The sequence below is a fragment of the Rattus norvegicus genome, chromosome 2 (assembly GCF_036323735.1).
Source record: "Rattus norvegicus strain BN/NHsdMcwi chromosome 2, GRCr8, whole genome shotgun sequence".
Classification (NCBI taxonomy): domain Eukaryota; kingdom Metazoa; phylum Chordata; class Mammalia; order Rodentia; family Muridae; genus Rattus; species Rattus norvegicus.
In genome coordinates this window covers 234124900-234196988 of record NC_086020.1, presented here as the reverse complement: position 1 = coordinate 234196988, position 72089 = coordinate 234124900, and the positions used below count along the sequence as shown (strand labels likewise).

Genomic DNA, 72089 nt, shown 5'->3' with positions numbered 1-72089 from the left:
ACCATTCTGGAAATCAGTCTGGAGGTTCCTCAGAAAATTGGACATTGAACTGCCTGAGGATCCAGCTATACCTCTCTTGGGCATATACCCAAAAGATGCCTCAACATATAAAAGAGACACGTGCTCCACTATGTTCATCGCAGCCTTATTTATAATAGCCAGAAACTGGAAAGAACCCAGATGCCCTTCAACAGAGGAATGGATACAGAAAATGTGGTACATCTACACAATGGAATACTACTCAGCTATCAAAAACAACGAGTTTATGAAATTCGTAGGCAAATGGTTGGAACTGGAAAATATCATCCTGAGTGAACTAACCCAATCACAGAAAGACATACATGGTATGCACTCATTGATAAGTGGCTATTAGCCCAAATGCTTGAATTACCCTAGATCCCTAGAACAAACGAAACTCAAGACGGATGATCAAAATGTGAATGCTTCACTCCTTCTTTAAATGAGGAAAAAGAATACCCTTGGCAGGGAAGGGAGAGGCAAAGATTAAAACAGAGACTGAAGGAACACCCATTCAGAGCCTGTCCCACATTTGGCCCATACATATACAGCCACCCAATTGGACTAGATGGATGAAGCAAAGAAGTGCAGACCGACAGGAGCCGGATGTAGATCGCTCCTGAGAGACACAGCCAGAATACAGCAAATACAGAGGCGAATGCCAGCAGCAAACCACTGAACTGAGAATAGGTCCCCTATTGAAGGAATCAGAGAAAGAACTGGAAGAGCTTGAAGGGGCTCGAGACCCCAAAAGTACAACAATGCCAAGCAACCAGAGCTTCCAGGGACTAAGCCACTACCTAAAGACTATACATGGACTGACCCTGGACTCTGACCCCATAGGTAGCAATGAATATCCTAGTAAGAGCACCAGTGGAAGGGGAAGCCCTGGGTCCTGCTAAGACTGAACCCCCAGTGAACTAGTCTATGGGGGGAGGGCGGCAATGGTGGGAGGGTTGGGAGGGGAACACCCATAAGGAAGGGGAGGGGGGAGGGGGATGTTTGCCCGGAAACCGGGAAAGGGAATAACACTCGAAATGTATATAAGAAATACTCAAGTTAATAAAAAAAAAAATTGATCAAAGCATCAGCCATCAATTACATACACTTAAACTAAATGTGAGTATTATAAACTATTTCAAACTTTGGTCTACAGTTTTAAAATGGCTTCTTTTGATTGTTATGAATCTTAAGAAGCAGTTTCACCATTTTAATGCCGAAGAGGATAGTTCCCTTCAATTATTTCCTTGCCTGATGTGTACTGTGATTTATACAACAGATATCCTCACAAATTTCAGAGGAAATTACCCCTAATTTCATTTGAAATAAATGGTCTTCATCTTTAAAAGAGGTCCTGAGGAAGATTTCTATGGCCTCTCTCTCACAGGTCCTGTGCAGGTCCAGCAACTCCTGGAGGGTCTCTGTGGGCAGCTGTACCCTCTGGCTCATCTGTTGGTCATAGTGGGTGATGGCCTTTTCCACTGCTGCTGAGTTCTCTATCTGGGCCAAAGCCAGGACTGCGTTCTCCATGCAGGGGAGATCCCCACTGCCGATGGCACTGAGATAGGTCAGCACCAGGGTTTCTAGTCCTACAAACGGAGAACACATGATGAAAGCTGCTAGGATAGAACCCTCTCCTCTAATGCAAGGATAAGGCAGGCCTGTGTCTATTGAACATGGAGCTGTCAATGCCACAACATGTTCAGAACAAGATTTCCCTACTGCATTTGGAGTACTCGATATTGATCCCTTGGTACTGATTTAATTAAATATCTATGAAAAAGTAATATTTTCCTCATCAACAGTTTTCCTTCTGGTTTCATTCCAGCTCAGTATTGCTTTATACAACTTTCCAAGGTGGATTAATAAGTTAATGGCTCTATTTCCATTATAGCGACCATGAGAAATATGACTGTATTGTCTAAAAATTTCACTCAGAAAACTGAAATAATTTCACTTGATTTTTGTGTAATTTTAAATGAGTATACATGTGTTGGTTGGATACTAAACTAACTTTGTGTAACATTATAGGAACTTAGTTTGGTTTCAACTAAGTTTTCCATAAGTATTCCATATGTGAATTTGACTAAATAAAATGTAGTAGAAGAGTTTAACCAGTCTAGAATTTAACATAAATAGTAATAGCCCATATGCTTCTGGAAGCTGAATTTCTCCCTTTCTCTTGTCATGAGTGGAAGACAAAGACAGTGACTCACGTGGGCCATTGACAATGACACCTCCTGGAAGGGTTTTGGCTTTGCACTCCTTAAAGACGTATGAACAGAATTCTGCTACTTGCTTCAGAAACTCAGAATCGATCTCATTTTCTTGCAGTGTCTCTAGCCGAAAAAGCTTTTTCCACTCAGTGGGTGGGTAGAATATAAAACATTTCTTCTTTGGGAAAAACTTACGAATACAGAGTCAGGGTAGGTTATATTTTTCAACTTCCTTGCAGGAACCTGGGGAAGTAATTTTTCCAGTGGAGGGTGAATAGTTGGTGTAATGGTTACTGTGTCATTAAGGATGTCTTCAAATAAATGTTCCCTCTCATCAAAGTCTTAGGATATATGCAGCTTCACCAAACCCAAGTAAGGAGGTGAACATGATCTGACAACAGTATTCAGAAAAGAAACATGCAATTTGCATATTTAATATTGGCTATTTTTCAGGCAGATGCTAAATAAGAATTATTTCTTAGGAATAGCCCAAAGCATAGAAATAAAAAATTGAATTAAGCACCCCCAAAATATTATTTTTCTGGCATTTTTCTCCTACAACTATAATTCTTGTACCTTCCTTGAGCTTCAGAGAAATCTCCAGGTACTCATCTGCTGTGATGGGGTGTCCATCTACTTCCATTTTCAAGGTCATATCCCTCAGAGTCCACACAAAGTCGGGGAAGAAGCTGACAAACTCAGCTGAGTCTTCTACCCCATCATCTGGGTCAGGTGAGGATCTTGCTCGGATCCGATCTGTGAGCTCTGTCACATAGCTGAGTAGCTTAGGAGAAGTGGTGAACGAACAGGCTCCCCAGTCATTCCCTTCATCCCTACTCATGATTTTGCCATGTTCTGACTCACGTGTCATTCCATTAGTGAGTACGTGGGATCTAACCTTGCACTGGGACTATTCTGTCTCCTGTCTGCCAACATTGACTCTACAACATCCCTAGAATGAGATGTTCTTCATCACAGAAAGGATACTGCAGCTGGTCCATGGCCTGCTGGTTGATGGCTCCCATGCTGTTGTAGACAAAGGTGCTGCTTAGAAGAATAGCCAGAGCAAAGATCCAACAGTCATTCTGGTTGTCACCCTGGAAGTCAGAACACACATGAATCAGGATTGTGGTTTATTGTGTATCAGTTTTCATGTGAGCACTGACAAGAGGATGCTCATTTAAATAGAACTTTCCCATGGTGCCTATTAAAATGTATGTCATTGTAAAAACCTACACAATATTCCAAATGAAATTAATTGGTGCCCAGCTGAAATTTCAATATGTTTACTAAGATTTTAGTTAGTTTATACTTATTGTTCGAAGGCATTCTTTTGACCATTGGCAGTAATTGTAAAATAGACAGTGGATGCTTGCTGGTGTTCTAAAACTTCAAGTATACCATAGATTTAAGTATTTTTCTTTGCTCATGAGAATATTTACTTTTATGTGATTCATTAATAGCTTTGGCTATTTTTGTTTTGGAAGCTGGGGATCGAACCCAGGGCCTTGTGCTTGCTAGGCAAGCACTCTACCACTGAGCCAAATCCCCAACCCCTGCTTTGGCTATTTTTAAATCTCATCTAATTCTTTCCTCTCATCCTGCAAATAGAAAACAGGGCTGGGTCTCCAAACTCAGATGTGTAACTAACGTTCTATGTAGCATAAGATCGGAGACAATGAGTATATATTTGGTACCTTCACAAGTTTTCGTACCAGTTTTAGTTCATAGTCTATCATTCATAGCTGGGATAATGGAGACTTAGCATCTAGCTCTTGTTTGAATCTGTGTATTTATTGGTGATTGTTAAATTAGTTATATGTTATGTACTTGAAACTACCAAGGCTTATTACAGTGAAGTTTGAGCCTTCATTTAAAAGTTGTAGAATATTTGGATAAGAGGAGCTGAATTGCAAATTGTATTCTCAATCCTTACTTTCTCCACATCACCTAGGCCCTCAGTGTCAAGCAGAAGAAGCATGTGGTTTGCCTTGTTGGGGTGAGGCACACACCACATCCAGATTCCTTTTGTATGAGCCTGCACAGTGGATCCCAGAGAGAATCCTGTGACAAACAGAAGAGAGCACACAGTGGATGGAGAGTTAGAAGCATTTCATGAAATTTATGAAATCAATGAAATCAATTCATGAAATTCATGAGATCAATACAAGTTGGCAGAATTAACTGAAGCCAAGCTAGTATTGACCTCACAACCAGAGAAATAGTAAAACTGATAACACCAAATATTTGAAAACATTCAATATGTTATCATTTATAAATAGCATTTGCCAAACTAGAAGAACATCTTACAGGAAATGCAATATATGAAAATTCATGCCAATATATTATTACACGGTTAAAGCTGAAAATATCTTACTTTAAGGCCATAAAATAGAAAGTGTGCACAGTTTTAGCACTGGTGTTCATTACAGAAATTATAATGTTATCCAAAGTAATTAGGAAACAAACAAAACAATACAAAACAAACAATTGAACAAAAATCAGGAAAAGCTTGCTTCCAAATTGGAAAGGAAGAGTAGTTACAGATGGTAGGATCTTATATGTTAAAAGCTTCAAATATCCCACAGAATAATTTTGAAAACAATTCCTTAATCCAACATAGCTACAGCACACAAAATTATTTTTCATGATTTCTTTAATTATTTCTTTTTCTACACATCAATAATGAATAACAGAAATAATAATGAACCAAAAATTAAGAATTTACTAATTATAATTTTATATAAAGTATAAACTACTTAGAAATTCACTTGATTTAGAAGGTGAGAAATCCATGAAAGGAAACGTACAAATTGCTTTTAGAAGACATTACAGAAGACAGATACAGTTTCATGCTCGGTGATTAAGATTTAGATGAAACAACAGCCTTAAAATATCAATGCCACATGGAATGACAAATGTCCATTCTTTTCATGTTGAAAACCTTGTTTGCAACGCTTGAACTAGGGGGTTCAAATGAACTTCACACCTTAGTATTCTGAGTGATTGTATTCTGCCCTGAATCACAGCACTTTCTCCCCTCATATTTTGTTTTAAGGGGCAAACCCATAGGAACAGATTATAGAACAATGATGGAGAATGGTGAAATATATAATTATTGTGGGAGGAAAATGAGTTTGTCTTGGGAAAAATATAATACACATAAAAGTGATGTTTCTACAACAATATGAATGCTTAATGATATAGAGCTGGACTACATTGTCAGAAGAGTTGACTATGTTATATTGAATCATGACAATAAAAATCTTTGATTTGAAACATTTTTAAAACTTTAAACATCAGGCTAAACTTTCTGTTACCTATGAGCTTATTGATTAAAAAAACCATGATCGTGTGTGTGTGTGTGTGTGTGTGTGTGTGTGTGTGTGTGTGTGTGTGCATGATGTGCGTTTGGGTGTGTGTGTCATAGGATGTCTCTGTGTCTGTGTGTAGTGGGTAGAAGACAAGTTGTTACTGTCTAGTTAGTGGATCCAGGTGCCTGGCTTCTTTAGGAAGGTTCTTTACCTGCTGAGCCATCCTCTTGGCCTCTTTGTATCATTTTATTGAATGACTCAGAGTCTCTCATAATTTAGTATGTAAGTTAATTATTCTTATTGCTATCCTTTCTTATCCTAGAAAAGATAGAAATGATTTTTGCTTTTAAAATGGGACAGAGGACTAAGCATCCTGGAGTTGACTTACTCCCCGAAATAGAATCAAACATAAAAGTTAAATCATGTAGGACATTGGACTTCCAAGTCCACCGCTGTCTCTAACTTTCTTCCTCATAACCTGGCCTTACAATGTGGCTGAAGTCATGGGACCCAGCAAAGCTTTTTGGTGGCACTCACCAGTTTTCTTCCCAGCCAGCTTGTTCATCAGGTAGGATTTTCCTGTGCGATAGAGGCCCACAATAGCCACCACTGCTATAGGCTGTGTAACAGCTGACAGGATCTCCAGGGCCTTCTGATTGGCTCTTAGTTGTCCTTTCACATTCTCAATGAGGCACATGGGCCGGGGCATGTGTATCTTTAGGGACTTGTCCATTGGGGTTCCTTGCCTTTGAGAGGAAAGGTGGAAAATTTGTAATTACCTTCTCTTATCAGAAGGTGGAGCCATGCAATCCTCCAAGCATGAATAGAAGCTTTAGTGTAATGTTCAAGTAGTAAGGAGAAAATTTACATAATTTTAGGCAGTTGCGATGGTATTATCCAAGAAGTGGAATAAAACGCATTTTCAAAATTGACCTATTAGCAACTCATATCTTCCCTTTATGTTATCATGGAGGAGCCTCCTTTTGGATTCTAATTTAAAAATGTGTGCTGGATGTTGTATAGGAAAGATATGAAAAATAAGTTTTGTTAATTTAGTTTTTTATTTTTGAGAGTATAATTGTATTACAGCATCTCATTCTTACTTTTCCTCCCTTGAAATCCTTTCATATACCTCATGCACTGTCCTTCAAACTCATTGCTTTTCTTTCACTAATTATTACATCCTTATTGGATATATACATGTATATACATAATATTCCTAGATATAACCTGTCCAATCTATATAATGATACCTGTGTTTGTGTTTTCAGAGATGATAAATATCTTTTCATTTCTACTTATAAACCTTTCTTTTTGAAAATTAGACTTTCTTGGTGTTGGTTTCATGGCTAAGCCAGTAAAAGTGCTTAGTGTCAAGTATGACAACCTGTGGAGAACACCAACTCTCATAAGTTGTCCTCAGTTTCTACAGAGGTTCATATGTGCATCTCATATACAAACATGCATAAGGAAATAGATAAATGAAAACATTAAAAACTCCTTAAAAAGAATTTCTTTAATTTTAGCATTGGATGAATTTATTTTTATTTATACTATATGTAAGAAGTTGAATATGGATTTATTAACTCATTGATTCTTTCAGTGAGTAAAGACTGTCATGGACAAATCCTCCATTTTCACATTTGCATTTAAATGATTATTATCTGCACGGGTGTAGAGTATTGCCCCTCCCTCTGGCTCTCAAAAACTATTCGGTAGGGTGAGCATGCACAGAGACCCTTATGCTGCCCTGCTCCAGGAATGAAATCAACACAGTTTACTTGGGTGTACTCGATGGAAATAGGCCATTGTGGACTAGAAACATTTTCAAAACACGGAAAGTGTGAAGCAGGGTCCAGGAAGTGCCAGATCCTAAAGATACAGGAAGTTCAAAACAACTGTGACCATAAGACTAAGAACCAGAGACCAGATCAAGAACTTTAGGACAGGAAAGGGGGTTGTGGATGGGGAAGGGAACACTCTTATAGAAGAAAGGGTGGGGGATGAAATAGGGAGCTTAAAAATTTTAATTTTAACTCATTCCTTACTGGTAGGATCAATCTTTTCAGTATTTGCACTCTGGTTCAAAGAGCCAGAAGAGTAACTTTGGACTATTAGAATGTCATCCAACTGTGTATTTACTTTATTGTAAATAGTGGTGAACAGTGGTCAATAAAGAGTTTTATGAATATCAACACAAAAATGCTCAATAAAATTCTGGCAAACCGAATCCAAGAGCACATCAAAATAATCATCCACCATGATCAAGTAGGCTTCATTCCAGGTACGCAGGGATGATTTAATATACAGAAAAACATCAACGTGATCCATTAAAAAACAAACTGAAAGAACAAAACCACATGCCAGAGCAATCAGACAACAAAAGGAGATTAAGGAGATACACATGGGAAAAAAAGAAGTCAAAATATCACTATTTGCAGTAGAAGATCTGTATGATAAGAACTGCAAGCCTCTGAAGAAAGAAATTGAAGAAGACCTCAGAAGATGGAAATTTCTCCCATGCTCATGGATTGGCAGGATTGTACAGATCTTTTACTTGCTTGGTTAAAGTCACACCAAGGTTCTTTATATTGTTTGGGTCTATTATGAAGGGTGTCATTTCCCTAATTTCTTTCTCGGCTTGTTTCTCTTCTGTGTAGAGGAAGGCTACTGATTTATTTGAGTTAATTTTATACCCAGCCACTTTGCTGAAGTTGTTTATCAGGTTTAGTAGTTCTCTGGTGGAACTTTTGGGATCACTTAAATATACTATCCTATCATCTGCAAATAGTGATATTTTGACTTCTTTTTTTCCAATCTGTATCCCCTTAATCTCCTTTTGTTGTCTGATTGCTCTGGCTAGAACTTCAAGAACTATATTGAATAAGTAGGGAGAGAGTGGGCAGCCTTGTCTAGTCCCTGATTTTAGTGGGATTGCTTCAAGTTTCTCTCCATTTAGTTTAATGTTAGCGACTGGTTTGTTGTATAGGGCTTTTACTAGGTTTTGGTATGGGCCTTGAATTCCTATTCTTTCCAGGACTTTTATCATGAAGGGGTGTTGAATTTTGTCAAATGCTTTCTCAGCATCTAATGAAATGATCATGTGGTTTTGTTCTTTCAGTTTGTTTATATAATGGATCACGTGGATGGTTTTCCATATATTAAACCATCCCTGAATGGCTGGGATGAAGCCTACTTGATCATGGTGGATGATTGTTTTGATGTGATCTTGGATTCGGTTTGCAAGAATTTTATTGAGTATTTTTGCGTTGATATTCATAAGGGAAATTGGCCTGAAGTTCTCTTTCTTTGTGTGGTTTAGGTATAAGAGTAATTGTGGCTTCATAGAAGGAATTCGGTAGTGCTCCATCTGTTTCAATTTTGTGGAATAGTTTGGATAGTATTGGTATGAGATCTTCTATGAAGGTCTGATAGAATTCTGCACTAAACCCGTCTGGACCTGGGCTCTTTTTGGTTGGGAGACCTTTAATGACTGCTTCTATTTTTTAGGAGTTATGGGGTTGTTTAACTGGTTTATCTGTTCCTGATTTAACTTCGGTACCTGGTTTCTGTCTAGGAAACTGTCTGTTTCTTGCAGATTTTCAAGTTTTGTTAAATATAGGCTTTTGTAGTAGTATGTGATGATTTTTTGAATTCCCTCTGATTCTGTAGTTATGTCTCCCTTTTCATTTCTGATTTTGTTAATTTGTACACACTCTCTGTGTCTTCTCGTTAGTCTGGCTAAGGGTTTATCTATCTTGTTGATTTTCTCAAAGAACCAGCTTTTGGTTCTGTTGATTCTTTCTATGGTCCTTTTTGTTTCTACTTGGTTGATTTCAGCTCTGAGTTTGATTATTTCCTGCCTTCTACTCCTCCTGGGTGTATTTGCTTCTTTTTGTTCTAGAGCTTTTAGGTGTGCTGTCAAGCTGCTGATGTATGCTCTCTCCTGTTTCTTTCTGCAGGCACTCAGAGCTATGAATTTTCCTCTTAGCATAGCTTTCATTGTGTCCCATAGGTTTGGGTATGTTGTACTTTCATTTTCATTAAATTCTAAAAAGTCTTTGATTTCTTTCTTTATTACTTCCTTGACCAGGTTATCATTGAGTAGAGCATTGTTCAACTTCCATGTATATGTGGGCGTTCTTCCCTTATTGTTATTGAAGACCAGCTTTAGACCGTGGTGGTCTGATAGGGTGCATGGGATTATTTCTATCTTTCTGTCTCTGTTGAGGCCCGTTTTATGACCAATTATATGGTCAATTTAGGAGAAAGTACCATGAGGTGCTGAGAAGAATGTATATCCTTTTGCTTTAGGATAGAATGTTCTATAAATATCTGTTAAAAAATATGGAACACTTCATGAATTTGCGTGTCATCCTTGCACAGGGGCCATGCTAATCTTCTCTGTATCATTCCAATTTTAGTATATGTGCTGCTGAAGCGAGCACTGAAATTCTTATTATACAGTTCTTTCACTTGCTTTGTTAAAGTCACACCGAGGTATTTTAATTATTTGGGAATATTGTGAAGGGTATTGTTTCACTAATTTCTTTCTCTGCTCATTTCTCTTTTGTGTAGAGGAAGGCTACTGATTTATTTGAGTTAATTTTATTCCCAGCCACTTTGCTGAAGTTGTTTATCAGCTTTAGTAGTTCTCTGGTGGAACTTTTGGGATCACTTAAATATACTATCATATCATCTGCAAATAGTGATATTTTGATTTCTTCCTTTCCAATCTGTATCCCTTTGATCTCTTTTGCTATCTGATTGCTTTCATAGGACATTGAGAACTATATTGAATAAGTAGGGAAAAAATGTGCAGCATTGTCTAGTCCCTGATTTTAGTGGGATTGCTTCTCTCCATTTAGTTTAATGTTAGCCACTAGTTTGCTGTATATGGCTTTTACTATATTTAGTTATGGGCCTTGAATTCCTGTTCTTTACAGGACCTTTACCCTGAAGGAGTGTTGAATTTTGTCAAATGCTTTCTCAGCATCTAATGAAATTATCATGTAGTTTTTATCTTTCAGTTTGTTTATATAGTGGATTACATTGATGGTTTTCCGTATATTAAGCCAGCCCTACATACCTGGGATGAAGCCTACTTGATTATGATGGATGATTGTTTTCATGTGTTCTTGGATTCAGTTTGCAAGAATTTTATTGAGTATTTTTGCATCGATATTCATAAGGGAAATTGGTCTGAAGTTCTCTTTCTTTGTTGGTTTTTTGTGTGATTTAGGTATAAGAGTGTGGGAAATGCAAATCAAACAACCCTGAGATTCCACCTCATACCAGTCATAATGGCTAAGATCAAAAACTCTGGCAACAGCAGATGGTGACAAGGATGTGGAGCAAGAGGAACACTCCTCCATTGTTGGTGGGATTGTGACTGTTACAACCACTCTGGAAATCATTGTGGAGGTTCCTCATAGAATTGGACATTGCACTACCTGAGGACCCAGCTATACCACTCTTGGGCCTATGCCCAAAAGATGCTCCAATATACAACAAAGACACATGGTCCACTATGTTCATATCAGCCTTGTTTATAATAGCCAGAAGCTAGAAAGAAACCAGATGCTCTTCAACAGAGGAATGGATACAGAAAATGTGGTACATCTACACAATGGAATATTACTCAGCTAACAAAAACCATGACTTTATGAAATTCATAGGCAAATGGATGGAACTGTAAAATATCATCATGAGTGAGGTAACCTAATCACAGAAAAACACACATGGTATGCACTCATTGATAAGTGACTGTTAGCCCAAATGCTTGAATTACCCTAGATGCACAGAACACATGAAACTCAAGAAGGATGACCAAAATGCGAATGCTTCACTCCTTCTTTAAATGGGGAACAAGAATACCCTTGGGAGGGAATAGGGAGACAAAGTTTAGAACAGAGGCAGAAGGAACACCCATTCAGAGCCTTTCCCACATGTGGCCTATACATATACAGCCACCAAACTAGATAAAATGGATGAAGAAGAAGTGCAGGCTGACAGGAACCAGATATAGATCTCTCCTGAGAGACACTGCCAGAATATAGCAAATACATAAGCGAATGCTAGCAGCAAACCACTGAACTGAGAATGGAACCTCCCTTGAAGGAATCAGAGAAAGGACTGAAAGAGCTGAAGGGGCTTGAGGCCCCATATGAACAACAATGCCAACCAACCAGAGTTTCCAGGGACTAAGCCACTACCCAAAGACTATACATGGACCGACCTTGGGCTACAAATTCATTGGTAGCAATGAATAGCCTAATTGGGGCACCAGTGGAAGGGGAAGCCTTTGGCCCTGCCAATGTTGGATCACCAGTGAACGGTATTGTTTGTGGGAGTGCGGTAATGAGGGGAGGATGGGGAGGAACACAACCACATAGAAGGGGGAGTGTGAGGGGTTAGGGGGATATTGGCCTGGAATCCGAGAAAGGGAATAACATTTGAAATGCAAATAAGAAATACCCAATTTTATAAAGATGGGAAAAAATTTAAAAAAAGAGTTTTTTTGGAGAGAGAAATTGATGAAGGAGGCTGGTACTTGGCCAGCCTCATTCATAGGGAACATAGGGAACTCAAGGGAGGGCTGAAAAGGAACAACTCTCTGAAGAACTGAGTAGGTGGGCGGCAAGTTAAGAACAGACATTGCTCTTAGTCCCACACTGATGGAGATTCTGTAGAGGAACTCTTTAAAAAATCAAGTCCTGCCAGTGAGAGGTAAGTACTGGGCACGAGGAATGAGCCTGTCCAATAAAGAGAGAAGCCACTCAAAAGCCAATTTTGGATGTGGGGTTAAAGCATATTATCTGGTTTTCAGCTTTCTCTCTCAGTTACAGAATTTTATTTCTGCCTCCACAGTGTCAGTGGCTATTTGCCACACATCATTTTTAATTTTGTATTATTTACTTTTTCATCTCTTCTCTTCATGGAAAATGAATAAGCAGCTTTTCTTGTTTCTTAGCTGCATTATGAGAAGGACAGAACTAGTCAAGTCACTATCCATGGTTACTTAATTGTTCCCCATTCAAAGCAGAGACCATGTGAACATAGGGATGGCCAAGCCTAGCTGTTTCAGAGTTCCAGCTGAATGCAAGCCCAGTCTGGCACTTAGGGACTCCCTGTGTTTACAATTCCCCCTCCTGATATCTGATCCTGTGCCTTAGTTCATGTTCACCTACTAGCCATCCTGATCCCAATAGTGTCCAAGTGTCCCATACAAAAACTTCTCATACCCTTCTGGGCATTGTAGACCCCATGCCACTGTCAGAACTACCCTGAATTGGAAGATCTCTGGGTAAAGATGTGAGACTTCTTACCTGTTCTTGCTGTTCAGGGTAGATGGACTCACTTACTTACTGGTCTCTTGTTTCCTTCTCCAAGGTTGAGAGACTTTCTGTGAAAGTAATAAACTAAGTGTACAACAACATTCTTAGTGTTTAAGAATGACATGAAAATGAAACTGGTTGGTTCACAGCAGTGAATCAACAACCATGAAAGTCAGCTCTGGAGCTGAGCTAGTGGGAGGGCTTGACAGGACCTCTTGGACAGAACTGTCAAACATTTGCTTGTAAGAGACCTTTGTAACCACCTGCTGTTGTCCAGTAAATTTAGACTCTTTTTATATGGGGAATGAGTCAAAAGTTAGGGGCCCTGTGTGATCATTTGAGATAAAGAGGAAGAATATTATTCTTTAATCTATTTGCTTAAAATACATTTCCTCATGTGTTTGGTTCTTTTGTCAGCACTAGTTAGTGAGGCAAAGGGCATGTTTGCCATCCTTCTGAACACCCACAACTTTCTATTATAGAGGGTGGGGGAATCTATATATTGTAAATTGTTTTAGACGGTGACTTTATATGGATTCTTTTTCTTTATACTACTTTCCAATTTTATTGATATTCTTCTTTATCCTTCTTTAACATTTTTGCTTCCTGTTTTTGAATCTACTTCAAACTCATCTGTCTGTTTGTCTGTCTATTTTGCCAAGTTTATTACCAAAATTCTTGGCAAAATGACTTGAGTCATGTCAAATCTGTATTGTCTCAGAAAAATAGATACATCTGTTCCAGTAAGATTTGCTATGACTGTGGTAATACTAGCAGAAATTCATCATTTGAGCCCAGCCTACATCTTCGCCATCTCTACTTCTCTGTCACAGAAATTCTGCTGCTGCTGAGTGTGGCCCTAGGATTTGGAGATCACTTGTGTGTCTCCAAAGGTCCATACTTTGAAATCTTGATCCACTGTGTGGTGTTGGAAAGAGTTGGAATGAGACTTTAAAGCATAGATCCAACTGGGAAGCCATTACTGGCCTCTTCAGGATCTTCAGGATGTCCTCCTCTCTCACCTTGTGACTTTCCTTTTCCTTAGGCAATCCCACCATGATATTATTTGCTGAGTCCATGAGGTTGCCTGATCTCGGATGTCAGCCACACAGATTAGGTATTTAAGTGTTTCTACGTTGCAAGTGTTCTACTTATACAGTGCTCTATGTTAGTAATAGAAAAATAGGCAGAGTCAACAAACTGAGGCTCCTCTTTATTCAGCTGTCAAGCAATGACATAATTTTTGATACTACTTCCTTATAAATACTTACTTAATCATTCTTAGATACAAAAGCACTTTCATTTTAAATTTGTTTATTGTTTCTAATCTAGATATGGGGCTATTACTTTTGTTGATGGTTTCTGAAATCCAACTTCTAGTTATGTTGTCCTTTTGTGGCTCTCTAATACCTGATCATATATTTCTGCTCCAATCTGCACCATTCCCATCCCCAAGGAAAGTTTAGTTTGTTCTTCTTTTTTGTGTTTTTTAATTTTAATTTTAAAGATTTTCTTCTTTGTAAAAGGATTTTGAGGAGCATATAACAGAAAGTAGAGTTCAAAAAGCAGCTCCAGAGCAAGACTGGTTATAGGGCTAAGATTGGGCAACTAGAAATTTGGCTGTGTGGGGACTATACAAACTACTACATAGAGGCTGCCTTCCATCTCTAAAGGACTTGAGTTTTGGGTTCTCTGTGAACCATACTCGTAAGAATCCCAAAGCAAATGATGCTGCACAGCAGAATGAACTCTATAAGGAAGTCAAGTCAAGACACAGTATTTCCCTTCATAGCTAACACTTGTCAAACTATGATGGGTGTTACTATAGTTGAGTTCCCTACCCCCTGCCAGGACAGAAATTCAACTAAAGACAACACACTAAGAAGACCCATATGTTTAAAAAACAATCAGAAAAGGGGGAGTTAGAAACCAGAGGTCATATACTTCCTGGCATTTACACAAACAGAGCAAACACACACACACACACACACACACACACACACACACACTAATGTGCACACTTATACTACACACCCACAGAAGAAAAAAGATTACAAAGAAAAGAACTAAAATAATAATGCTATAAAAAATCCTGAAGCAGAAGTATCAGAATAACATTAGATTTATTATTATCAGCAGACTTAAGAGCCAGGAAAATACAGCTTGACAAATTCCAAGTCTTAAAAGTAATCAAGATTAGAATGCAGAAAATTATGTATTAGAGTAAGTAGAGAAATAAGAATATTTCTAGACAAACACAATTTAAGACCATTTATGACATCAAAGCTAGAACTGCAGAAAATTCTTAAAAATATTTTCCAAAGGAGGAGCAGGAGGAGGATGAGGAGAAGGAGCAGGAGGAGGAGGAGGAGGAGGAGGAGGAGGAGGAGGAGGAGGAGGAGGAGGAGGTGGAGGAGGAGGAGGAGGAGGAGGAGGAGGAGGAAGAAGAAGAAGAAGAAGAAGAAGAAGAAGAAGAAGAAGAAGAAGAAGAAGAAGAAGAAGAAGAAGAAGAAGAAAGTTTCATGTAAAAGTCATAATGCAGTTCATGAAAGCCATGGATGGATGGATGGATGGATGGATGGATGGATGGATGGATGGATGGGTCAGAGAGCAGGGAGGAACAGATCTTGTCAAACACAGCAAACTGGAAAATATCAAGTGCTACCAGGAGAGGATAAAGAACTAGCAACTAATCAGCCAACTGGAAGTATAAATGCAAAATAATAAACAAAGCAAAATCTGAGGCATAACTGTGAATGCAAATACCCATAACTCACCAGTTAAAAGGCAGACTACTTGACTGGATTTGAAAACATGAAAAACTATCTGTTGTCTTCAGGAAACACACATCTCTAAAAAAATAAAACAACCCATAACTAAGTAAATGAAATGTGCAAACAAGTTGATATAGCAATTTTCATACCTGTAAAGTAGACTTTAAACTAAGCCACTCAGAGGAGATAAAAAGGTTTGACTGCTACATACCATTAGAAGGAACAATTCATTAAATGGACATAAGAATTATAAATATGCAACATATTTTGTTCCCTTAATTTCAGAACACAAATGTTCGAAGACTGCAAGAGTTCAGACACAATTATAACAGGAAAACTCAGTATATTTAAGTAGGACCTCTGCATAAAAACTCACAAAGCAAACCTCAAAACTAAATTACTGACTGATTGGACTTGAAAAGCAGCGACAGAAAAATTTCATGAGAGAGGAATTAAAATTTTTTCTCAGCAGCACATCAAACACAGTCCACAATTGACCACACTGCAAAAGAATAAACCTTACTGAAAAAAGAAAGAATAAAATTAGAGGTTAGATAGGTGGCTTAGCTGTTACGATCATTTACTCTTCTTGCAAAGAACACAGGTTCTCCCAGAACCCACATGGTCTCTCATAACTGCCTAAGTCCAATTCCATAGGTCTTGACACACCCTTCTGACCTCTGCAGAAACTACATGTATGTGCACATACATATGCAAGTAAACCATTCATGTGCATAAAAATGAATTATTTCTAAAAACTTCCTGCATCCTCTCATACCACAAGAAAATCAAACTAGAAATCAGAGATACTAACCTCAGAAAATGCACACATATTGGAGGATTAAACAATAAAAGTACTTTTGTATATATGCATATATGTGTATATATATTGCAGAAAATTTTGCTTATCTTCTGGCAACAGGCCACAAGCAGAATTCTTGGTGATGAGCTCCTCAAATCTGAAAGTTCTTTCTTGCCTTCCTCTCTGATTTGCTCTCTCTTATAAACTGCTTCTGCTTTTCTGGCAACTATGGGTCTCTGTTCAATTCTTTGTTCAGGGACACGAAAACCTAGAATTCCAGGTGCCTGCCCATCTACCCTGACACCTACAGACATCATCTCTGGTATGTATTCTAGTTTCTCCACCCTCCACCTTCTGCTTCTTGTGATTTCTTTTGAATTCATTAAGATTAGACACAGAACATGATGCAAATGACTAGAGGAGTTTATTACAGAATGAAATAATCTGTTTTCCTCATTTTTTACATTGACAGATATGGACACTAAGCAAAGAGACCACTGCAGAGAATGCTCATGAAATGGCAATAGACTGTTCAGACAAGCAATTATGTAGAGCATATTTTTAAGGGATAGGGATGGACAGTGGCCACAGGTAACTTTGTGATGATTTCCAATGCTCACGTAAGCGTTATACTATGTATTAAAGTTTGCAGAACAGGTAATTTTCCTGATGGTGTGCCTTTTTGTATATGTGATTAACAGGCTCATTTGACTTAATTCAAAGAAGGAAACTACAGTATGTTTCTGTTGTCTACCAGGAAGCCCCTTGCTAGATAGTGATGGAAGCCAACCAAGCAATGCTAAGGGAAATTTTCCTTTATTCCTCTATATCTATTCCTTTTTCTTTTGGATACTGGTCAAAAGCCCAAGAAAACTTTCCCTGATACTCTGTGTTTTCTAACTGATTATTTGTATCCCCCTGCTTCCCAAACAAGAAACAGCTAGAAAGTACCTAACTGGGGATTGGTCCTAGTAAGTCTCTGACCCCAAACTTATGAATTGGCTCAGAACAAATGACTTATGGACCCAATAGATAAGATAGGGCTCAGAGACTTACTGAGACCCTGACTGGAATCACCTGATGCTCCACAGATCAAAGCTTCTTTCCTTATAGGCATGCCATGAACCAAGGTCTATCTGATGACTTTTGATAATCATATTTGCTCATGATGGAACTCCAGTGCTAGGAGAAGATTTGTCACCAGGAGAACATAAGTTATCCTCTTACTTTATTCACTTGTTTTCTTTCTCTATCGGTATTTTATTTTATTTTTTAACTTCCTTTTTAATTGGATATTTTTTGTATTTACATTTCAGATGTTATCCCCTTTTCCTCCTCTCCCATACCCTCTCCCACTTCCACCTGCTTCTATGAAGTTGCTCCCACCCCTACCAACCTACTCCCACCTCAATGCCCTGGCATTCCCCTACACTGGGAGAAAACAGTCTTCACAGGAACAAGGACTTCTCCTCCTATTTATGCCACACAATGCCACCCTCTGCTACACATAGGGCTGGAGCCATGGGTGACTGCATGTGTACGCATTGGTTGGTGGTTTAGTCTCTGGGAGCTCTGGGGACGGGGGTCTGGTTGGTTGATATTGTTGTTCTTCCTATGTGGTGGCAAACCCCTTCGGCTCCCTCAGTCCTTTCTTTAACTCCTCCATTGTTGTCCCTGTGTTCACACTGATGGTTGACTGCCAAGTATCTGCATCTGTATCTGTAAGGCTCTGGCAGACCATCCATATCAGGCTCCTGTCGGCAAGCACTTCTTGAAATTAGCAATATTTACTGGGTTTGGTGGCTCTATAGCTATTTTAAATAACCTAGCCTTAAGACTCCTCAATAATCCCCACTCTTGGACACTGTCCCCCATGGTCATAAGCACCACTTACGTTTATTCACTTTATGTCTAAATAAATAGGGTTGGTTGAAGTATTCAACTCTCTAGTCTTCACCCCTTGTCTGCAAGGTAGGATTCCAGGCCCACAGCAACTGTAGTTCGCCACATTCCAGATGTACAACTATCACAGCCAACTACTATGTGACTTTCTTTCTGTCATATAGATGCTTGTTTACTTCTATCACCAGACATGCTACTTTTGGACACAAAAGCGAAATCTCATGTCTGCCTTCTTCCCTGTTTATCTTCTGCTAGCTGCAAATCTTTGTAGCTTGACTCTCAAACTAATAAAATTATCCTTCAGCTTTCATTTTGAAATGATTCTAATCAGGTCTGTCTTCCTGAACCGATGAGAGTTTGTTGGAGTTACAGGAATACAGAAGATGGGTTACTTACCGGAATATGTGTGACAGAAACAAAGACAGCCATATTACCAAGAAGTTCAAAGAATAGTCTCAACAATTATAACCTAAGTTATTACCAAGTTCCCCAAATAGTACTCATAGATGACCATTGGGCAGTGCAGCACAGTAGAATTCATCCCTTGGGGACACCTCCCTTCCAAATCAAGGAAGTTCTTTCTCATTTCCCTCTAATAAATCTACATTCACATACCTCATTCCTCATCCCTATTTTTTATTCCTGAGCATGAATCAACGAGTACAAAGTTGGAAGCCACTGGATATGCATCACTTGGCTGAATATCTTCCACCATACTGTAACTCTTCTGTAGAAGGAAAGGGGGCAAATTTATTGGCTCCATTAACCCCAGAGAAGCTACAATAGTATAAAAATAAGCAACGACTTTTTGGAAGAAAGTGATGGCATCTTCTTCTGATGAGTGCCGATATCTAATGTGAACATAGACTTGCTACTTCTGTTTTCCTCTCTCTGGCTTGTCTTTCTCTTCGCTCATCATTTCTTCCACATTAAAAAAAAGAGTGTTTAACAGGCCACATAGGAGGCAAGACTTGGAACAGACTTCCAAGAAAAAGATAGATGCCTTTCTCCAGATGCTGAAAAGTATGAATGGAGAGGCAGACAAAGCACACTGCCACACAAGAGAATGAATAGGTATTTTCTACCTGTCATCTATATGAAGCCCTGAAACTCTACATTAACAAAAATGCAAGTTAGATTCTAGCAAAGCTGAACCATAATGCCCTAACATTTAGTCTTTTCAATTGGTTAACTTTGTTCCTAAGCGTTGCTTTAGCACTGCCTTCCTCCATAGCAGGAGATCACATCAGGCAAACCATACAAAATGGGGGTATAATCCAATCCTGCCAATGTATGACAGTTGAAACCAAACTCCAGGATGTTTGATAAGCAAGATCTTCACCCATAGGCGAGGTCCAAAGATCAGAATGGAAATAGAGTCATAAAAGAGATTATGGCTCCTCAAATCAGAGGGCTATGAGTTTAAAGCCAACTTGAACCATATCCACACAGAAAGGCAAAAGGAATTTGGAGGTATGAAATGGGAGGTGAACTCTCAATTCAGAGCCCAGGTGAACCTTCCTACCAGCTGAGCAGATGGGATTCTGGCACAATGAGCAACACTTGTAAAGGTTCCTGACATAGAGTTAATATTCTGTTTCTGCATAGTTTGTTTGTGTTATTGTAACAAGGAACCAGAGTTACAGCTTGAGTATGCATGACCTTGGACAGGTTCTTTCCTCAGATATTGCCTGAGAACCTACAAGAAAACTGTGAAATTTTGTTGATCAGGAAGGGCCCAAAGGTCCCCCCAAAGAGTGCAGGCCATTGCCAATGGTCTTAGTTACCTACCAGAATTGGACATTAAGATAATGATGCTGAAGACACCTTATACTCTGGCTACTAGACATAAAGAAATCAAGCTGGAACAGACCATAAAACCTCCAGCCATCTACCTGCATCTCACAGTGCCAGAAGAATCTTTGCAGGAGGCTGGAGGAGAGAGGCATCGCCAATATTTACATCCACATGTGGACTTTTGCTGCTATAGTAGATGATGAAGACACTCATTCAAGTTAACCCCAGCCAGTGGCTTCCAATGTTGAGTTCACTGTCTCATGCCCAAGAGGAATGAGGAAACATGGACTAGGAAGAAATAGTATGAACCTAGATGTAGGAGGAAAAAAATGAGAAGTCCTGAGACTTGGGAAAGGTTGTCCTCAAGGACAGACCTGTTTCTGTGAGTCCTGCTTTGCAAACCAGATAAGGACTGGGGTTATCTTTATTGAGATTGTTTATTGAACTTTTCAAAAATGTTGTTGCCTATGGGTCACACATATTCGTGTAAGGTGTTCCACTTTTGTACCCCGTAAATAATGCCAATAAACTCACTGGTTCAACTAAGCTGGACTTGAGAGGGATCATTTTCCTTGGTCTTTTGCCAACACCCTATCTGTGATGAGAAATGGTTGTTTTTGTTTTCCAGGAAAACCCACAGCTTACAGTGACTTGTGATGAATTTTACAGGCAATTATAATTTTATTCCTCATTGCCTCAAGGTCCTCTCACCCTGACTAGTCCCTCTGAAGAAAGGCAAATGATATATTTTCTATCTAGTGGATAGTGAGCTGCTATTTTTATATCTGTTCAAAATTGACCCAGGACACAATGCCAGATAGCTTCTCCTAACTGCTAGAAAGAGTTCTATTGCATCTCAAGTCAAAAATTCATATGTTGGTACACATACATTTATGTGTATTTACTAGTCAAGACACTATTAAAAACAATGTAGATTTAAAAATTAATTTTTCACATTCTTTAATCCTAGAATTCAAGAGGCAGAGGAAGGTGAATTCAAGACTACCTGATTTACACATCTCTGTGACTAGCTAGAGTTTCTTGGTGAAATCCAGCCTCTCTCTCTCTCTCTCTCTCTCTCTCTCTCTCTCTCTCTCTCTCTTTCTCTCTCTCTCACACACACACCTAACTCTTGAGTATGTACGTGTGTGTATATGTAATTACATCATTTCTCTTAACTCTTCTTCTTCCAATTCCTTTAATCTTCCCTACTTCTTCCCAAATTGATCATGTTTTATTATAAATATATATGTCAGTTTTAGATTAAAAAAACTCTGTAGAAAGTAATCCAACACAGAGAAAAAGTAAAAATATCTCCTGTACTTATTTGGCACAAGGCAATGGTTTTAAAGTTTCCTGTCCTGGTGAGAAATCCTTATTCTCTTCTCCCACAGGTAGGAAATGATGGATAATTTGGAGCTTGAGACCGCCCCCTTTCCTTCTTTTTTGTTCAGATGAAATCATTTAATAGGAGAAAATAGTTTCAGTTTTACACACACAGATTCGTCTTCTTTAAGCAGAAGGATTGCCAGATGACTTTAAGAAGTGAGCCCGGATGTGCTGAACAATGGAGAGTCAAGAAAAGCCATGCATAGGGTCGTGTTTCACTCAAAGAAGTCAACTAAGTTTGCTCATTTCATAACTACAGAGTATCCTGTTCTGATGTTACCTGAGAGATGCTGCCAATGACAGAGTGAAGGAGGAGACAAAGTTAGCAAGGAGCTATGTTCTGGAGGATGAAAAAGGTTCAGCCCTGCAGCCCCCTTGCCTGGTCTGGAGTCAAGAGGTCTTTGCAATGTCTTTCACAGGCAGGCTAGCTCAGACCCAAGTAGATAGATGCCAGGATAGACCAGTCAGTTCTAGAGTAGGAGTTGTGGTACTCTTATCTGGTGCCTCTCATTTCTTTTATAGCACTGTGAGGAGACCCGAGAGAAAGAGCTTGCTGCTGATGTATAGCGAGTAGGCTCTTACTCCAGCTCAAAGGACATTTTAAGATATAATGTAGTGCTTTGCCCCTAAAGGTGCTTCTGGGAGGTCATTGATATTTCTGAATCTGTGAATCCTACACAACTCCCATCAGAGGCTCACATGAAGGTCTATGTGGTCTTCCCTTCTGACAGCGAAGTTCTGTTTTATATTTTCCCGAAGACGTACTTTAAGTTTGGGCCACTCCCATAGCCTAGAACTGGGAAATGTACAGGGCAAAGGCCAATGTATTTCTGCCATGTTACAGTAAGTTATTAAAATGAGCAAGGTGTGGGGAGAAAAGGGGTAAAACGATGCAGTCACAGTAATCATTGGAAAAGAAGAGAAAGAACCTTTTAACTTAGGGTAGAGCATCAATTACATCCCAGGAATTTGCCTGTTTTTCAGAACTTGTTGATATATAGCTGTCTAGAACAGTGGTTCTCAACTTTCTTAATGCTGTGACCCTTTACTACACTTTATACATGTTGTGGCGATTCCTCAACCATAAAATGATTGTGTTGCTACTTCATAACGGCAATTTTGCTAGTGTTATGACTCGTAATATAAATATCTGATATCCAGCATATCTGATATGTTACCACTGTGAAAAGGTTGTTTGACCCCAAAGGGGTCACAATGCACAGATTGTGAACTCCTGGTCTAGAGTATTCTAGGCTGCTAAGTGATGCAGGCACCTTTAGGAGCAAAGCACTATATTATTTACATACCTGTAACCTACTCACCATACATCTGCAGCAGGCTCCTTCTCTCTGTACTCACAGTGCTACAAAAAAAAAAAAACAAAAAAAAAAAAACAAGCACCATATTGTGACTCTTTGAGACTCTGCTATTCTCACTTCCCCAGAACTGTTCAGCAGGTTCCTTAGGTTGGGACGCTAGGAAATCGATGAGCCCCTGCCCAGATGTGATTCTGTGTGTCATTTCCCTAACAGGACATTAGCAAGTCTCCTATGCAGGAAATCACTGGATGCAGTGAGCATAGGCACCAGGAGTGTTAGGGAGCCTGGAAGACACTGTTTTTCTCCACAAACACATCTCTAACAGTATTCCCTGTACACTGAGTGAGCCTCTCGGACTGCAGATTAGACTTAAAATAATATGCTGTCTCATGATGTGTGCTGCTTCAAATGTCAGGGCACAAAAAAATCATATATATATATGTATATGTATATATATGTGTGTGTATGTATATTCTATATCTTAAGGAAGAGTTTTTTTAAAAAAGAATACAGTTCAAAGATCTCTTCAAACTAAATATTTAAACGTTCTGCATTGAAAGCTCTTTGCATGAATGTTGATTCACTGTCTGGGCTGGGTGGTTTCGGTTTCATAACTCTTTCATCCACTGCAAAGCTTACTGGGATTTCCAATATTCTTTCAGCTGGGAAAATTGAGAAAGCCGCCCAGCACTCCAGGAAGAACTAACAGAGAAACGAAGAGACTCTCACCTACTCAGAGCACTCTGGTAAGAGACTGACTTACTTTTCTTCAGTGATCTCTTCATCTCTGAGAACTCTGGGGTCATATGTTGGGCAGAGACTAGAGGGTATATATGGTGCTTAACATCAGTTTCTTAAAAACTCCTGGGATGAGGAAAGGCTGCTCCTAAGAATGGGTTGGAGCAAGCCATCAAATGAATCCTGTGTGGTATTATCAGGACAGCCAGTCTAAATGCCACTGTTGGGCTTGCTTTGAGTTAGGAACCAGCAGACAATGTGTTGAAACAAAGCAGGATGTGCCCTGGGATTGTCTTTCTCTGTGATCACACTGTCTCCACGGATGGGCACAGTTAGATCACTATGGCCATTGATGGAGCAGAGCTGACTCAGTCCACTCCTACTGAAAACAGAATGAGATGCAGGGTGAACAGCCACTGCCTCGGTGGAGGACAAAGAGAGGAAGAACACAACTCCACCTTAAAGAGAATAAGTTTATTCTGGAGCCAAATAAGAGGGGTATGACCCGGAAGCATAGACTCAGGTTATCCTAGACACCCTGGTAAGTCTCCTGAAATTTTTGTAGTTAAAAAGCAAGGAAAAGATGTGGCATGGTATTTAAAAATGCACTGGAACATCGGGTTATAATAAGTGTGTGTGTAGGGGTTCTATTACATGCATAAGATGCTAGTGAATCATATTCTTGACTGTTGGGATGGTGAGTGCCAGGAGTCCGTTTGTACATTCTAGAAATAATTTTGCTTGATAGTCACAATGAGGTTAAGTCAAGCACAGAAGAGATGAACACTAAATGGCCATGGAGCTGTTAAAGAGCACAGGAAAACTTGTCTCTAGACTTTGCAACATACCAGAACTCCACAGTCATAAGAATGCTAATCACTCAGCTTTGTGGGTTCATTAACACAGTTGCGGCTCTTTTCTGAGAACCCCAGATCACAACTGGAACCAGAGTGAATGGCAACCAGGTTAGTAACTTGGCTTCTAAGCAGAACTCACTTAATCCTTACCTCTCCTTTGCTCCCTGGGATTGACTGACTGAAGGGCTTCACCATTAAGAATGGTGTCTCTGTTTGCTTTACCCTTCACCTGCTCATCTCTCAGACAACTGTTCCTGCATTCTGAATACCCTTCCCCTCAATTTCTGCTGTCAGCCTCCCTTTAGCTCAATCATCATCAGAGAGGCATCATCCAGTAACTGATGGGAGCAGTTGCAGCCAATCATTAGGTGGAACTCAGGGAACCCTGTGGAAGAGGAGGAGGAAGGATTGTGGAAGCCAGAGCGGTTGAGGATACCATGAGAACATGACCCAAACAATCAACTAAGTAGGACTGATGGGGGCTCACAGAGACTGAAGCTACAGTCATGGAGCCTGATGGCTCTGACCTTGTTGTTACTGACTCCTAATAGTGGGACTGGGGGAGTCTCAGACACTTTTGCCTATTCTTGGGATCCATTTCCTCTTACTAGGTTTCCATATTTAGCCTTGAGATGAGCATTTGTGCCTAGTCATATTATAACTTGTTACACTGTTCTGTTGATATCCCTGGGAGGCCTCCTTTTTTCTGAAGGGAAACAGAAGAGCAGGATCTGGAGAAAAGGGATGTAGGGGAGAGGGACTGGGAAAAGTGCAGGTAGAGAGAGCTGGAGTTGGGATGTAATTACAAGAGAAGAATTATATATGTATGTGCATTTCTTATCTGTCTGCCTATGTATGTATGTATGTATGTATGTATGTATGTATCTATCTATCTATCTATCTATCCATCTATCTATTTATACACACACACACACACACACACACACACACACACACACACACACACACACCCTGAAACATAAGCTTCTTTAGCTACCCACTAAATGATCTTAAGCCCAGAGAGTATGTAAAGGGCTCCAATCTGTGGGTGTAGGAGAATATCGTTAGGAATTATTTCATTGACTTTTATTTTTAATTAACTCATTAAATTTGTCAATTGTGTTTGACTTTATCTTGGGCCTCTGATTCCTGGCCACCCAGGAAGGTTCCGGCATACGCTCCTTCTTGTGATATGGATGTCAAGTGGTACCAGTCATTGGTTGGCCATTCCCACAAGTTCTGAGCCACCATTATCTCAAGCACATCTTGTAGGCAGGACAAATTGTAGGTCAAAGGTTTTGTGGCTGGATCTTTTGAGTTCTTTATATATTTTGCTGTTAGTTTTCTGTTAAATGTGGAGCTGGCAAAAATCTTTTCCCATTCTGTACACTGCTGTTTTGTCCTATTGACAATGTCCTCTGTCTTACTTGCTTTTCAGTGTCATGAGGTCCCATTAATTAATTCTAATTTTTAGTGCCTGAGCTATTGATGTTCTGTTCAGAACATTGTCTCCTATACAAATGTGTTCAAAGCTAATTCCCCAATTTCTCTTCTATTAGACTTAGGATATCTGGCTTTATGTTGAGGTCTTTGAACCACTTGGACTTGAATTTAGTTCAGGTTGATAGGCATGGATTTATTTGCATTCTCCTACATGCAGATATGCAACTAGGCAAGCATTAGGGGGCAGCTCTATGCAGCATCCTCCTCTATGTTCTCGGAAGAATCATTGCCATACAAATTGGTACTTTAATTTTTCTTTTTTCTTTTTGTTGTTTACATGTTACTTTAATTTTGACAGAGAATAGTGCACAGGAAAGCAATAGCATTTCAACCATGATAAGTTTTTCTTAGGATTTAAATAGACAGCTGTATGAGATGATTGTTTTGAAATTTTCAAATGGACAAAAAGACTTCAAAAGCATTTAATGTAAAATTATTTTATAGACAGTGTTGTGAGATATATATATATATATATATATATATATATATATATATACACAAATCTTGTGGATTGAGGCTTATGACGAGGAAATTAATATAACCACATGTGTGGGAGGAAGAAAGGAAGAAACAAACACATTTTAAAACCCTGGAAATTATCCCAAGGACATATATTAAACAAGAAAGTTTCTAATTACAGGGGTCATTATTCCTTATGTGCGTAAAGGAACAAACAAATTAAATTTATTATATGCAGCTGGGGTAGAAAATAGGTTCTCTAAATGTTATTTTATTTTCCATTTGATGCTTAATGTATTTTTTCCCTAAACTAGTAAAATAGCAGTGAGTCTGAAAACAGCTCTGTGACACTTAGAAAAGAAATGTGTACTAGTTTGTTATTAACTTTAAAGCAGTTCAATTCTCAAGTTATAAACTCACCTCAGTAGTGTATGTGAAATGGTTTTGAATCAATAGAAACTGGTAACAAACCACAGATGGCATGACCACTGGAACTTACTGGTTATTGGTCTGTGTAAAGGAGACTGTCTGATCTGGCCCTGCTGGAGAAGCTGAAGGGCTGTGCTTCCTGATGGGAAGGGCAAGTTGACCTTCAGTGGTGGTGCTGCTGTGGAGTAGCCAGTCCAACAAGCAGGGGTGGTGTGGTGGCTAGGAGCTAAGGCCAGGGCCACTGAGGAGGAGGAAGTGACTGTGATAGTCTCAGGCAGCTTCCAGCAGAGAAAGCCTTGGGAGAGAATTCTCTTCCCCAAAAGTATCATAGCTCTTATATGACAGATGCTCCCAGGCAATCTCTGATGAAATAACTCTCATGCTTTTATTCCTTGAGGACAGGGTTTTATATACATTTTGAGGTCAATTTGGGCACTGCCCCTACATGACTGATTATCACAGTGCTCTCTGGGTGGGGGGTGCTATGGTCACATGGCGGGAACCTGGTAGGGAGTAGGTGAAACACCTACAGTCTGTATGTATGAGAGTACTGGGGTTTCTGATCCCACTTGACCTTACCAAGTTTCCTGGCACAGTATACTGCCCCACAACTGGTTGTTGCTAACACTTGTGTTTCAAGTTGTTTGGTGGCTAACATGCTAAGATGTGCATCTTCTGAAACTGTTTTCCAGGCATGTGTAAACTACAGTAGGAACACAGAGTTTCCTCTGCGAATCTCTGAGATAGTCCTTCACCAGCAGGAGAGCACTTCTTCAGTTTTACACAGGTCAAGGGATGAGGAGCTGATTCAGTTGCATAGGCTACTCGTTCCAGCACATCCATGCATAGGCACAGTTTGCTAAGCACATCATTAAATATACATCTACTCTGTGTCTCTATTCACTAAGATTCTGTTGCTGTGATAAAACACCATTTCCCGAAGCAAGTTAGATAGGAAAGGATTTATTCAGCTTATAATTCTCAGGTCATACTCCGGCGCCACTGAGGAAGTCAAGGCAGGAACCAAGAAGCAGGGGTTGATGCAGAGGCCATGTAGAAATATTCCTTATTGGCTTGCTCCTCATGGCTTGATTACTCTTTCTTATAGGAACCATGACCACTAGCCCAGGGGACACAGCCCATAGTGATCTGGACCCTACTATATCAATCATCAATCAAGATAATTCACCTCATGCTTTCCCACTTACCCATTTGGTTGGGCATTTTTTCTCAATCAAGGATTCCTCTTTCTAAATGACACAAAATTATATCAAATTTATGTGAAACTAGCCAGTATAGTGTCATTTAACAGTAATGGATATGGATATTAGGAATGTTTAAAGGCCTTATCTGGCACTCAATAGTTTTATAAAACAGTTAAATAAGTAATTTTGTGTATAAAAACTCTTCCTATTAAGGTGAGGAGACAGGAAATAATAGAGAATCTCCTAATTAAAACAAAATAAACCTTGAGAGTATTTGTCCAACTGTTAATATGTAAACAAGTATTTTGCCCATGAGTAAAATCTGCTGTGTAAAGATTTGAGGGGATTCTATTACGACATAAAACACAACCATGTATTTGCTTTCTAATTTCATACACACTTCTTTGACGGAGTCTTAAAATAGCCATTTTGAAGCAATTCGTAAAACAGATGACAATCTAAATATCTGAGCATCCTTTACACTCATTCTGTTGAAGAAGAGCTTTGAAACAGGCATAGGGCCCTGCATTTGGGTTTTTAATTTCTAATAAAGCAATCCTTTTTAGTAAAATTGAAATACAATTGTTTTAGTCTTCATTAAACTCCATACCTTGAACATTGGTGACTCTTTAAACCCAACGCTAAGCAGGGATACAGCTGCTTGTTGGAGGACAAGCAGCACTGAAGAACAGTTCCTCCTCTCACTAGCTATTAATTGCCAATAGTTTCTCATGTACTGGCCTGTTCCCTTCTCTGATGAGTGCAGCACTGATGGGCTCAATATTCTGCAAGTCATTAGCCGAAATGAGTTCAGGAGAACAAGGGGTATTGTGTCTAGAAGACGGTGTTTCCAATGCCCATCTTTAGGATTCTAACATTCTTTCTCCTCCTCTTTCCCATGATGCTCCTTGAGTCTTGGGAAGGGGTGATCTAGATTTCTAATTGATTCTATTCAAAGCAGTTTGTCCAGATATGAACCTCTGTACTAACTACTGCAAAGGAAGCTTCTCTGTCTAAGATTGAGAGCAGCACGTATCTATGGAATAAGCACAAGAATTTAGAAGGCAGGTTGACAGCATGTCCATTTAGCAGAACAACAATGATAGGTTCTGTCCTAGGGATTATGACCTCCCCAGCCCAGGACCTTTGATGAAATTTATAGTACCAAGTATTTTATCTCATGGATCACAAAGGAGTTGGCTATTCCCATGCCTAATGTCACTGTTGCACCAATGGGTATATCTTGCCTGCATAGCTGGTATTAGCTTTCATGAAGGGTATAATAAACATTTTTTAATAAGGAAAAATTTCAATGCTAAACTGCATGGAATATTTGAGTGTGAGACCAGTAGAATGTTAAGTCATTGCTTCATCATTTTAAACAAAGCTCTTAATAGTTTTATAACTGGAACAATCATATCCACTGGAAACAATGAAAATTCATGAAGCCAGCACAGCTGCTTGGCACAGTTCCAGCGAGCTGAGCCGAATACTGTGATTGCTGTCACTCTGTCTCTGAGTTTTGGGTTTTGGTCTCAGCATGTGGCATTCTTGGGGATTCTGCATTAATTGTTCATTTTATGTCTTTTCCCATGAAAATTATATTTGAGTCTAGGAAGCACCAAACAAAGACTTCCTACGCTCTGGAGATCATGACAAATACAAATAATGGGACGGCAACTCCAGAAATCTTGGGGTGTTCACCTCTAAGCAAAGTCAAACAGTATAGCTGGTGCAGGATAACCAGAGACTATTGACACACTATGTTTGGCCAGGAGAATTGGCTATGAATTCAAGGCCTCCTTTTACAACATGCTTATAGCTTTGTGAAAAATGTAGTTTAAAGATAATGGGCCACACAGTGTATACTGTCGAAGGAATACAACTAGGAATAAAATAAGTTGATTAAAATAAACTTTTATTTTATAGCATAGACAATGAAACAATATAGTAAAAGGCATTAGGTATTAATATTTGCTATTCATAAAAACACCAGTTCAGATATGTTTGTCTGGAGTGTTTTAAAACTGTAAATACTACCAAGCTAAAAGCAGACTTTCATATATCTAATATGTTTGCTTTGGAGGAGATATTCTTTAGATTCTTTAAATTGGAGTTATAAGGCTAATAATAATAATAATAATAATAATAATAAATTCTATTCGTACTTTCTAATTGTGTCTGAACTTGTAACCCTGGACATGTATTGAAAAGTCAAACACAGAATCTGTACTTCATATATATATATATATATATATATATATATATATATAATCTGTCTGTGTTCTGTGGAACCTATATAAATCATGATCTAATCTGATTGCCAGTCAGCTAATGCTGTAAGAATCTCCTGACCATCACACCTATATCACTCTTCTTTTACTGGCGACTCCTTATCTCCTATCTCAGGCCACCCTATCAATAGGCTGGTGCTGGCCCCAGCCTATAACTTCCTAACATAATGCATATTTTTACTCACCTAGCTTATTGATACAAAACTGTGGAGAATTTTAGTTCTTTCCCTTCTGGGTGCTAAAGACTAATTATAATTACTCCCACTTTTTGTCTTACAGACAGGAGACAACCCTGAAAAATGGCTTTGGAGACCTGTATGCCAGAACCTATGTGCCTCATTGAGAATGTGAAAGGACAACTGAGAGCCAATCAGAAGGCCCTGGAGATCCTGTCGGCCATTACACAGCCTGTGGTAGTGATCGCAACTGTAGGCCTCTACCGCACAGGCAAATCCTACCTGATGAATAAGCTGGCTGGGAGGAAAACAGGTGAGTGTCACTAACACAGCTGTGATGGGTCCCCCTTTGTTAATCACATCTTCAGCTTCTAGCATGAGAGTGTGAAGTATATAATGGGTTGAGTTTGTTGTTTATTTATTGTTTGTCTTTGAGACAGGATCCTGCAGTGTAACTCAAGCTGTCTTTGAACTCATGATCCTCTTGTTTTCAGCCTCCAGAGTGCCTGGGCTAATGGCATGCACCATCATGAGTGGCTTATAGTTTTTCTTTTATAAATATAAATCATTCCATATCTAGATGAAAACAGTAATACAATTGCTAATTTATATACTAATAAACTTTAAAACATTATTCAGATGTTTGTAGAGCCGTTTATATAAACCATGTGTCTAGATTTAAAAGCTGTAATCTGCATTGTCTATGTAAGTTTTTGCATTATTTTAAAATAGCTAACAAAATTTACAAGTATTTTCAAAATATACAGTTTTGTGGTAGTAAGTTTATTTATATTTTTCTGTATCTATCACCCCCATGTGTCTCTAGGACTATCTCATTTCCCTCCAGAGAAATTGAATCCATCAGTTGCCCATCTCCTACCATTATCTGACATTCTGTGCTTGTAAATTTAACTGCAATGGAGAAAATTAAATAAGTGGATTAATTTATATGTGTCTCTTTGTAACTAGCTTCTTTCACTTAGCATGATAGTGTCAAGATTTAACAATACTAGAACATACATCAAGTCTTCTTTTTCAGCGCACAGTACTCATAGGGTATAATAATTTTGTTATCCCTTTATTTGTACACAAAACTTTCAGTCACTATGACTAATGCTAATATGAACTTGGATATAAAAATATTTTGAGTTCATGTAATTATTTTAGGTTGCATTCTGCATATTCCCATGATCAAATACCATAGGGAAGCAACTTTAGGAAGAAAGATTTACTTTGGCTAACAGTTAAAGGGCTATCAGTCCATTATAGTAAGGAAGAGTCAACACACTAGCTCTACCCATGGTGGCGGAAGCTTATGGATTGCTCATATTACATCCAGGCAACAAGAAGTACAAGACCCAAGTTAGGGTTGCTATTGACCATCAAAGTCCTCTTCTTCCAGCCTACCTCTGCCAGCCAATCTTTTCCTTCCAAGGTCCATACCTCCAATCACTGGTGTTACCCACTGGGGTCCAAGTAAGTATTAAAACATATGAATATCTAACCCACAAACTATAACCTTCTACCTCTAGGTCCTACTGGCTCATGGCCATCTCAGAATGAAAAATCCATTGACTTCAATTTCAAAAGTCCTCACAGTCTAAACTTCTTATAGTATATAAAAATTGAATGTCTTTTCTGAGATTCAGGGAAGACTTTTAGTTTTGATCCCCAGGAAAATCAAAATATCTTTTACATACTTCCAATATATGACAGTGCAAAAGAAAAATTCTCATTCTGAAGAGATAAATTGGTCAGAAGGAGAAACCATGCCAAAACAAGGATAAAACCCAGGCAAAGACCAGGCTGAGCTCCATACCCAGCATCAGCATGGGTGGAGGCTTCATAACCTATACCTCATGCAGGCTGACTCCACTCAGTGCTAATAGCTTTCTCAATGCATGCCCCAACAGCCCTGGCACCTCCTGAATCCTGCATCTCCACTGCAACGTATGCTTGACCTTTATAGCTTTATCCACAGGAATTCAACTGTTTCTGCATCCTTGGTGCAAGGCTTGATGGACATGTGCCTCACACGTGCTATGTGGCTGTTGAAACTTTGGTTACAGTTATCTGCCTTGGCCACTAGTGTGCTAATTTTTTATCAGTTTCTTAAAACAGCTGCTACTAACAATATTCCTCTCTTCTCTGCAGGCTTCTCTCTGGGCTCCACTGTGCAGTCCCACACCACGGGCATCTGGATGTGGTGTGTGCCTCATCCCAGGAAGGCAGACCACACCCTAGTTCTGCTTGACACTGAGGGCCTGGGAGATGTGGAGAAAGTAAGAATGGTGGGATTCATTTTCAGTTCATCCCCTCATCTCTTGCACTAGATAGCTTCTAATGCCATTTTATTTTTATTTACCTGACATGGGTCTAAGTTTAACTACCAGAGTTGAGAAAAAATTTTACAAGATGGATCATAGAAAAGTTATGTGATTAATACACAGTGGTTACAGGAGAAACAGGCAAATGGCATCAACAAGAATCATTATAAACAAAAATGCACACAAAATTGCCAATATCTTTGCATATTTTTATTTTAATTTGGATGTCTTGTATAGATCATAAATATTATATAGGACTTTTTCCCTAATTCTTCTAGAACATACCCTTTTTACAGTTGATCTGGAAAGTTACATAAAACAAACATACTCCTTTACCTACGTATGTTCTGACTCCCAGGGCGACAACCAGAATGACTGCTGGATCTTTGCCCTGGCTATTCTTCTAAGCAGCACCTTTGTCTACAACAGCATGGGAGCCATCAACCAGCAGGCCATGGACCAGCTGCAGTATCCTTTTTGTAGCACAGAGCATAAACATACACACACATACACACACACACAGACACACACACAGACACACACACACACACGAGAAAGGAGAAAGTGAGAGAGTGAGAGAGGAGAGAGAGAGAGACTGAAAGACTGAGTCTCCTATTAAAAGGACAGTGGCCCATGTATCCTGTAGACTTAAATTATATATATATATATACATATATACATATATACATATATATATTTGTGTAGACATAAACGCCCATATATTATTACACATATATCAAAATGGAAAGGGGTATGATAATGTTCATGATATACACCTATGAATCGGTTTATAACTGGATCAGAAGAAAACAACCCAGAGTGTGGGAATAGATGAGATAAGTGTGAGGATTTGGACCGTGCTGATCCACAATTCCTTAGCTTCTTAGATATGTGACAGAGCTGACAGATCGGATCAGAACAACATCCTCTCCTCATAGCAATGGAGTTGAGGCTTCAGCTGAGTTTGTGAGCTTCTTCCCTGACTTTGTGTGGACTCTGAGAGACGTGACTGTAAAGCTGGAAAAAGATGGAAAAATGCTCACAGCAGATGAGTACCTGGACAATTCCCTGAAGCCCAAGCAAGGTACCTGGATTGTTTATTGGATAATAGCCAGGCAAAAGCAGAAACATTTTCATGTGTTAAGATTCCCTATTTTACATTTCATTTTCAGATTATTTCTAAATGTAGATCATGGAATTATTTCTAAATGTAGGTCACGGAATCTGTATCAATATGTTAATTTCAATTATAGTATTCCCTTGTGTTATAGGCACATTAATTGTGTTCTGTGATCAGAGTGTTTTGATCCCTTTCGTAGGTCATGTAGAGCTGCATACTGCCAAAGGCTTAGAGCAGAAGGAACTTTCATTAGGAGAAACCCATAGACTATGCACAAACATAATTCTAGCTGTGTGGCTATAGCTACATCTCCAGTTCTGTCTCCATCTGTCTGTCTGTTTGTCTATCTACTATCTACTATCTATCTACTATATCTACTATCTATCTCTATCTATCTAACTATCTATCTATCTATCTATCTATCTATCTATCTATCTATCTATCATCTGTCTATCTTTACTTTCTCTAGGTACCAGTGAAGAAGATAGAAACTACAACCTACCCCGACTCTGTATTCGGAAGTTCTTCCCCAAGAAGAAATGCTTTGTCTTCTACTCACCCACAGAGTGGAAGAAGCTCTCTGAGCTGGAGAGCCTGCGTGATGATGAGTTGGATTCTGAATTTTTGCAACAGGCGGCCAACTTCTGTTCTTTCATCTTCAGCTCTTCTAAGGCTAAAAGACTCCCAGGAGGCATCCAGGTCAATGGAGCTCGTGAGTCTCCTGCCCAGTTTTTATTGGAAGCTTTAGAGCGTACACTGTTTGGTGGTAAATTCAACTGCCTGCTTCATTTTTGACAGTTTTTTTTCTAAATTCCAGATATCCTTAAGTAACACTTAAATTTTGATGTTAAAAATTTCACTATCTTTGAAAAGTTGATTTATTTCAAAGCAAAGCGGTTCTATCCACATCATTTCCTGACTAATCTAGAATTGCACTGCCCAGTTAGACACCAAGGACACATAGGTGACTGTTTAGTTTCAACGTAAGTTGATTTTAGAGAGTATAGATTCAATGTACATGCCCATATTTTGAGAGCTAAATAGCTATAAAAGGATAGTACCTATGGATCCTGAGAGTCACAGATGCAAAACATTTTGTTAATATTTTATAAACATTTTGCTGGACAATACTGAGCTTTGCAAACTTGGAAGTATGCAATTGCTAGTGGGTTTCTGATTGATATTTGTGCTAATGAAGAGCATATTGATTTTGGACATGCCCAGAACTAAAAAACATGGAGACTACATCACTCTGAAAGAAATATTGCCTGTTTTCTAAATATAGGACTAGAGAAACTGGTACTCACATACATCAGTGCCATCAGCAGTGGGCATCTGCCCTGCATGGAGAATGCAGTCCTGGCCTTGGCAAAAGTAGAGAACTCAGCAGCAATACAAAAGGCCATCACCCACTATGACCAGCAGATGTGTCAGAAAGTGCAGCTGCCCACGGACACCCTCCAGGAGCTGCTGGACCTGCACAGGACCTGTGAGAGAGAGGCCAAGGATATCTTTCTTAGGACTTCCTTTAAAGATGAAGACCATTCATTTAAAAAAGATTTACTGGTAAATTTATGTCAAGTTTAAATAGATAAGGACTGTGAAATACAGAAAACTATGAGGAAATGTTGGGCATTTATTTTGAGAGGCACTTGTTAATAGATGGTGACAGTCATCTTTTGATAATTACTAAAAATGAACTTTCTCATTATGGACTCGAATTTGGAAGCTTTTGAAATACACAAATTTACAATCTCATTCTAATTACATGGATGTAAGAGATGATTTGAGATCCCAAGTTCATAAGATGCCTCCTGTCATCATACTGGTTTACCATCAAACTAAACAAAAGCAATGACACGTAGCCAGGTAGACACTGTATCACATGTATTTCCTTAATGTCGATGACTTTTCTGCTTTGAGTTGAAACTATTTCATGTGTTGTAAAAGTAGTTGTGACTGTACTAAATTCCTTTCCTGGAGAAAGGGCTTCACGAGAAAGCTCAGGGTGAGAGAAAAGATGAGGCTTCCCATAGATAGTTGCCTCAGGTTCTGGGGCAGAACTAAGATTCCTGTTATTATATTTTGCCTCCTGTTTTGATTTAAAGGCTCAACTAGAAAAGAAGTGGAATGGCATCAATAATGAGAATATGAACAAATCATCAACTCGTTGCTCAGAGTTACTTCGGGACATCTTTGGACCTCTAGAAGAAGCAGTGATAAATGGCGCTTATTCTCAGCCAGGAGGATATCTTCTCTATGTTGAGAAGAGAGAAGAGCTGAAGAAAAAGTATCTTCAGGAACCCAAGAAGGGGATACAGGTTATGAAACTTTATCTATTAATGCAGACAGGCTACTGGCTTTCCTGCTTGGAACACTGTTGTGGCCAACTGCTGTTACTCATGGATATGGGGCTTTATATGAGCATCACTTGGCTTCTGAACTCATCAACAAACTGCCAAGGGAGTCTGTTAATGACATCAAATGTGTACTAGTGCTTATCAAAGGCAGTGCGTTAAAAAACATGGATTATGAGGTGACTCACTCTGGGTTACAGCTGGAGTTCACCTTGTTTTGCAGAGGACAGAAGTACAATGGTCATGTTGCTTAAGTAGAAATTATACTTTATAAGTTTAGCCTTTAAGCTAGCTTTTAGGGAAACAGGATCTAAGAGTGCCAACGAGGTCATCTCTTCTCCTTGTCATATATTATCCTTGCCTTCAATTCCCTCCTTTCTTGCTCTGTTTAGATTCCTCTAATTTGCTCTCCTCATGATGGCATCATTCTTGAGCATTTTTGGCCACACAGAATCATAATTCTAGTGTCTCCAATAATGGGAAAGGGTCTCCATTTGAAGGGCAGCAACTCTCTTTGTTTCAATGTCCCTATCATTTCTTATATGACCTTCGAGAAGGTTTAACAACTGCCTTGGTGGTAGCTGTGATAAGGAGACTTGAACCTCAGCATTAAAAGGGCAGAGACAGACAAAAGAAACAAATCCATGCACCATTTTCTTCTTTTAACCTGTGTTCTTGGGATCCTAAGGCTGAAGAGATTCTGCAGGAATACCTTCAGTCCAATGCGGCTGTGGCTGAGGCACTTCTACAAAGAGACCAGGCTCTCACAGTAAAGCAAAAAGAGATCGAAGGTGAGAATTGATCCAGGGAATTCTTGTGTACTCTCTCTAAAAATTTCAACATTTTCCATTTAATCAATTGTCATCAAACCAGAGCAAGAGGACCAAGGTTGTCATGGCTTCTGAAGCCATGTTTGGCAGATGCTCCCACCAACGTCATTGTTTCCTCAAAGAATAACCAGCCCTCTTATGATTCCCTCTATAAAGTCCCTCAGATCAATTTCCCAGCCTTTTGGTGAAGATCACGTGCAGAAGTCCCAATTATTCTCAAGGACAGAGATAATAATGAAATGCGCTTACTTTTCTTCCTTTTCCCTCCTCAGTGGAACGAGCAAAGGCTGAATCTGCACAGGCTACTGTAAGAATTTTGGAGGAAGTGGAAAAGAAGCATGCACAGATGATGAAGGAGAAAGAGAGGTGTCACCAGGAGCGAGTGAGGCAGTTGACAGAGAATATGGAGAGGGAGAGAGCTCAGGTAGTGGAGGAGCAAGAGAGGATTCTGAACCTTAAACTGCAGGTACTGAGCTGTGTATCTCAGCTTCATCACCTTCTGTACTCAGCTGAAAGCACAGTGTAAGGCTAAGTTTTGCAGAACACCAAAATCTTCTTTAATTTCATGAACTACTAATCCAAATGCAATCCACTTCATTAAGCATTGCAGAAACCCATCCCACCTGGACCATTAGAACATCTAACACCTTGCAATTCTGGAGGATTGTTCTTCTGAGGGACTCAAGGCTTTCTTGTCTGTGCTTTGATAGTAATGATGGTGGCTTCCCTTGTTGATTGTACTACCAAGGGGAGGTTCAGATTGACCGTTTTTTCCTTTCTCTCTCCCTCCCCCCCTCTGTATTCTTTAATCTTTCTTGTCTTTTCTTTTTCCATTTTTATTAAATTGGGTATTTTTTATTTACACTTCAAATGTTATTCCATCTCCTGGATTCCTGTCCATCACCCCCTCCTCCCCATCCCTTTGTTTATGGGGTTTCCCCTCCTCATCCGTGCCCCATTACCGCCCTGCCCAGCAATCACCTACACTGGGGGTCAAACCTCGGCAGGACCAAGGGTTTCCCCTTCCACGGGTGCCCCAATAAGGCTATTCACTGCTACCTATGCAGTTGGAGCCCAGGATCAGTCCATGTATAGTCTTTGTGTAGTGGTTTAGTCCCTAGAAGCTCTGGTTGTTTGGCATTGTTGTTCTTATGGGGTCACAAACACCTTCAGCTCTTTCAGTCCTTTCTCTAATTCCTCTAACAGGGCCCGTTGTGAGCTCAGTGGTTTGCTACTAGTATTCACCTCTGTATTTGACATGTTCTGGCTGTGTCTCTCAGGAGAGATTTATCTCCGGTTCCCTTCAGCATGCACTTCTTAGCTTCATCCATCTTATCTAGTTTTGGTGGCTGTATATATATGGGCCACATGTGTGGCAGGCTCTGAATGGCTGTTCCTTAAGTCTCTGCTTTAAATTTTGCCTCCCTATCCCCTCCTATGGATATTTTTGTTTCCCGTTTGAGAAAGGAGTGCATTATCTGCATTTTGTTCATCCTTCTTGAGTTTCATGTGGTCTGTGCATTGCATCTTGGGTAATTCGAGCATTTGGGCTAATATCCATTTAGCAATTAGTGCATACCATGTGTGTTTTTCTGTGATTGGGTTACCTCACTCAGAATTATATTTTCTAGTTTCATCCATTTGCCTATAAATTTTATGAAGTCATTATTTTTGATAGTTGAGTAGTATACCATGGTGTAGATATACCACATTTTCTATATCCATTCCTCTGTTGAAGGGCATCTGGGTTCTTTCCAGCTTCTGGCTATTATAAATAAGGCTGCTATGAACATAGTGGAACATGTGTCTTTGTTATATGTTGGATGATCTTTTGGGTACATGACCAGGAGAAGTATAGCTGGGTCCTCAGGTAGTGCAATATCCAATTTTCTGAAGAACCTCCAGACTGATTTCCAGAAAGGTTGTACTAATTTGCAATCCCGCCAACAATGGAGGAGTGTTCCTCTTTCTCCACATCCTCACCAGCTTTTGCTGTTGCCTGAGTTTTTGATCTTAGCCATTCTGACTGGTGTGAGGTGGAATCTCCGGGTTGTTTCAATTTGCATTTCCCTGAGGACTAAGGATGTTGAACATTTCTTTAGGTGCTTCTCAGCCATTCGATATTCCTCAGCTGTGAATTCTTTGTTTAGCTCTGTACCCCTTTTTTAATAGAGTAATTTGGCTCTCTGGAGTATAATTTCTTGAGTTCTTTGTATATATTGGGTATTAGCCCTCTATCAGATGTAGCTTTGGTAAAGACCTTTTCCCAATCTGTTGCTTGCCGTTTCACCCTAATGACAGTGTCCATCGTCTTACTGATATATGCTGCCTGGTTGGTGGCTCAGTGTCTAAGAGATCTTGGGGGTCCAGGTTAGTTGAGAGCTCTGGTCTTCCTATGGAGTCACTCTCCTCCTCAGCTTCTTCCAGCCTTTCCCTAATTCAACCACAGAGGTCACTGACTCCTGTCCACTGGTTGGGTGGAGATATCTGCATTGACATTTCTAAAGTTAATGTTTCCCCGGGTAAAAATAAACTTCTGAATAGACTAATGCTATCTTGTTAATTGCAATACTGATTTTTCAGTATTTATGGCCAGCAAAATCCCCTCTGTACCCCATCCGTGTGTGTGTGTGTGTGTGTGTGTGTGTGTGTGTAAGGATGGAGCCCATATCAGGTAGTTCTAGATAAAAGATGTCAAGTTACAATGATCCCAGCCTATAGCAGAAGGGCAACTAGGAGTAACATTCATCTGTTATTTCTGCAGCTTTATTACTCAATTTTCTTCTTAGGAACAGAAACGACTGATTAAAGAAGGGTTGAAAGAAGAGAGTTTAAGGCTGAAGAATGAGATTCAGCTTATGGAACAAAGAAACAGGGAAAAAGGTACTTTGCCTATGTGAATTCCCAAACAGTTTTCTCCTCTAAAATTATACCAGGGCCCAGATTCAAGAGCACTAAAGGGCATTGGATGTTTGCCACTAAATATTCTCTTGATGCTTGCATATCTGTTTATCCATCAAGTTTATAAAGATGAACACCAGGTAGGAAGAAAATGTGTTACCTACTAGGTACACACAGTACCTGTGAAACTCCATTCCAAACTGAACTACACTTTCAATTTTATATTCAAGATGCTATCAAAATAGGCAGTTACCTGCTAGAGTCTGGATTACTTCCTTATGCATACCATGTTCTAGACATCTTCACCCCAGAGCTTTCCTTGGGGATTAACTGTACCTTGGGATATAATGGGTCTGTTCTACATACAGAATGAATCAGATGGGACTGAACAACGTCTTTGAGTGCTGCTCAGGATTGCACTTGCTCTGCCATCAATGGTTATGAGGCAGAAGTCCTCATCTCGCACCAATTAGGACAGTAGGCTGGTTTTGTTAATGGACTATATAAATTCTCAATTGGGCAAAGGCTGCATGTTATGTAGCCAGTAATCCACTTTCAGAAGCATTCTTACTTCTGGGAAGCAATAAGAGTGTTAGTAGTCAAGGGTTAGCGTCTGCTGACTATAAAAGCCCTTTGGTGAACTACCATCCCTTTTTGTTGTTCAACATAGAGTGAAACACACACAGACATACACACACACGCACACACACACACGCTATATATAAAATTTATATATAATATATAGGACAGGTGTTCTATAGGTCATGTAAGCATTTTTGAGTAAGACATAAATGTAGTCAATAGTCAGCATCAGTGGGATTTTGAGGTGAAAAATTATGGTGATAGAATTTACTCTATGAAATAGCAACAGTGGCAAAAAGGAGCTGGCCCAGTAATGCCTCAATAAATTATATCATTTATTTCCCTTCTCAATGATATATGAAGAAGCTGAATCTGCTGAGGCTGCCATGAAAATGTTAGAGGATATGTACAAGATGGATCAGAAGAAAATGGCACAGAAAGGAGAGAGTCATCAGGAACATGTGAAGCAATTACCTGAGGAAAAGAAAGAGTCTCCTGAATGCCAGGTATTCTATCCCACAATATTCACACAGAATATGCCGAGAACACATAAAAAATTACCACAGCATACTGACTCCATGTCTGGAAAGTGGGGTGGTCTGATGTTGAATAAGCTATGCAGTATCTCTAATGAGGTAGAAGGGTGGTTATTGCTCTACACACTTGTCTTGTGATTTCTACTGCTGTGATAAAACACCAGGACAAGAAGCAGCTTGAAGAAATGAGTTCTATTTCACCTTACAACTCTCATACTCCATTAATGAGGGAAGTTAGGAAAGGAACTTGAGGAGTTAGAAACCTGGAGGCAGGAACTGAAACAGACCATGAAAGAGTGTCATTTGCTGCCTTGCCCCACGGCTTGCTCAGCCTGCTTTTAAACACTCAAGGATCAGCTGTTTACTGGTGGCATTGCTAATTAACCACCAATCAACCACTAATGAATAAAATGCTCCACAGGCTTACTCATAGGTAATCTTTTATTTTTAATTTGGAATTTTTATTTACATTTGAAATGTTATCCCCTTTGCTGGTTTCCCATTCATAAACTCCCTATTCCATCCTTCCTCCCCCTTCTTCTACAACAGTGTTCCTCCCCAGCAACCCACCCCTTCCTGCCTCCCTGACCTAACATTCCCCTAACCTGGGGTTTCAGCTTGGATAGGACCAAGTGCTTCTTCTCCCATTGGTGTCCAACAAGGCCATCCTCTGGTACATGTGCAGCTGGAGCCATGGATCAGTCCATGTGTAGTCTTTGGGTGGTGTTTTAGTCCCTGAGAGCTCTAGTTTATTAGTATTGTTGCTCTTATGGGGTTGCAAGCCCCTTAAGATCCTTCAATCCTTTCTCTAACTCCTCCAGTGGAGACCCCATTCTCAGTTCAATGGCTGGCTGTGAGCATTCGCCTTTGTATTTGTCATGCTCTGGCAGAGCCTTTTAGGAGATAGCTGTATCAAGCTCCTGTCAGCATGCAGTTCTTGGCATCAGCAATATTGTCTGAGTTTGGTGCTTGTATATATATGGGCTAGATCCCCAGGTGGGGCAGTCTCTGGATGGCCTTTCCTTCTATATCTACTCCAAATATTATCTCCATATCTCCTGGTATGAATATTTTTGTTCCCCCTTCTAAGAAGGTCAGAAGTATCCACACTTTGAACTTCCTGTGGTCTATGGATTGTATCTTGGGTAATTTAAGCGTTTGGGCTAATATCCACTTATCAGTGAGTGAATAGTGTGTGTGTGTGTGTGTGTGTGTAGTGTGTTTGTGACAGAGAGAGAGAGAGAGAGAGAGAGAGAGAGAGGGAGAGAGAGAGAGAGAGGGAGAGAGAGAGAGGGAGAGAGAGAGAGAGGGAGAGAGAGAAAGAGAGAGAGAGAGGGAGGGAGGGAGGGAGAGAGAGAGAGAGAGAGAGAGAGAGAGAGAGAGAGAGAGAAAGAGAGAGAGAGAGATTGGGTTACCTCACTCAGGATGATATTTTATTTATTTATTTTTTTTTTTTGGAGCTGGGGACCGAACCCAGGGCCTTACGCTTGCTAGGCAAGCGCTCTACCACTGAGCTAAATCCCCAACCGAGAATGATATTTTCTACTTCCATCCATTTGCCCATGAATTTCATGAAATCACTGTTTTTGAAAGCTGAGTAGTACTGCATTGTGTAGATGTACCACATTTTCCCTATCCATTCCTCTGTTGAAGGGCATCTGAATTCTTTCCAGTTTCTGGCTATTATAAATAAGGCCACCATGGACATAACAGAGCATGTGTCCTTGTTATATGTTGGAGCATCTTTTGGGTATATGTCCAGGAGTGGTATAGCTGATTCCTCAAATAGTACTATGTCCAATTTTCTAAGGAACTTTGAGACTGATTTCCAGAGTGGTTGTACCAGCTTGCAATCCCACCAACAATGGAGGAGTGTTCTTCTTTCTCCACATCCTTTGCCATCATGTGTTGTCACCTGAGTTTTTGATCTTACCAATTCTGTCTGGTGGGAAGTGGAATCTCAGGGTTGCTTTCATTGGCATTTCCCTGATGACTAAGGATGTTAAGCATTTCTTTAGGTACTTCTCAACCCTTAGAGATTCCTCAGCTAAGAATTATTTGGTTAGCTATGTACCCCATTTTTAATTTATTTTAATTTATTTGTTTCTCTGGAGTCTAACTTCTTAACTTCTTTGTATATATTGGCTACTAGCCCTCTATCAGATGTAGGATTGGTAAAGATCTTTCCCCAATCTGTTGGTCGCTGTTCTGTCCTAATGACAGTGTCCTTAGCCTTACAGAAGCTTTGCAATTTTATGAAGTACCATTTGTCCACTGTTGATCTTAGAGTATAGGCCGTTGATGTTTTGTTCAGGAAATTTCCCTGCTGTGCCCATTTGTTCAAGACTCTTTTCCAGTTTTACTTCTATAAGTTTGAGGGCATCTGACTTTTTTGTGGAGGTCCTTTATCCACTTGGACTTGAGCTTTGTACAACGTGATAAGAATGGATCTATTTGCATTCTTTGATCTCCAGTTGAACCAGAACCATTTGTTGAAAATTCTATCTTTTTTTTATCAAGTTTAGTAGTTCTCTGTTGAAATTTTTGGGGTCACTTAAGCGTAGTATCATATCATATAGCGATATTTTGACCTCTTCCTTCCAATTTGTATCCCTTTGATCTTTTTGTTGCCTGATTGCTCTGGCTAGGACTTCTAATACTATATTAAATAAGGAGGGAGAGGTGGGTAGCCTTGTCTATTCCTTGATTTTAGGGGGATTATTTCAAGTTGTTCCCCATTTAGTTTGATGTTGGCTCCTGGTTTGCTGTATATGGCTTTTACTATATTTAGGTATGGGCCTTTAATTCCTGATAATTCCAAGACGTTTAACATGAAGGGATGTTGAATTTTGTCAAATGCTTTCTCAGCATCTAATGAGATGATCATGTGTTATCTTTCTTTGATTTTGTTTATATAGTGGATTATGTTGATGGATTTCTGTATATTGAGCCATCCCTGCATCCCTGAAATGAATCCTACTTGATTGTGATGGATGATCATTTTGATATTTTCTAGGATTCAGTTTGAAAGAATTTTATTGAGTATTCTTGCATTGATATTCATAAGAGACATTGATCTGAAGTTTTCTTTCTTTGTAGGGTTGTTGTGTAGTTTAGGTATAAGGATAATTGTGGTTTCATAGAAGGAATTGGGTAGTGTTCCTTCTGTTTCTCTTTTGTGGGATAGTTTGGAAAGTATTGGTATTAGGTCTTCTGAAGGTCTGAGAGAATTCTTCACTAAACCCATCTGATCCTGGGCTTTAATTGTTTGGGAGACTTTTAATGAATGCTTCTGTTTCTTTAGGAGTTATGGGACTGTTTAGATGGTTTATCTGATCCTGATTTAGCTTTCTTACCTAATATCTATCTAGACAATTGTTCATTTCATCTAGATTTTCCGGTTTTGACTTTTCTCCTAGGTTCTGATGATTTTTTAAAATTTTTTTTCGGAGTCTGTTTTTGTATCTCCCTTTCATTTCTGATTTTGTTAATTTGGATACTCTATCTGTGCCCTCTGGTTATTCTGGCTAAGGGTTTATCTACCTTGTTGATTTTCTCAAAGAATCGACTCCTGCTTTTGTTGAGTCTTTGTATAGTTCTTTTGTTTCTATTTGGTTGATTTCAGTCTTGATTTTGATTATTTCCAGTCATCTACTCCTTTTCGGTATATGCTTTTTGGTCTACAGATTTTAGGTGTTCTCTCAAGCTGTTAGTGTATGCTTTCTCCAGTTTATTTTTGGAGGCGCTTAGAGCTAGTAGTTTTCCTTTTAGCACTGCTTTCATTGGGTACATCATGCCTTCATTTTCATTAAATTCTAAATAGTCTTTAGCTTTTTCTTTATCTCTTCCTTGACCAAGTTATCACTGAGTAGAGCTTCCATCTGTTTGTGAGCTTTCTGTTGTTTGTTGTTGTTGTTGTTGTTATTGTTGTTGTTGTTGAAGACTAGTTTCAGCCCATGGTGCTCAATAGGATGCATGGGATTATTTCTTCTCATATCTGTCGAGGCCTGTTTTGTAATCAATTATATGATCAATTTCATAGACTGTACAATGGGGTGCTGAGAAGAAGGTATAATCTTTTTTTAGGATGAAATATTCTATAGATTTCTGACAAATCCATTTGGTTCATAGCTTTTATTAGTTTCTCTTTGGCTCTGTTTAGTTTCTGTTTCCATGATCTGTCCATTCATGACAGTGGGGTGTTGAAGTATTCTACTATTATTCTATGAGGTGCAATGTGTGCTTTTAGCTTTATGAATGTAGGTGCCCTTGCACTTGGACCATAGATATTTAGGATTGAGAGTTCATCTTGATAGATTTTTCCATTGATGAATAGGAAATGTCCTTCTTTATCTCTTTTGATAACTTTTGGTTGAAAGTCAATGTTATTCAATGTTAGAATGACTACTCTAACTTGTTTCTTGGGACCATTTGCTTGGAAAATTGTTTTCCAGCCTTTTACTCTCAGGTTGTCTGTCTTTGTCACTGAGGTGTGTTTCCTGTATGCAGCAAAATGCTGGGTCCTGTTTATATATCCAGTCTGTTAGTCTATGTCTTTTTATTGGGGAATTGAGTCCATTGATGTTAAGCAATATTAAGGAATAGTGGTTATTTTTTCCTGTTACTTTTGTTGTTATATGTGGAATTATGTTTGTGTGGCTATCTTTATTTGGGTTTGTTGCAAGAAGATTACTTTCTTGCTTTTCTAGGATGTATTTTCCCTCCTTCTGTTGGAGTTTTCCATCTGTTATCCTTTGTAGGACTGGATTTGTAGAAAGTTATTGTGTAAATTTTGTTCTGTCATGGAATATCTTGGTTTCTCCATCTATGTTAATTGAGAGTTTTGCTGGACAAAGTAACCTGTGCTGGCATTTGTGTTCTCTTAGGGTCTGTATAACATCTGCCCAGGATATTCTAGTTTACATATTCTCTGGTGAGAAGCCTGGTATAATTCTGATGGGTCTGCCTTTATATGTTACTTGACCTTTTTCTCTTACTGACTGCTTTATCATTCTTTCTTTGTTTTGTGCATTTGGTGTTTTGACTATTATGTGATTTCTTTTCTCACCCAATCTATTTGGAGTTCTGTAGGCTTTTTGTATCTTTAAGAGCATCTCTTTTTTAGGTTAGGGAAATTTTCTTCAATGATTTTGTTGAAGATATTTTCTGACCCCTTAATTTGGGAATCTTTGCTCTCTTCTCTATATATATCCTTAAGTTTGATCCTTTCATTGTGTCCTTGATGTCCTGGATGTTTTGGGTTAGGAGTTTTTTGCATTTTAAATTTTCTTTGATGGTTGTTTCAATGTTTTCTATGGTATCTTCAGCCCCTGAGATTCTCTCTTCTGTCTCTTGTATTCTGTTGGTGATGCTTGTGTATATGACTTCTGATCTCTTTCCTAGGGTTTTTATCTCCAGTGATGTCTCCCCTTGTGGTTTCTTTGGTGTTTCTATTTCCATTTTTAGATCCTGGATGGCTTTATTCAATTCCTTCACCTGTTTGGTTATGTTTTCCTGTAATCTTAAGGAATTTTCCTGTTTACTCTTTAAGGCTTCTACTTGTTTTCCTGTGTTACTCTGTATTTCTTTAAGGGAGTTATTTATGTCATTTTTAAGTCTTCCATCATGATCATGAGATGTGATTTAAATCTAAATCTTGTTTTTCCATAGTGTTGGGATATCCAGTATTTGCTTTGGTGGGAGAATTGGGCTCTAATGATGCCAAGTAGTCTGGTTTCTGTTGCTTAGGTTCCTGTGCTTGTCTCTCCCCATCTGGTTATTGCTGATGTTACCTGGTCTTACTGTTATTGATAGTGGTTTGACCCTCCTGTAAGCCTATGTGTCAGCACTCCTGGAGACTGGCCTTAACCCAGCAGGATCTGTGTACAGAGAGAGAGCTGTGTCACTGGATCAGCTCTGGACCCATGCAGAAACTGAAAGGATCTTGTCTCAGTCTGCTTCAAGGCTCCTGGATCTAGAGGGGTCTACGTGGGTTACTCTTGGGCCAGGAATATGAGCAGAAGTAAAGGTGTTCCCTGTGCTCTCAGGATTGTCACCACTTTGGAGAGTCCAGATCTCTCCACAATGGAATATGGGTACAGAGAGTATGTTGGAATTTTCAGAAGTTTTCACCCAATAACAAAGGTCTGCATCAGAAATAAGCAGAGAAAAATTTAACACAGAAAAATGAAACTTGAAAAGTGGAACTAGTAATACCAATACTAATAGTAAATAGTAAAGGGAGAGGAGGAGACTCAACAAATCTGAAGCTGAAGAGACCCCAAAGGATGAAGAGGAAAGGTGTACTGTTAAATTAAGTCCCTGAGGGGCATATCATTTCCAGCATATGATTTTAGATATGATTGACAGGAGGAAGTCAATTTTTGTATTTCAAGCCACTTGATTGGACACTGTGATGAGCTAGACTTAGAAATGAATAAGATTTAATCTTATGGCATGGTGCCATAATGAATGCTTAGACCCATAGAAATAACTAGAATTTAATAATGACCAAAAACTAGAAGGATTGTAAGAGGCAACTAGAGAGTTGTTTTAAAGGGACTGTTAGTGAAAACCTGGACACTAAATATTCTGGTAAGGGCTCAGAATAAAGTAAGGAGTATGTCACAGAAAGAACCTGTTATTTTAAGGAATACATACATCATCTGTAATTAAATGGAGACAGGAAAGGAAATGGAAAAGAGAATTTTATGAATGTGTAGGAGAGAGTGAGTAGCATGTGACTAGAATTGGCCAAGGGTCTTTTTATCCAGTGGTAGAAAACTTGGCTAAGTAGATTTGACATTCACATAGGAGAGAGACATTTACCAAGGATGAACTTGGATTTTTAACTGGGGTGACTTGAAGGTAAAGTCTGGCTTCTCCTTGCTGCTTAGAGAAAATGTGATAAGGAAGATATTAAATAGGAACCAGTAGGAGAGGTTTTACCTGCTCATGCAGATTTCAAAGGGTGTCACAGTTAGGAAATCCCTCTTGGGAAATGGACAGTATGAAGAAAGCCATGTTTATGGATAGGGAAACTTGTGTCAAGAGGTTGGGAATTGGATACACAGATCCTCCTGGGGACTTCTGCACAAGACCAAAGTTAAGGTATGATAGTCATAAAAAGTCAACACTGCATCATCTATGGTTTCTACTATAGATCCCTAGCATGTATACTGAAGACTCATGAGGGTTCTGGAAACATTTTATCAGCAGGACTTGAGATAATTATTTTCATAGATTTAGATTTAGAATTTACACATTCATGTTTACATTTAGAAATGGACCTAAACCACACTAGTTAGAATGCAATGCGTTCTCTTTGCATTTGAGATAAATATGAAATTCACATGTCCAAAAGTCACTGTTTAAAAGAAATCCTGCTACTTCAATTCACCAAGTCTAAAACAGGGTCAGTGAATCACTCATTCTAACCTGGACTTCTCTTGAAGAAAAAAAAAGATTAACTGTCTTTCAGTCTTCCAAATATGATTCCCCATATAGACCAGAAACCATTTTCCCATGAAGTCATCTTCAGATTTGTTTTTCAAAAGCATTGCATAGTTAAATTGTACATCTTAAAATGTTGGACTTCTTTATGGTGGATATTTTGTCTAATTGACAAATGTACTTTAAAGAGAGAAACATAAGGAAATTTGAAAAGAGACAGAAATCAGAGAAAGAGAGCAGGAAGTTAGCAGTGCAATGACAAATACCAAGAGAAGCCTGAGTCAGCTGGAACTCAGAGACAAGCATTTGCCCTGAAATCTCCATAGAGTACACTGCCTTGTACTCTTTACCAAACATTTGCATGTGTGATTTTTACATGGAACAAGAAAATATTGTTGTTTTAATGTGAAGTTTGTGTGACTGTGGTTTGATGGAGGCTGAGGAAACTAGTCCAGGTGACAAGCAGGAAGATCTGATGCACATGCCATGAATAACTACCATTTGAAATTCCTTCTGAATGCATTATTGGACTGACAGCCTCTTTGACTTGACAGGCTGTCATGGCACCAGGAACTATGAAGGCCCCCATGTGTCTGGTAGAAAATAAGAACAAGCAGCTGTTTGTGAATCCAAGAGCCATTCATATTCTCAACAATATTTCTCAGCCTGTGGTTGTGGTGGCCATTGTAGGGATGTACCGCACAGGAAAATCCTACCTGATGAACTGCCTGGCTGGTCAGAACAATGGTGAGTGTTGTCCTAGACAGAAGCCAAGGCTCCATCTCCTTATGATTCAGGCTCTTACTTGTACTAAAGACACATATGGGAAAGCCAACCCATTGTCCTCAACTTGAGTCAATCATAGGCCTCAATCCTTTTTCCTGTTTTACTTCTGTTTATGAAATAGCTCAAGGTTCTCCTCAGGATCCTACAAAATTTGTTTTAACCTTTTCATACCTGACTTCTTTAGCTGCATCTCCTCTATTCTGAAAAACACTTTCACTTCTGTGTGTAACATGTCCATCACAGTAAGCTGCCTTTGTTATCAAAAACACAACAATCCTTCTGGATTCAACATTGCACCATGAATACCCCATGGCTCATTTACTAAATTTTAAAGTAAAATTCTATTCTTTCAATTCCTTGTCTATTCCCTCATACCTTTATATGCTTCAAGTCATCCATATTTTATTTTATTTGAAAATCTAATTTACCCATTTATTTACAGATACATTTCTTTTTTGAGTCTGGTTTCAAGTATCCCAGGCTGGCCTAGAACTCATTATGTAACCTAAGATAACGTTGAATTGATCCTCCTGTCTCTATTCTTGTCAGTCTTTAAAGCCTGCTTGTTCAGACTCATTCTTGTCTTCAAAGCCTTCACTTCATTGGACTCAGAAGATGATTTTTCATTTCTACCTTGGTTCCTTACTTGGCATTATCCATAGGGCTGACTTCTTTGTTTTCAAAACAGATGTTGAATGAAACCAAATGCTTATAGTGACATGGGGACAACACTATTTTATTTTGGGGGATGTTCTGCCATGCTGAAATAATGATTAGAAGTTCCCTAGTAGCCTGGTCTACTGGCATGCACACACACAGACACACACACAGACACACAGACACACACACACAAACACACACACACACACACACACAAACACACACACACATACACAACATTTTTTCCTCTTCTTCCCTTCAGGCTTCCCTCTGGGATGCACAGTTTAGTCTGAAACCAAGGGCATCTGGATGTGGTGTGTGCCTCACCCAACAAAGCCAAGTCACACCCTGATCCTTCTAGACACTGAGGGTCTTGGGGATGTAGAAAAGGTGAGTCAGCAAGTAAGTGACACATGAAGTTACTCTTGATTTCTCCTTGTATTTTAATAATCTCTTGCAATTCAATATATAAGATATAATCTCACTGGAAACAAAACTATAGAAGATAACTTGAACTTGATGCTTTTGGTCATACTTCTATGAACAACAACAACAACAGCAACAAGTCAAATATTGTGGTCTGTTAGATAAGGCATTTAATTCCTTTCAATGAATATTACACTGAGCCAATAGTCTTTTAGCAGCTCAAGCTGGTGGAGAAGATAGGAAAGATTCTGCTCTGAATACAGTTCCATAGACATATGTACCCAATGGCCTTAATCTATTGCTATTGATACATCAATATTTAAGCAAGGTGGGCTCCCATGAGAATAGACATGTTGTGAGGCTTCATTAGCATGGACCTCTGGATAAACACCTCTGGAATGTTAGGGGAAGCAAATAAGGTTGAGAAAAATGGGCACATCCCCAAGCCTAATTCAATTCCACAGAAGCTATGCTATGTTTCAAAAATGACTTCCCTGCCTTCAACTGAAATAATGATTTGTAATCTGAAGTTTGCCATGGAGACCTGGCTCATAGCCAGGCTGACACCTGCAAAGGATCATTCACAAGCTTTCTCAGAACCTGAGCATTAGTCCTCCCTAGAATGTGGTCAATTTAGTGCTTCATGAGCTTCATCACAAGCTGATAAGAGCAAAGGTGCCCTAGAGAAGCAGAGAGACAATGAGACTTCGTAGTCACCTTCTGAGGTACATGAGGCCTTTTGAAGTTAGTATTAAATGTAAATGGCACTCCTGTGGATATTTATTAGCTACACACAGAATATTCAGCAAGGCTATGAGACTGAGAACACATCTGAGTTTCGATAAAAGCAAACATTTTTAGGTAATGTTTTCAGATATTGTTATGTTATGAAATAGATTTTTCTTTTCAATTTTATCTTGCTTAAGAAGATATACAATTCTACTGGTCTTTATATTTTTCCAAAGTGGAATTAGGGGTCCTAATTTCCTTTCCAAATCAGACACCATAATTATCTTACCTGTATTTAAGAAATTTATTCTTTAGCACAGCTTACACTATTGATTTTCCTGGTTACTTTTAAATTTCACTACATGGAAAAATAATTCTTTTCATCAAAATATCCATGGAAAACCTCCTACGAATCTGTTTTACTTTTGCATTTATTTAAGGGCTCACAACTAAACTTTATACACCATTCACAAAAAATATAATATCTGTATTATGCTATAATTTAGGTAGTAGTATAATTTATATAAACAAGATAGACTGATTTTTAGGGTCCTTTGTCATCTTGCCTGAGAATTCACCATTCAATTTTTACCCTCTCCAGGAGCAAACAAAGTTACTCTATGCTGGCTGGAAGGATTCCCTTGGTTCCGTTTATAATGGTGTTTTTATCTAGAGGATGCTGGCATGCTGGCTTCTACCTTCATGTATCATGAGCCCATCATGTACTTACTCTACCAAGTCCTTAACAGTTAGCAGTTGGCTCGCACAACATCTTAGCCAGTGCTCTTTTTCCAACCTTTATACCTATAGTTAATTTGATATGGCAATTCTTGTAATTCTCTTATCTATTATAAACAGAAAAGCTCTTTCTGTTGAATGAATCTTATAAATTTGCCATTCTCATTACTTTCTGTGGAGTATAAGGGCAGCATAAAATATCTAGTTGACATAAATGACTGCTTATTGTCTTTAATTGGATACAATTGGAGAACATCAGTTGTGTCAAGCATATGGACAAGAGTCAAACACATGCTGATTTAATAAATGCTAGTCCCCGTCACTGAACATCTGATTTTATTCCAGATACCATGTTAGGTTTTACAATATTCAATGGATTAATCCATGTCATTGTAAAATTTTTTAAAAGAAGAAAGAAAACACGTTAAAGAGAATATCATTAAAGTTCTATTATCAGAAAAATGTAACAACAGTAATAATCCTGATGCAATCGTTAAAGCTGAAATGTGTGCTCATGTCCTAAGATCCTTTTTCTCCACTGAACTAATAGATTACTTGAAATAGGAGGTGACAGCTCAAACGAGCAAAGATCTGGATGAGCTTTAAATAAGAATTAAGGAAAGAGTCAGCTCTAAAGATCTTCCCCTGTGCCTTCTAGGGTGACGCTAGGAATGACGCCTGGATATTTGCTCTGGCTGTGCTTCTGAGCAGCACTTTTGTCTACAACAGCATGAGCACCATCAACAATGATGCCCTGGAGAAGCTGCAGTATCCTTCAAAGATCCAATGTTCTATCTTCTACTGTGGAACTTAGGGAAAAAGAGTTTTGGGTGACTGAGTTGCTACTGGTGAATCAGATAGGACAGGAAAAATTAAATGTTTGTGCTTGCTTTTTCAAGAAAGGAATTGTGATTTGGATACATTTTCCTTAACCAGGTCCTGGTTATGTGACAAAACTCACAGAGCTCATCAGAGCAAAGTCCTCCCCAAGATCTGATGGGATAGAAGATGCTAGAGAGTTTGTGGGCTTCTTTCCAGACTTTATCTGGACTGTACGGGACTTCACTCTGGAGCTGAAGTTGGATGGTCACTGCATCACTGAAGATCAGTACCTGGAGAATGCCTTGCAACTGGTTCCAGGTATCAGAGCTTAAACAGGGTACAGATTATCTTAATATGGGGGTGGGGTGGGTCCACTGAGTATTTCTGTCATGTCTGGAGTTACATGGGCATCTAATGCTAGACTGAAGTCTGTAGAAATGGGAACTGGAAGTTGTGTGGATATGCTTCAGTTGAGAAGTTTAATCTCAAGAAGACCAGAGCCCAATACCAAGCAAGGATATTTAAAATTAACTTGTACTTTACCCACGATATACCTTAGCATCAAATGAGAAAAGAGGAAAAGTTTTGAACACCAAACATTCCTCTCTACTCCCTTGGCCCCTGCTTTTGTTGCTGAAAACCACTAGATTCTTATTTGTTAGACACCAAATCTCAACCAAAATCTACCTGTTGAGATAATCTTTTTCACATACTTGGTCTAATTGTTGCAAAGTAGAAATATAACTTTAATATACTAGTGTTGATGCATTCTCCAGAATTTTTTTTTAAAAACACAAAGAAAACCGTCTCCTCAACTTACAACTTTTTACCTTTTCAATATGTCTAAAAACTACCAGAACAGCATGCTACCATCTCCATCATTGCTTCCTGCTCAACATAGTCTTTTGTTATAATCTCAGGCAATAGTTTCAATGTGTTGTATCTACACAGCTATGTCACTGATGAAAGGTTTGAAGAAACACCAACTCTCCTTCACTCCTCCTTCCTTCATTCCCATAGTTAGCAAACATTCTGAAGCTACTGTTCCAGGATTAGGAGGATCAACTGCTGTCAGTTTCTATGAAGTCCTGATCTCAGAGTTTGAAGAGAAGTGGCTCATGTCCATATTAGTCTTGAAGGCAGTGGTGACATTTTAAGTGTTCTTTGGACATTTGCATTATAAAATAGCTTCCTATTTAAAACTCATTTTGGTACCACAGTGGTATTGTCATGAATCCTCTTCTCAATCTTTCCCACTTACCATTTTTTACATAACACTGAGAATACTATAGACTTAAATTTAACTTTTCAATCAATAAGGCACTTATTTAGTAATCACATAATTTTTTTTAAAGTCACTTATTACCCCAAACTACATCCAGGCGTAGAATGTTTTAAAACTAGCAATAATTTTAGTCTTCAATGTCTATATAGTTATTTCATTAGTTGAAGCCTGATTTGCAAAGAAATATGGGTCATCAATTTTCAGAAGGTGGGAATGTTATCCTATAGCCTTTTAACCTTCAAAACAAACAAACAACCAAAAAAACCCCCCCAAAAAACAACAAAACATGTGCAGTGCATGACCAACACAAATTGAACTCTTGGTGATTTGGGAAGTCTTACAATGCTTTGTCTATGTATCTTCCAACCTTACAAATATTTTGTTTATGTATTTTGGTTCCCAATATTCCCAATACTTTTTGTATGGGTCTTCTGTGTAGATTTCAGTGTTTTTATGGGTCTCATGGTCTTCTCTCTGAGTTTTTTTTTTCCTGTTTGTTTGTTTTGTCCCAGTCTAGCTTGGTTTTTTTATTTTACCAACATCACCATCAGCATTATTATCATCATTATTATTATTATATGTCGGTTTGTTTTCTAATGAGAGAGGAAAAGGAAGAGTGTGGATTTGTGTGAGTGGATAATGCAGAGGATCAGGGAGCAGATGGTAGAGTGGAAACTATAATCAGGTTATATTGTATAAAAGCAAATATATTTCAATAAATAAGTTATTTTAAAATTATATACATAAATTTATATAAAATATAATTCTATATTATAATTATACATAATTATTAATAAAATATAAATGTACTTTGTAATAAAATAAATTTATATAATAATAAGCAATGCAGATGTTTATACTTATACATAATTATATATAAACCCTAATAATAAATTTTATACAATAAAATTAAAAGAATGTAAATCATTACCTGCTCAGTTGATGTAGAGCTTGCCTAAGGAGTGAAAGGTGCTAGGATTGGTGTCCAGTACCTTCTAATCTATGTGTGATAACACACACCTGTAGTTTCATACTCAGCATATAGAAGCAGAAGGAGCAGGAGTTACAGGTCATCTTGATTATATAGGAATCCTGGACCAGCCTAGTCTAGTCTTGAATTTTTGTATGAAAACCCAAACCAAGTAAACATCCAATCAAACCCCCCAAAACAAAACTATGACTTTACTAAACCCCACCATGACTATGGTTCTATCTGCTTTTCCTCTTCCTCAGGGCAGGATCCCCAAACCCAGACTTCCAACTGGCCAAGGGAATGCATCAGACAATTCTTTCCTAGGCGGAAGTGTTTTGTCTTCGACTGGCCAGTGAGTGACCCACAACTCTTAGCCAAGATTGAGAGTATATCAGAAAGCCAGCTGAACCCTAATTTCCAGAAGCAATTGGAGAACTTTTGTTCTTATATCTTCAGTCATGCAACTGGCAAGAGACTCGGAGAGGGGATCCTGGTCACTGGGAGTCGTGAGTCACTTTTGCAAAGCTTATGTCTTTTCTGGGTCAGTACAGGGTGAAGTCTGGATTCTTGGCTAGAATTGTCAGTAGTTTTATTTGCCATACTGGAATGTGGGAATGCAGAAGTCTGTGTCATACATGGAAATGCACATTTATTTATTAACCCCTGTTTTCAGTTGATTTACGTGAGTGAGAAAGGAAACAGCAGGCCTTGCATGCACAGTTAGTAAATGAGTAAAAAACAAATTTGAACTTAATCTTCCATACAGAAAAGACTTTGCGGACCTGGGAACTCTACAGTAGTCCAGACAAAGATAGGTCCATGCTGTACTAATATGTCTTGCTTCCTTGAAACTCTTGATCTTCTTAGAAAAAGGCTCTACATTTTTATTTGGAAATGAACTCAGAGATTAAAAACTTTATTCTACATAATAGGCTGCTTCTTTCATTTTGATGGGAAAGTATGCTAGGGATCCTTTAAACAGCTGCATTAATCATTAATTTAATTTTGTAGGGGAGTGAAGAACCAAAAAATTATGATAAAATGACTTGTGAGTTTTACACAAATGGATTAATATTAACAGGTTAAGGATGAGAACAAGAAAGACAACGGGAAGAAAATAGAAGTGTGTATTCAGTATGGTGGGACTTTTGAGAATGTAGGCTACAACATCTTGTACTATAGGGAGTGAAAATTTCCCAGCGCACCCTAAATATGATGTTTGCTTAGGACTGGGGAATCTAGTGCAGACCTACGTGGATGCAATCAACACTGGGACAGTACCTTGCTTGGAGAATGCAGTAAAAACATTGGCAGAGCGTGAAAACTCCACAGCTGTCCAGAAGGCAGCTGAGCACTACAGTGAGCAGATGGCCCAGCGAGTGAGGCTCCCCACAGACACGCTCCAGGAGCTGCTAAGTGTGCACTCAGCCTGTGAGAAGGAAGCCATTGCTGTCTTCATGGAGCACTCCTTCAAGGATGACCAGTGGAAGTTCCAGAAGAAGCTTGTGGTAATGTACCTTAGCATTTCCTCTTACTGATGCCCACCCTTCTGCCAGATAGGTCTGAGTCTGCTTTTTGATCTATGCTGCATCCTTGTCATAAAGGAGCCCAAGTTCTTATTGGTAATGGGTTCTTCAACACAACAACACCCGTTTATCTAGTAGACACTTTTCACTTTTAATAGTTCTTTTATTTAAGGGTATGGGTGTTTTGCCTGTATAGCATAAGTATGTGGTGACCATGAATGCTAGAAGGATGCATTGGATCTCTTGTATCTGAAATTACACCTGGCTTTAAGCTGCCATGTGGAAGCTGGGAATTGAACCTTTGCTCACTGGAAGAGCAGTTATTGTTCTTGACTGCAGAGCCGTCTCTCTAATCTAAGTTCATGTTTATTGGTATAGAATAAGTTGATATATGCTTAGTGTGTTTAAAAATATGTACTTACAAGTCACAGTTTGTCAAGTCCGGTGCAGCATTGTGTGTATGTGTCTGCTCAGTGCATTCCAATCTTAAGTCCAGTGCCAGATAAACTTGGGTCTTGTCTAGAGGCCTACAATCCCATGTCTTTAGTACATTAGGAGGCATTCTGCCCTTCCTTTACAACTCATCTCTCTGGGTTTTCTTGTCTATGATCAGCTGTAGAAAATCGACTTGTCAGGTTCCTATGGTTAAGTAAATATCATTTTTTACCTTTTGACAAAGTTTAAACATGAACCCCCAAACATATTAAATGTTTTCTAAACAGCATTGTGATGTCTGTCAATTGCAGAACAGACAAAATGTTATTTATCTTTAAAGTGTCACTATAAATTAATGAGTTCACATATCCTTCAGGGAGTTGACACACTGAAGCTTTTAGGTTAGGACTACTTATAGGTCAGCAAATTCCATCTTTTGAAGTCAGTCCATACTGTAAAGTGATGTAGTAATGGGATTAATGTCCTTCTTATTCTGGATGATGAAGGGTGTAGATGTATGTACTTTCTGATGCAGAGGCACAATTCTGATGAACAGAGACACTTTAATGTTGCTATTCTACTCTGTCTTTGACTATTCTAAAAATTACCGACCATCCTCAATGAGCAAAGCATCTGGATTCTAACTTCCAAGTATAAATAGGTGTGAAGTTAAAGGAACTTGAATTTCTCTAATGTCACATCCTTTGCTCTCATTAAAGGAATTCATGAGGCACTCAATTCTGTGTTTATCACCAATCAATTCAGAACTGAGAGGTGGATTTTCTGTGCAGAGATTTTTCACCACCCCAAAGCTCATTCTCTGAGGAAGCTCAGTTCAAACAGATTATATGTTTAATTCACTATTGAATCAAATAAAACTGTGTATCTTAGTAAGCAACCTGCATCAGAGTCTACTACCATTGATCTCTTGTTTGCTACTAAACCTGAGGCCAAGGAAAGAACAGGTCTCCTTAAATCACTCAGCCTGCTTCCTTGTTTTTCAGAACTCAACACACAGTATCTTTCCTTGTTTTTCATTTCTCTGGCTTTCCTTCTCTACAATCAACTATAAAAATCTAATCTTCAAGAATCAGTGTAATTACATAAATGCAATATCTTCAAGATAGCCAGAGCTTATAAGACAATGGATGTCTATCATTTTTTGGCTGTGGTTCTCAACCTGTGCATTATGACTTCTTTGGGGACCAAATGAACCTTCACAGAGGGTGCATATCAGAGATCCAGCATATCAGATATTTTTGTTATTATTCACAAAAGTAGCAAAATTATACTTTCAAGTAGCAACAAAAATGATTTTATGGATGGGGTTCAGCACAACATAAGGAACTGTATTAAAGTGTCATAGCATTAGAAACGTTGAGAATCACTGTTTCACTGTTTTATGGGCTGTTATGGCACAAAAATACCAAGGAATGAAAATCTAGTGACATTCTCTTAATCTTTCTATCTTAAATCTTTCTGTTAACATCTTACAAGGGACAAGAATTATTAGTTCATACTGAAGAAAACAGTCTCTTTGTAGTTTAGAAGTATGCACCTCAGAATCTTCATCTACATCTTTATCTTCAAAGTGTTCACTTTTTTGAAGAAGTCCATGAAGCACACATTACTCTCTTTGTTTGTAACAAAACTACTCAAAACAGATTTTCTGTGAAGATATTTTGACCCACATCAAAACACATTCTCCTAAGGAAGCTGTGTTCTCCTCCTGGTTGAACTTTGCACTCATTATTGATTTGTGGAAATCCCTTCATCCTAAAAGATGAAGAAGAAGATAGATTTCATGCTTACTCACTTCACTCACATAGCAATTGAGTTGAGGCCAAGGAAATTACAAATGTTTAAAGAACAAACTCATGGTGACCACAGAAAACCAGTTCCCCATTCATCTTGTCCCATTCATCTGGGACTGTCACATTCTCTGTCTAGAACAATCACTGTGGAACCTTTCTTCTAACAATGCACTCATTTGTCTTCCCTTACTCACCCTGCAGGTCACCATTGAGGAAAGGAAGAAAGTTTTCATGGAACAGAATGAATCAGCATCTCTCAGTCACTGCCAAGCTGAACTGGACAAGCTCTCAGCATCCCTGAGGGAGAGCATCTCACATGGAACTTTCTCTGTTCCTGGGGGCCATAGTCTCTACCTAGAGGCCAGGAAGAAGGTTGAGCAGGACTATGAACAAGTGCCCAGGAAGGGAGTGAAGGTGAGGGGTGAGGACAGGTGTGGTTGGGCAGCTAGGCCACAGTGAGAGCTGGACTGCTGCTCTTGGTTTCTAAGAGCACTTAGGCTTTTATGGAGAGAAAACAGAGTGAATAAATCATAACCATTCTAGTCTTAGATACACAAAATAATGCATAATATTAAATAACTTTTATTTGTTTCCTCTGGAAGTAAGATTGATAACATAAATCCAAATGAAAGAGAACATTGATTTATTGAATACTCTGTTAATTTTTGATCCGAATATACATATTATTACAGAAAAACTTTCATTGTTTTATGATTTTAGATGGCACAGACAGAGTGTGCTTGTTAAATACGAACTAGTAATCAACTTAAGGACATAGAGGCAGCAGAGGAGATGATGGTGGCAGTGGTAGTGGTGGTGCTGGTGCTAATATATTGAGAGCTCTTTTCCTTAATTGAGTCAGTGTTATTTTCCTCATTGAAAGATCAGTTTAAAACTCAGGGTCAGAATGAATTACTTCTTAAGATCTCCATTGTGCAGGTGAGGGGTGCAATGAACAGAAAAGCTCACACAGACTTGCCAAAGGAGCAGGGCAGGTTCATTCAGAGTGAAGCAATCATACAGATGAGAGAGGAGTATACTGTCCAGATCCACAGAGATCTTATAAGTGAGGCTTTTCAAATGGATCAAGTCCCACCCTGGGTCATATTGAAAAGATCTAAAGAAGGCAGAGGCAGTTACTATGAAAATAGTTTAAGTTGCTCTCTACTCGGAAGTATAGATTAAGTTATGCTTTCAATTTATCAAATGCACATACCTTTTCTCACACATAGCTCATCTGATTTTAATCAAATATATGCTCAATTGTGCATAGGCATTAGATGCTAAGTATGGGTATTCTTCATAAACGTTGAAGGACAAAGTTTTCTAGACAGCACCGTGCATGCAAAAAAAAAAGGTACTAGAGTACAGATTGGCTTCTCAATTCTATTGGATGCGTACATAGGTGATACAGTTGAATAGAACCTTAATTACATGATTGAGTTAGGGTTGCAGACACTTACACTATCATTCAGAGAGGAGTGGATGTGTAGTCAGTGCAGGAACACAGTGGGAGGGTCTGAGGTGCTAGGTGCCTTGTTTGAAAGGAGTATGTGTGCATGTTACATGCAGGTAAAGGAACCACGTGCTCAGGGTCATCATTACAAGAACGAGAGGATGTAAACACTGTGGAACCATGAGGTTAGAGAGCCAGCAGAATGCTTTTACAGAGGTTTAATTTTTCAATCTCAGCAAAGATGGTAGAATTTGGTACAGCCATGGAATTAAAGTGCACACACATAAATTACAGCAGGATTCAAATATTGTAGACAGAGTCATCATTTCATAGAATGATAACTCTTCTGTCAGAAAACTACATCCTTGTTGTTTAAGGTTTTCACTCTTTTTGTACCCAGGCAAGTGAGGTCTTCCAGAACTTCCTGAAGTCACAGATCACTGTGGAAGAATCCATCTTGCAGTCAGACAAAGCTCTCAGTGATGGACAGAGAGCTATGGCAGGTACAGAGAAGGGCTGAGCTCTTTCAGACTTCCTGGAGAGCCCATGATTGATGGATAGGAAGATCTCCCAAACAGGAACTTCCATCCTGCATCCCCTTCTAGATCTGAAAACTGTGATTGAGGCTGGTGTTGCATGCCTAGGCAGTCAGTGCATTTCCATCACATAGGGAGTCATTGCATGGTGATGTGAAGCTTCAGAGAATTTTCATGTGGAAATCAGACTGATTTTTGAGAATCAGGAACATACCTCTCAGTTCTGATTGTCCTTTCTTCCTTCTCTAAATCCTTTGTGGGACAGCTGAACTGGCCAAGAAGGAGGCAGCTGAAAAGGAACTGGAGTTAATGAGGCAGCAACAGGAGAAGAAAGAGCAAGAGATTGAGGCTCAAATGAGAAGCTTCGCAGAAAACATGACCCAGCTGCAGAAGAAGATGGAGATGGAAAGGGAGAACATTCTGAGAGATCAGGAGAGGGTTCTGGACCACAAGCTAAAGGTGAGTCTTGATGGGATGAAAACATGACCAACCGTGGCTCTCCTAGAAAAAAACCAGTATGACCTTGACAAGGAAATCATGAACCCAGAGAGAACTTCCAATGACATGTGAACCTGAAAACCTCAGATCCACCTTGATCCTAATGAAGACCTTAATTATAAAGGCATATGACCTTCTGTAGTTTTAGTAACTGTCTTAGTCAGGGTCTCTATTCCTGCACAAACATCATGACCAAGAAGCATGTTGGGAGGAAAGGGTTTATTCAGCTTACTTCCATGTTGCTCTTCATCATGAAAGGAAGTCAGGACTGGAACTCAAGCAGGTCAGGAAGCAGGGAATGATGCAGAGGCCATGGGATGATATGACTCACTGGCTTGCTTCCCCTGGCTTGCTCAGCTTGCTCTCTTATAGAACCCAAGACTACCAGCCCAGGGATGGTACCACCCACCATCAAAAGGGGAGGCCCTTTTGATCAAAAATTGAGAAAATGCCTTACAGCTGGATCTCATGAAGGCATTTCCACAAGTGAGGCTCCCTTTTCTGTGATAACACCAGCTTGTGTCAAATTGACACACAAACCTAGCCAATACAGTAACCTACATTGGAGTGAAGAAAAACTTTCCCCAGCAGCCACTCTTGTATGCTTTAGAGTGGCCTTATTTTCCTGTACCTGAAAAATACCTCACCTCACCACTCCAAAAATTCTGAGCACAACAGTCAAGGATATCTTTGAAACATTCACATTAGTTGGGATAGTAATCCGATGCTCTCATGTATCTGTTTCCAGAGCTGGTTGCTACCTTGTACAGAGATGGAATACAATACAAATGCAGACTTTCTCCCATCCCAGAGCTTTGCAGCCCCACTCTCAGGGGCAACAGTTAGTTACCATCATTTGTGAAACAGATGGTATTGGCTCAGCTCAATGAAACTGAGACTGGGTTTGAGTTAAAACATCAACTCCTCCCCATCCCCCAGATGTTGTAACTTACTCCATAGTTCTCAGGGTTGTCATAACCCATAGTCTCCATCATGCCATAGAGAGAATTGTGAGCAAATATCAGCCATAGTTACTCTTGGTCTTCAGGTGAAAGTTTGAGGTTTGGGCAAAATTGTCAAATTCTATTTTTTGTAAGATTGTGGAAACATATATGTATTTGCTCAGCTGCTCTTGTTATGAAATACTAGTCATGTGTATTCTGAGAAATGGACTGTCTGCTTTTGTTAGGCTCTAAAAGACCTACTTCTTGAAGGAGTTGAGGAGAAATATGAAGATTTAAGAAGAGAAATAAAGCTGAGAGATGAAGAGATTAAAGCCATGAAACACAGTTCAATTCAGAATATCCTTGAGATCGCTGGCAATATACTAACTGAAGTACTTCCTGTGGTATGCAATATGGGGATGCAGATTCTTAGCTCATATATAGTAGGATAGGACATCCAGTAAAGTATAGTAAGAAGGCTTCATATGTGGTTGTAATACTGTTATAGGCACCTTTGCAGTGTCTCTGTTCTCATGGATTCATTGAACTGCAGTTTTAAATTATAGAATTGTCAAATAATGTCAGACACCAACAACTCTTGCACAAAAAAAATTGAAAAGCAACTAAGGTTTAATTAAATAAGTAGAAATTACTCATGAAAATTATTTAACTGAGGCATAGATGCAAATGGTCCACCCATAAATTTCCACCATCATTATTGCCTATATATGAGCTGAACCAATACAACAAGAAACAAGACAAAGTAGACAGGAAAAAATCCCATGAGACCTCTACCTTACAAAAAGAACTACAGGTGGCTATGGGGCACTGAGATCAAGAGAAATAGTATTCTCCAAGGAATGACACACCAGTTGGTTATCTAGTACCAAACGGTCAGTGTTGTGAGCTATGCCCTTAAAACCCTCCATTATTGATATAATATTATAGTTAGAGTTAAGTATGACTGAGTTCATTAAGAGGTCAAGGATGATGAAAAATCCTCAGGCAGCTGCAGAAGGCTAATACAAATCTGGTGGTCAGATGTCTAATGATATGACAAACTTGTGACCTTTCTGAAAAATACATCTGGTGGTAGGTTGCCTAATGATATGACAAACTTGTGACTTTTCTGACATCCTGTTGACATCAGCTGATTGCCTAACCACAAGAACAATGTGTCCGTGGCCTGTGTAAATGTTTCCCAGTTCACCCCTCCCTCTGTTACCCCTGTTATGGTATAAATTCAGCTTTGGGAAAAAATAAAATTTGTTGCCTTGATCAGACTCTTTTCTTGGCATCCTTTTTTGTCTCTTGTCCTCCATTCTTTCCTAGGTGGTCCCCAACCTCCTCTGACTGCTCTGCAGGCCAGAGCAATCTGGCACCCAGACATGTGGCTTTAGGGGTTGCAAAGGAAAGAACACTGCTCACTAGGGAAGGATAGGTCTATACATTTATCACAGAAGCACCAGAGAGTGACTTTGGCACAATAGGACACCATGGTACCAGCTGTGAGACACTCCGGGAGATTATACAGCAGGCGCAGATCTTAAGGTAAATTTAAGTGATGGAACAAGCATTCTCTAACCAGGCACCTTTTGTGACAGGACACTCACTATTTTCTGACTAAGACACATTGCCTTAGTAACAGATCCAACCTATCACCACTTAATAACCAGCCTATATCTATAAAGACCTGTGTAAGCTACTGCCTTACACACAACTTGAGAAATAGCAGAAAAGAGAAGTGGTTACAGGTCTCAAGGAGGGTACTCCCTGCAACTTGCAGATATCCTGTTTTAAAATATATTGCATATAAAAGTTCTTCAGCCAATAAAAAGGAAAAAAACATTTTGGTTTCCAAATTTTACTTTTCTGAGCCAACATGGATGAAATAGAAGTACCTCAGAGGACCATATTAAATAAACATACATCAAAGCAAGCCAAGGAGAGAAAGGAGTTTGTGTATATATTTTTATATTTGCCACTACAAATAAGAAAAAAAATTCCTTGACTACTGAGGGCTTGAAATGCCTTCAAAGAAGTATGAACTGAGGAATATCAACTGGCTGAGAAGTACCTACAGAAATGCTCAACATCTTTAGTCATCAGGGAAATGCAAATCAAAACAACCCTGAGATTCCACCTCATACCAGTCAGAATGACTAAGATAAAAAACCCAGGTGACAGCAGATGTTGGTGAGAATGTGGAGAAAGAGGAACTTTCTCCATTGTTGATGGGATTGCAAGTTGGTACAACCACTCTGGAAATCAGTCTGGAAGTTCCTCAGAAAATTGGACATTGGACTATCTGAGGACCCAGCTATACCTCTCCTGGGCTTATATCCAAATGATGTTCCAACATACAACAAAGACACATGCTCTACTATGTTCATAGCAGCCTTATTTATAATACCTAGAAGCTGGAAAGAATGCAGATGCCCTTCAGCAGAGGAATGGATACAGAATATGTAGTACAACTACACAATGCAGGACTACTCTGCTATCAAATAAATGACTTCATGAAATTCATAGGTAAATGGATTGAACTAGAAAATATCATCTCAACTGAGGTAACCCAATCACAGAAAAACACACATGGTATACACTCACTGATAAGTGGATATTTGCTCAAAAGTTTGTATTACCCAAAATACAATCCACAGACCACATAAAGCTCAAAAAGAAGAATTACCAAAATGCAGATGCATCACTCCTTCTTAAAGGTGAGAACAAAAACATTCATAGGAGGGGATATGGAGGCAAAGTTTGGAGCAGAGACTGAAGGAACTGACATTCAGGGTATGGCCCACATGATATATATATATATATATGATTGATGAAGCTGAGAAGTGCATGCTGATAGGAACCACATATAGATGTCTCCTGAAAGACACAGCCAGAGCGTGTCAAATACAGAGGCAAATGCTAGCAGCAAACCACTGAATTGAGAACGGGACCCACATTGGGGGAATTAGAGAAAGGATTGAAAGAGGTGAATGGGTTTGCAACCACATAAGAAGAACAATGCCAACCAACCAGAGCTTCCAGGGACTAAACCACTACCCAAAGACTATACATGGACTGACCCATGGCTCCAACTGCATATGTAGCAGAGGATGGTGTTGTTGGGCACCAATGGAAGGGGAAGCCCATTGTCTTGCCCAGGTTGGACCCCCAGTGTAAGGGAATGTCACAGGGCTGCGGGAAAAGAGGTGGATGGGGAGGGGAACATCCTTATAGAAGAAGGGGTGGGGTAAGAGATAGGTGGCTTATGGACAGGAAACTGGGAAAGGGAATAACATTTGAAACGTCAATAATGAAATATCAACAAGAGAGAGATGTCTTAACTCCTGAAACAGAGAGCAGATATTCATTTTTAGCTGAACTGTGTACACTGTCCATTCTATTCATGTGTTCATGCAGAAATGGATATTTTTTGAAAATTTACATGTTTACAGAGAAAAAATATCAGACACTAGTGAAATTCAAGCAACCCTGTCAAGATTCCCCCTTGACGATGCTAAGAAGAATGCTGAGACTTTAAGTCATATTAATTCCAGTGTCCCGATTGACCCTACCTCAGATGGTTCCATCAGGTCTTCAATAAAGCTCTGCACTTTCCCATCACACAGAGACTGAACAATAAACATTATAGCTAGCTTTCTTAAGACTTGAGACTGGCCAATATCCCAATTTTCTTAGGACCCCCAAAAGTGATACCATCCCCAAACATCAGGAACAATTTTCAGAGAACAGTGTCACAATCCTACAAAACTGTGTGGCTAGTTTTTAATCATTTTGACAAGTGATGGATGTATAATGTCATTTAGAGGTGTTGGTTACAAATTACTGATGGTCTTAGTCAGGTTGAAAACAAAATATAAAACATCACATTCAGGGATCTTCCTTTTCTCTTTTTCTTTTCTCTATCCTTCTTTTGTCTTCTATCTAGTTTTGGAAAGGAGGAGGGGATGAAAAGGAAAAGGGTGATACAGGAATGATAAAAGCATAGATTATTTATTCTACTTTTAGAGTAAAGAGCACTGACAAGCCAAATATTTTATATTTGTTATGGACTTTGTATATTGATATAGATTTATGATAACAACATACTATTTATATCTGTTTCAACTTTTATTTAAGGTAGTTTGGCCATACAAGTCATTTTACATTGCAATGTGAAGTTCTAGTCCTTGTGAAAGCGTCTGTTACAAAGTGTTTTGAATAATTACAAAATGCAGGTTAGTAGGTATTCGATCAGACTTGTGTTCATGTTGGGCAATCGGTTAGTTAATTACAAAATTGAGCATTATTTTTCTTCCTATACATTGCTTCAAAGTTAAACAGATAGTAAATGGCTAGAAACAAACAAATACTGTTTGCTTCTTGTTATACTCTCTAGATAGATATTTAGATAGATGGTTTTCAAAAGCCTCAGAAATGTACAGAATATGGAATTTAAAGATTTTATTAATTGATTTTGATAATTAATAAATTGTATTAATTATTGTTCATTAATAAAGGCTTTTCATAAAAAATCCTGGCAGCATCCCTTATTCTACTTCAAAGAAGATGACGAGCACCGAGGAACCTCCTTATGGAGTTTGCTTCAAACGTGGCAAGGTCCCTTTGGGGAAAAAACTGCCCTTATCTCAGCTGTGGAATAAACTGTCCAAGGTGTGGACAATAGTGGACACAGAGGAGTTGGCTCCCAAGCTTTCCCTAGACAAGGCAGGCAGCCCTTCAATATTCTCACTTCATGGAAAAGTCTGTCAAATATTCTGGGGCAGAAGGCCAAACATGATGCCCCAATGCGGCAGAGGAAACTTCGGTGACTGTGCAGGTAGCCAGAAACCTCTGTTGTTTCTGTAGTTTTGTAGGCTGCTTGCTCTGAACTTCCTATATGCTCATGTAATAGTTATACTTCTCAGGTCTCTGATGGGATTAGAGATTAGATTGCTATAAGCTCACAAATTAAGTTGCTTTTTATTTTAAGAAGGTATTTTAAGATATAAGAAGATATTTACAGGTTGACAAATGCAAGTTATGATAGAAAGTTAATTAGGTACAGAAGTCTATATTCACCAAGATCAGACAGATAGTAGAGTAATTTATCCAAGCCTGCCAAATGTATATAGACTGGACACTGTGAATATATGTCTTACCTATTGTGATAAATATTAAAAATATCCTCAAACTATTGTCGAGCCATATGGAATTAGCGGGGTATCTTCATCTCAGTGCTGGCTGGTTCTAGGGCACCACACCACACCACCTCTTGTTATTCTCTGGTCTCAGCAGTGGCTGCCCTCTTCCTCTCTGCAGCAGAACTCTGCTCACATTCCAGCATCTGCCCCCATAGATTATAATATCAACTCCCAGCAACCCATCAAAGTCAAGACTCAAGAAGTTTGTAATTGATCAATCAGGTTTATTGCAGTAATTTTTCTCAGTAAACTTACACTCCACAGAATGTGCACACAATAAACTCACAACCAATTGATAGTTGTATAAACTGCCCACCTAGATAAGATAAACTGACCTATAATAATCCATCACTTAAGAAATATTCATAACTACTTGTGGCCATTTAAGGCCACACAGATCCAAGTAGTCCTCTGCCTCCATCTCGATTCTTCTCCTCTTTCTCCTCTCTCTTCCCTTACCAAAACTCTGTCCTCACCCCACTTTCTCACTGCCCATTCACAGGTCCTGCCACATCCTGTGCCAGCCCTCATCTGCATAAAGACAACAATCTACATTACCTGATAGTTTTCATAATTGTTCTTATTGTATATAGTTTATTGATGTTAGAGTCCTTTATTGGACTAAAATGGGGAGATATATGAATAATCTCCTGTATACTGTGTGGAAGCAATACCTGTCAAAAAATATCTGATAGTCAATAAGCTGAGACATAAATAGTTAGATGGTGGGACATTCAGCAGAGGTGGGGATGATGGTTTGGGGAAGCTTTTTGGCCAGGCTTTTGGCGAGAGAAGTACATACACCAAGTAAGGCCTGGTGGCAATTAGATCAGGTGGAGGCCTCAGCCAGTGAATGAATTCTTATAGAGAATAGCTAATGAGTTTAGAGCAATAGATTCTTCACCCAGCAGTTGTGCTGTCTGGCAGGTTTTAAAACATTAAGGTGTTTTCCATCCATATTTACTCAGCTAGGGTGTGCATTAGCTGAGCTAGTCTCCAGGTGGTTGGCCAGCAGAGAGCTTTCTCAGCTCTCGGCATTCCTGGGAAAAGCATCAGCTGGTAATTGGCAGAGGTAGCCCTGAGAGGTTGAGGAAACACAGTTCCCAGTTAAGGAACCAGCTGGTCATTGGTGGAACTATGTTGGGAGTGGGACAAGGTGGAGCATGTTCTCCCAGCCGAATTGAGAGTGCAGCCCAAGAAGGAGCAAGCGTGGTTTTTAAAACTGCATGCAACAGAGGAACTCTGGTAAAGAGTAAGGCACAGGAAGCTTTGCCATGGCTTTCCCATGGACTTGGACTCAGAGAAGTCAGACATATGGAACTAAGGAGAGATAACTAGTCATGTAGCCACCATGAGTTAAATGTGTTATGAGAACAAGCCTACCTTATGACCTAGGCAGTTTTTAATATGTAATAAACCTATGATTCATTGTTTGCAAACTGGGGCATGGGTGCAAAAGCCTGAAGTTACAGAGTTCTTTCCTCCTACTGTGTTGCCTTGTCTAGTCTTTGTCGGAGAGAGTGTGTCTAGTCTTACTGTAACTCGATATGCCATGGATAGTTGACATCCATGGAGAACATTCCGTTTTCTGAAGAGAAGGCAATGCAGGAGAAGCAGGGAGGAGGTACTGAGAGGAGAGGAGGGAGGAGGAACTGCTGTTGGGATATTAAACTAATTACTCAATTATAAAAATGAAAAGTGAAATTCCACTGATTATTTCATAAGGAGCATGTGAGGGGGAACTAACATAAACTACTGAATATTGAGGAAAATATTTCCATAGATACACTACCCTAACTCTATATGAAACGCTAAACCATACACTATGATTAAGTGTGAACACTGATCACTTGATTTAATAACGAATATGAGGTTTGAAAGGTGCTGAGTCCTAGGACACTTGATACAGCAGTTATGAAGGAAGTGTATTTACTAGTAAGAGAAAAGTAAGGGTAGACTGAGAATGAAGAGAACGCAGGGTATAAGGTCAGGAATCAAGTGAGAGCACACTACTAACACATCCTATGAATAGCAAGGGTCTCAACATGAACCTGGGAGACATGGAGAAGACTTGCCATTTTAAATCCAGGAAACCTATGTGTTTGGTATGGATGCATCTCGTGTCAATTAAAAAAGCTTATGGCCTATGGCTTAGGGAGGAAATGGAGGTGGACTTCGCAGAGGGAAGGACTGTGGAGAAAGGCCAGGCTGGAGATCAGCCTTGGAAAATGTCACAAGTCGAACTCATGATACTGAGCACAGGTAACCAGGCATGTGGCAGAATGTAGGCTAGAACAAATTGGATATTTTAATTGATATCTAGTCACAGAAGAATCTAGGTATGTACCAAGGTATCTCTAAATATATTGTGAGTCTGGGTCTTATTTCTGGGAGCATTCTGCTGGGGTAGGACCAGGACCTAATATCACAGAAACCAACCAACCAACCAACCAAACACACAAACGGAAAAAAAAAAACAACAGTGGAGTGATTCAAACATGTACAAAGAACGAGACTGTAAATTCTTGGGTAAAATCTACTCCCAAAAGATGTATGTCTGAAGCAATATGGAAGACACAGGGCAGAGAAAAATCAATGACTGAATCAGAGTTTCTATTGCTGCAAAAAAAAAAAAAAAAAACACCAGGATAGAAAGCAAGTGAGGAGTAAATTATTTTTACATGTTTCAACTCTCAGGCCATACTCCATTAATGAGGAAGTCAGGGCAGGAACCTGAAGGCAGAAACTGATGCAGAAGCCATGGAGGAGTGCTGCTTACTGGCTTACACCACATTTTCCTCAGTGTCCTTTTCGTCGGTGAGCTGAGTACGTTCAGTTCATGGAAAAAACTAGAACTCCATCAAGGAACCCAGAAGCAGAGTTATCTTTCATGGCTTGAATCTCTTTATTTCATTTCCTTTTTCAAGTCATCACACTGCTCCTCATGTCCTTCGTGAACTAGATTTTCTAGTGCCAAAAGGAGAGAGTCCATTTCTCAGAATATCCATTCCTGCCATTTCATAATAAGAGCTTCTGCAGCTAAACATATGAAAAATAGAATTTGACAAGTTTGTCCAAACCTCAAACTTTTCACCTGAAGAGTGACAGTAGCTATGGCTGATATTTGTTTATAATTTTCTCCCTGGGATGACGGAGACTTTGGGCTATGAGAGCCCTGGGAACTATGAGCAAAAGTACAACATATTAGAAATGGTGACCCTTACTTTATTAATTACTATCTTGTGAGATCTCCTTGTTCACTACTTTGTTTTATTACTTTGGCTCTGATCTAAGAACTGATCATGGTTTTGCTTTGCTTTGTTTTTTGTTCTTTTAAGAACCAAGAATTATATAAAAACAGACTGGAGAAAAATAAACCTGCTTCAGCCTCAGGACTGGCTGGTGTCATGTTATCTTTGTCTGTTTTTTTTAAATCCTTACTTCCTCCTTTGAGACTGTGTTGATTGAGTAAGCTGGCTTGGTCATTCTGTGCTCTATGCTGAGATAAAATCATCCTCTATAACAATATCGTGTTGATCTCCAGAAATGTCACCCACTAGCCACTCCAGGTAACACTCCCATCTAAATTTGTTTGCAGTCCCACAAATCTATACGAGGCAGGTAGACTTAGAGATAGGTTAGTATTTTGGGACCTTATTCTTCTCTTTGTAATGATGCCTTCGCCAGCCTGATTCCTTTACCTGGGTGTAACATGCACACATACTCTTCTTCAAACAATGCACCTATCACCTCAGACCCTCCCATTGTGTTTCTGCTCTGACTACACATCCATGCCTCTCAGAGTGATAGTATAAGTGTCTGCACCCCTAAATCACTCATATTCAACTGTATCACCTATGTATGCACACAATAGAATAGAAAGGTCAATCTAGACTTAAGTTGCTTTTACTGCATGCACAGTGCTGCCTGGCAAACTTTGTCCTTCAACTGAAACCTTATGAAGAATACCCATTCTGGCATTTTATGCCAATGCACAATTGAGCATGCTCATGATTAAAATCAGATGAGCTATGTTCGAGAAAGGGCATGTGCATTAGAGAAATTACATGCATGACTTCTATCATTCAGAGTAGAGACCACTCAAACTATGGCCTTAGTAACTGCCCCTGTCTACTTTCAGATCATTTCAATGACCCAGGTTGGGACTTGGGCCATTTGAATAAGGTCACTGAGGATCTCGATCATCTGTATGATTGCTTCACTTTGAATGAACCCGCCCGGCTTCTTTGGCAAGTCTGTGTGAGCTTTTCTGTTCATCGCATACTCAACTGCACAATGGAGATACTGGTAAGAAGTAATTCACCCTAATTCTGAGTTTTAAGCTGATATTCCAATTTGGAAAATAGTACTACTCTCAATTTAGGAAATGAGCTCTCAATATGCTAGCATCATCATCATCACCACCACCACCGTCACCATCTCCACTGCTGCCTCTATATCTTTAAGTTTGATGCTTAGTTCATATTTAATAAGCACACTCTATTTGTCCATGCCATCTAAAATCATAAGATTCCTGACAAGAATAATTTTCCTCTATTAATATGTATACTCAGATCAAAATGAACAGATTATTCAATAAATTATGTTCTCTTTCATTAG

At 39.1% G+C, this 72089-nt stretch overlaps 2 protein-coding genes, 1 non-coding gene and 1 pseudogene across 4 annotated transcripts in view; 2 read left to right on the top strand and 2 right to left on the bottom strand.

The window, feature by feature from the left end:
• The window catches only part of Gbp1-ps1 (guanylate binding protein 1, pseudogene 1), an 8396-nt pseudogene extending 2115 nt beyond the window's left edge, over window positions 1-6281 (bottom strand). The window contains exons 1-6 of the transcript XR_005500420.2: window positions 6086-6281; window positions 4171-4298; window positions 3222-3331; window positions 2811-3010; window positions 2235-2477; window positions 1327-1607 (exon numbers count right to left, since the gene is read on the bottom strand). The product of XR_005500420.2 is annotated as a guanylate binding protein 1, pseudogene 1 (transcript). The remainder of the gene's footprint in view (window positions 1-1326; window positions 1608-2234; window positions 2478-2810; window positions 3011-3221; window positions 3332-4170; window positions 4299-6085) is intronic.
• Window positions 6282-9889: 3608 nt separating this feature from the next.
• On the bottom strand, window positions 9890-9996 carry LOC120101154 (U6 spliceosomal RNA). Its single transcript, XR_005501551.1, has one exon. It is a non-coding gene; the product is annotated as a U6 spliceosomal RNA (small nuclear RNA).
• Window positions 9997-23461: 13465 nt separating this feature from the next.
• On the top strand, window positions 23462-52947 carry Gbp3 (guanylate binding protein 3). Its single transcript, XM_063282922.1, is given in 15 exon segments — window positions 23462-23614; window positions 30633-30842; window positions 32684-32811; window positions 33215-33324; window positions 33744-33940; window positions 34446-34688; window positions 35262-35542; window positions 36085-36297; window positions 37022-37124; window positions 37436-37629; window positions 39953-40046; window positions 41010-41152; window positions 49189-49381; window positions 50343-50470; window positions 52632-52947. Coding segments are annotated over 14 exon segments (2373 nt in total). The 5' UTR covers window positions 23462-23614; window positions 30633-30652; the 3' UTR covers window positions 52788-52947.
• LOC134485808 (guanylate-binding protein 3-like) lies at window positions 52906-63559 on the top strand (the record flags this gene model as incomplete). The annotated part of the gene is made up of 7 exons (XM_063282824.1): window positions 52906-53113; window positions 55314-55559; window positions 56281-56561; window positions 59030-59242; window positions 60685-60787; window positions 61086-61279; window positions 62508-63559. Coding segments are annotated over 7 exons (1452 nt in total), but the record flags the coding sequence as incomplete, so codon positions are not given.
• Window positions 63560-72089: the final 8530 nt, after the last annotated feature.